Raw genomic sequence first — 71,710 nt, 5'->3', positions numbered from 1 at the left:
CAAGAAGACTCCAATAATTTAAAAATAAATGAAAGAGGAAGCCATTCCTTTTTCATGATTTCAGATTGCGGCTATTTTGACGCTTATACTTTCGATTCAGAATGGCATCACTGCTGAGCAGGTGATCTAATCCAGTGGTTGGGAACCTTTTCTGTAACAAGGACAGCTTTAATGTCTTACAATACTCTCACGGGCAGCCTAATAATACCATTTGTATCAATAACAACCACAATAATAATGTTAATTCTATTTTATAGCATATGAATAACCTATATTTTATGTAGACAATATCTGTGTATCATTTGCCCTCATGTAGGTTTTACATCAGGGGACGGTGTCGTAATAGTCTGTGGTTTGCAATAATCTGTGGTCTGTGCCGCTCTTTGAGACTCTTTGTGATTAAGGGCTCTACAAATAAACATGACTTGACTTGACTATTAAGCCTCTATGTAATCACTAGACCACTAAGGATGTAGATGACATAGGAAAAGGTATCTTATCTTATCATCACATTATTTCTACTTACCGTACTTTTTTTTCTTTCTGTGCGGCCCGGTGTCAAACAACCCACGGCCTGATACCGGTCCGCTGCCCTATGGTTGCTGACCACTGATCCAATAAATATACCTGTCAACCTCAGCAAATGTCTTCTCTTATAAACTATTTGAATTCCCCTTATTTGGCGATAATAACGCCTACAAACATAATTTGGCACCTATTTACTCACAGAGAGAAAAACAATGTCAAATATAGTTCAATATTAGCAATCTACGACGACGTTGTTGTCTCCTACTAGTAACCGAGACATTTAGTGCTAAAATGAGTAACACGATATTGTTATATGGCGTCCACAACTTGGAATGTTTAAAAAAATGCGTAAAATGGGGCTTTTTAAGGGTTATTGTTCTATCTTCGTTATTCATTATCCATTATCCGTTATCGGTCAGTTCATTATACGCTACAAAGCCTAGGAGCCGGGACACTTACTCTCAGCCAAAAGGCCAAGCTAAGGTCCTAGCCCTAAAGCCATGTTGCGATCATTGCGAATGCACCGTTCCCGGAGGTACTGCAATACCGGGCCGATGCGTGGAGTGGACAGAGCAAGCTATACAGGAAAAACATACTATATATTAATTCCAATCATTACATTTGATGACTTTCTGTACATACTCAATGGTGTGCACAGACTCACAAAGTGAAACTTCAGCCCCAGCTCGTCCCCTACATCTGAAAAGTGCACTTTTTGAAAATTGATTTTAAATGGTTATTCAAAGGGAGAGTGTGTATTCTTTAGAGCATCATAATGGTAAAAAAAATAATTTCATTTAAAAACAAAAATCGTTTTGATTTAAATAATAAACAACAATACATGAACTTTCATATCAACTTGCATTCATCGTACCACTTAGGATCAAAAATATTTGGCAAAACCTCAGATGAGAAATTTCAACCTGATTTAAAAAAAAAAAAAAAAAAAAAAATTCTGATGCCTCCCTTGAACTCTCTTTTCTATTGTATCTCCTAGTTTAAAAAAGTAGATCTGCCCAATGGGTGTGGAAATCAAAGAAAAGCAATATGATTGGCCGAGAGTGAAAACGATGTAAACGGTGCATAATAGTCAAAACAACAAATACAGTGCGCAATGATGGTCAAAATCCCGAAAGGGCATCCCATGCAACATCCTTTGCAGGTGTCCGATATTAAAAGCAGAATAAATTTAAGAAACATTCAACCAACTTTTACAACGAATGTATTCAACTTATAAAAGTGATGATTTACTGGTCTGCTTCTGTGTTTTTTTTTTTCAATTTTTCTTTTTTTAAAAAAAAACCCTTTTACATATTTTGGGGACACATTAAATCATAAAATCTGGCATACAGCACCAAACAAAACACAATCAAGAGAAAAATAACAAAATTGTCTCAATTTGTTCTCGAAAGTACGAAGCAAGGAAATGAGGGAGCTGAGAAAATGATTTGGCAAACCACGGGAAGACCACATGCTTGTTTAACTTACCACCGAAGCAGAGTCCCCCCCCAAATTATTTTGATTTTTGTGTTTCAGAATGCTGAGTTGCTGAAGACAGAGTCAGTTATCACACTGCTTTACCAGCTCAGTAGCCTAGATGGTAAGGCGCCCGCTTTGAGACTGGGAGGTCGGTGGTTCGCGCCCCGGCCGAGTCATTCCTAAGACTTAAAAAGTGGTCGGCGGCGCCCTCTGTTGGCTGCGGCTGCATCGGCTCGCTACAACGGGTCAGGTGCAATCGACATTTCGTTCTGTGTACATTGTTACACAGAATGACAATACAAGGAAATTATTATTATTATTATTATTATTATTATCTGCTTTTCACCTCTTCGGGTTTCTGGACTACTTGAGTCAGCTAGGAGTTAAAAATACACGAGAATGACCAAAATCTTATGAAGAATTATACTGAAGAGCACGAAAACATGCATGAACACACACACACACACACACGCACGAACACATGCACATTAATACTGTATTCAAAACAAGGGAAAAAAGGAAGAAGATAGATACACTCAGGTCCAAAACAAAAAAAAAACAAAGAACTGAGAGGCCGGCAATACGATACACAATATTATGTTTTTTAATCGTATATATCCTGACTCAGTAACTCCTGGTTGAGTGCGGCCAGCAACTTCAGATTGTTCCTGCACTCCTGAGCCAAACTGACGTTCTCTTTGTTGCCGTCGAACTCCTCCATAACGCCATCTTGCGATTCTTCCTCCAGTTGGCGGTCGGCATGTTCCGCTTGGAGCAACTCGTGCGCAAGACTCAGAGCGCAACTCACAGTCAGAGACGGAACGTACTTATTGAAAGTGTAATCGGCCAGACTCAGTTCGCACATCTTTCGGGCTAGGCTGTTGCAGCTCTTTAGGGGCCCGTTGGGGGCCCGCACGCGGTTGGCGTGATGGTCCAAGAAGAATGCCATGGTGGGTGTGCCCAGGCGGAAGTGTAGACGCAGCAGGATGAGACACTCCAGGTTGCAGAGCTGCTCCCGAGTGTAAGCGTCGCAGCACAGGGACAGGAGGTGACTGATGCTCGGGGAAGACACTTCCACCTGGAAAAGACACATTTTTGCTAGTTTTCTGCAATGGTCCTCAAACTCTTAAAAAATCTGGCAACTGAGGACTGATACATGACAGACCTACCGGTATTAAATTTATAAATACACGGAAAGCAAGAATGTGTTAAAGTACGCCAGGTAAAAACATTTTTCAGCAAAGTATCCCCCTAACCTGGGTGTGGGCAAACTGTAGTCTGAGGGCCACATGCGGCCTTTAGGCTTTTTCATACGGACCGCCAAACAAAAATGTTAAACAGATGTCACAATCAGATCAATTAACGTGGTAAAGAATGAAAACCTTAATATAAATTTTGTTGATTACGATATAGAGATGAGAAAAAAATCTACCCGGGGGTCCCACCAGGACCACCGGGGAGGGAAGTGTGTTTTTACAGATTCACTAGCAATCTTTTCTAAGAAAAACACCTGTGTTAATGACAGTCAGACAAAAATAGTGTTTTAGTAGCCTAACGTGCTATTCTATTTGTACAGGATTCCAGAACATCTTGTGAAAAATAAATAGTTTGAAAGTGACAACTGTTATGTTAAGAATACCACTATAAATCCATCCATCCATCCATTATCTGCACCGCTTATCCTCAGTAGGGTCGCAAGGGTGCTGGAGCCCATCCCAGCTGTCCTTGGGCAGTGGGCAGGGAACACCCTGAACTGGTTGCCAGCCAGTAGCAGGTCAAACAGGAGCAGACAACTCACTCACACCTAGGACAATTTGGACCGGCCAGTTAACCTAACATGCATGTGTTTGGAATGTGGGAGGAAACTAGAGTGCCCGGAGGAAACCCAGGCAAGCACAGGAAGAACATGCAAACTCCACACAGGAAAGTTTGATCCCATGACCTCAGAACCGTGCCTCGGACGCGCTAAACATATGTTTGTGTGACCATACCTTTTTGCTGGCAAGGAGCAGTGCCGTGACACCCAGGAGCTGGAAGCAGTCGGCGGCTACCGGCGTGCACGCTAGGAACCGGTCTATGATGTTGACGGTTAGGCAGCAGCACTCAAAGGACAGACGGAAATGCTTGTGAAGAGGGATAAGCCAGCTGACCAAGGTGCAGCGTGCCTCTGCCGTCACCTATCGATCGATTATTTAGAGAATCAGGATGAGTAGAAATATAATACAAATGAAAGTATGTATTTGTTACATCCATACCTGTCAACCTCAGCCAATTGCTTCCCTAGTAATGCAATGCCCTTATTAAGAAGGAATACACCTAACAAACACAACTCGGCAGCTATTTACTCACAGCAAGACAGAATATGTGTCATAAAAACAAAGATTATTTGTGTAAACAAGTTTATTTTATTTACAAAACATCAACACAGTTTTTTCAGCATCTTTCATAGTTCGTTCTTCACTTGCAGTAAATTTACTGTTGCTTATTATACCTAGCAATGCAAGATTTTGCAGACATAATCTATTCTCCAGATGTTTTAAACTGCCCCAATTTAGTTTAATTTGTAACAGAGATGTCAGAGTATCAGTTCCCATTGTCTTCCTATACTCAGGATGTACTTTCCTCAACTGCCTGGAAACTGACTGATTAATTTCACCTGTGCCCACTCGTTAGGCGCCAGCAGCTGCTGGCTTCTTGATTGGTTTCCCGTCCTACTTAAGCTCCGTCCTTTCGCTCGCCTGTTGTCAGTCCGTCAGCGAACCTCTGTTTCTACAAGGCAAGCATTTTGACGTTGACTCCCGTCGGTTCCACTTTTTTCACTCGTTTTTCACCCGTCCGTTCCTGATTTCCCCGCTTGTCTCCGGCTACGACCCGTTTTTTGACCCCGACCACGTTTTGCTCTCCTGTCCCGGCTATCGACCTGTTTTTCTGTCTTCTACAGTACGATCTCCCGCTCCGGAAGATCCACCTTTTTCGGAACAGGTTACGATTCTGTGAGCAGCTTGCTTCCCGCATCCAGCGAGCACCGGATCGCATGCGCTGCCTTTCCTCTATATCTCAATAAACTTGTGGTTAACGTTATGCATCTGGGTCCTAATTGCGTTCTGGTCGTGACAGAAACTCTCTCACAGTCTGCATTAGAGTGAGAAAGGCTGACCAATAGACTCTCCAACCTAAGTCAACACTGGATCATCACATTGGCATTGTTGACCCATAACAGCAGGAGTAGTAGTAGGAGTCTGAATAGAGCCAGAGAAGGTTTTTATGTTGAGTTGAGTTTTTAGGGTCGAAACATCGTATGGTTGCACATATCGCGATATGAAAGAACACATTTTTTCTGGGGGGGGTGACAATTCCAAAAAGAAACAGGCAATCCATTAATATACCTGACTGTAACCAGGACTGCATTTGCGGTGTCCATTTCATATCTGGTCAATTATCGTGGCGAACTAGTTTGGATTTACCTGAATGCCGAAAGCCTTACTGTGTTTGCTACCAAAGCCTGCCATAAATTTTAAGTTTACTACTACTGGTGCTAGTAGGATCTTTTATAATAAGTATAACAATTATAACAGTAATAATACCATTATTAGCATTCTTACCAATGTATATTTTATATAATATCTTTAATAAAAACCCATTCTGATAATGTTATTAATTGTTGTTTTCATTACAATGTATTTAAGGTATTAACTAAAGGTAGGTGCGAGCCAAGGAAAGTTAATCATTCTAAAGTTAAACTTATGTGTAAGCTAAGCTACTGTAAATATGAACCGGTGGTTTGTTGTATAACGTTTTTGTTCTGGTTTACTTAAATCACTCAAATAAAGTTGCAGTCTTGCTGCTTGCACATACTTTGTGCTTATTCGTGGTATTACTATCTTACGATCTGTCAGTCTGTGGGTATAAACTGGCATGAATGTCATTCTGCCTCAACAATGCACGCGCAGCTTGGCTACCTTATGCTTGTTTACCAACAAGAAAATAGGTCCATATTGTACACGCAAAGAAATAATAATAATAATTGATTAAAGATTACATTTGTGACAATATTAGCACTACAGTACAATATACAATGATGTTTTTCGTTTGCTCCCGGTGACCAGAACCGACCCAAGGTATAGCGAGCTATGCGGCTGCTTAGGGCCCCGCAACCTCTAGGGGGCCCCCAAGAGTTGTTAACTTTTTGGGTGCCAACATTGTCCCCAATGTCATTAAAATGACAAAAAACTACAAAAATAAAACTATAGTAACACTGTACTAAAGAAATACTATGGAAATACTACAGATATACAATAAATTTTCTCATATGGAAATACTACAAAATACAACAGAAATACTACAAAAATACAAAAATGGAAATTACTACAGTAATACTACAAAAATACTATAATCATAAAACTACTACAATACTGTAATACAAAATACTACGAAAAAACTACAGATATACAACAAAGAAATCTACTTTCAAAATACAACAAAAGTACGACATAAATACTAAAAAAAGTACTAGTATGTAATAATAAAAACCTCATCATCCAGTCCAGCGTGAATGTGGATCTTTGGTGGGACACGTACACCGCGGTCACAACTACATAAAGATTACTTCAGAAATACTACAAAAATAGTGCAAAAATAAATCTACAGTAACACTACAAAAACTACAGAACTTCAATAAAAATCTGACTTCAGAAATACTAAAAAACTACAGGAATACTTCTAAAACTAAACTAAAAACAGGGACCTAATATACTTTTTGCTTTCATTGTTGTCGTTTCAAAACCAATTTAATGAAACAAATCTATTTTTAAAAGCAGTACAAAATAAGATGTCATGGAAGGAGTTCTAGTATAGGTATAGAAAGGATCAAGTAATAGGGGGTCCCAAATCTAATTTTTTTTTACTCTTGGGACCCCATGAAGGCCTTTGGCCGGTCCTGCCAGTGACTGAGACGATCTAGATGACAGTCGAAATGTGCAAGACGAGATAGGTCAAAGGAAAAAAAAATCAATTTGAAATAATAAAAAAACGTCTAAAATACGAGGGGAACTTCTAGATTGACAGGTATGCAAATGTATACTATTCCCTCTGATTTTCTTCAACGGGATTTCAAATATCAAATTGTAATTTCAGCACAAAATCAAACCCTATATTCGAACCTACCTGTGGCTGAAAAGAAAGACTTGTGCACGGGTAAAACAGCGCCTCCTGTTCCTTTTGGACCCTGTAACCTACATCGCCGTACTGGAGGTACCAGTTCGAAACCTGTCCTGACGCGTAACCCCACGGATCGTCCACCCGGGAAGATGCCCGAGCTTGAGTTGCGGGGGAATCGTCCAAATCTTCCTCAAAACCGGAATCACTCAATCTGGACACAAGTTTTTGCTTTCGGGACCTCTCGACCCGGGGACGTACGGAGCAACCCACCTCTGGCTTCACAAGCACCATCGCTGGCATGCGTCAAATGGACATTTAACCATAATGAGGACGGAGTTTACCCAGTGAATTAAGGTGGGAGTCGTCCCCTTTCCCGGGCCCTTGCGCGCTTCACCCGTCTCGTTACCATAGAGACGAGAGGGAAATCACAGCTGCCTTTTCTAATTAGATCAAGGGTCTTCAACGTGGTGCTCGCGGGTGCCCTCTGAGCTTGAAAATAGCTCACCAATGCTGATCCATTGTGATTTTCTAGTAAAATTATATTTTTAGTGGTTGATTGAGTCTTTTTAACCCTGCCTTCAATAATAAACCTGGTAATAACATAGTAATAACATCACACGTTGTTATTTTAGAAATGCGCATAAAACTGGGTCCCTTTACGCTAATTTAAAAAAATATATATATATTTTTTAAAAAAGAGTAGCTTTTGGCTTGAAAAAAGTTGCCCACCCATGAATTAATTTATGTCTTGGGCATGTTACTGAGAAGGAAAACAATTGTTACAGTTACTCATACCTGTCAACCTGTACGGTTTTGCAGTACAAATTACGTTTATTATGCATTTTAAGACGTGTACGACGTACGAGAAAATCTGTACGGAAAAACGCAAATTTGTCAATTATGGGTACCATCCGGTATACACCGATTATCACGAAACGGCAAATCAATCAAGTCAAACGAGTTCGGTATCGTTTTTTTCATTGCAGACGAAGCGAGCGGTTTGATGTAGTGAAAGGAAGTCCGTCTCTTTTTAGAGAACCGGCTTTTTCGGCTCAACTCATTAAAGAGAGCCGGCTTTCAAACGGCTCACTTGCTTTGATTCATTATATTGCGAATTATTATTGTTGTATAAAGAGGTTAAGAAAAAAAGGAAGAATAAAATGAGAAAATGAAAAAAGACAGGTTTGTGGTTATCCCTTTAATCAGTATATTACCAACGATAATTTAATGCAGAAAATGAATTAATAATTTGAATAAGAAAATGTAATATTCTACTTAATTATATTTGCATGTATTTTTTCCTTCTACAGTGAACGTCCAAGCTACTTCATTTTTTAACTTTTTTTTATAATAAACCTCATTCATGTCGAGCAACTCAGGATCTCACAGTAAAATGTTAATTAACAATATATATGATATAACAAAACACATGTACAATATAGCACGTTAAACTACATAAATAAACACGTTTGAAAAAAAATATGGTGTAAGATTATTTTGTATTTTGTAAGGGAAAAAAAACGACAGTTTGTAAGGGCATGGAGCTGTGGAGGTTGACAGGTATGGTTACTAGTTACTTAATTTAAAAAGTAAGTAAGAGGGTTTATTTCTATTTTAAGCTTGAAGTCTGAAATATGGCAAGATGTCAATAAGTTCTTGAGAGGCAATACATTTGCAATACACTGTATGTTATTACCATGTTATTATTGGAAGAAGGGTTAAATAGAATGGGTCAACCATTGAAAATCGTTTTACAATAATTAAAAAATAGATTTGGCCCTGGTCTTGGTGGGGACTTGTGTTGGGATTGTTGCTTTAAAAAGGTCATTAGTTATAGTTACTCACTACTTCTTCAAAATAGTAACTGAGTTAGTAACTGAATGACTCTAAAGTGCCTTTCAGAGACGACTATCCCACCCCGATTTTTCCAGCCATTTCTTTTTATAAAATTGCCCAGGTTATATAAGCAGATCCGCCCTAAACAGCATGAAAGTCAAAGAACAGCAACATAATTGCCCAATTGTGGTGTAAACATGTGCGACTTCATTATGAATTAATTTTATTTATCTACTTACCTGCTAAAATTACTTATTAACTAGCATGATTTCCAGACTGTTGATTATAAGTTGGATTGTAACAATTTCAATAAACTCCCAATATACAACATGAATTCCATTTGAGATGGGGACCACAAAGTTAAATTGCTGTACAACGGGGGATAGAAACGACTATTAGTCTAGAGGCCAGCCAGTGCAGTCTTGGCAGAAGAGGACGACGAGGTGAGCGGAGAAGATGAGGTAAAATTTTGGACTATTTGATAAAGTTTCAGGAGCGAGCAGCAGCAAGTCAACTGCAGGAGAGAGAGTGGGAAAGGTGAGATGGCACAACATTCATTTGGACAGGTAACTTAAAATTAGTTTTACCTGGTTATATCAGTATCAGAAATTATTTTCCCCCCATTTTATTAACACTCCACTTATTGAAACATAAATATTTTGTTTGTTTGTTTGTACATGATTCAATTGTTTGTTTGTTTGTACATGATTCAAATTGAATCGTTTCTTGTACATGATTCAATTGTTTGTTTGTTTGTACATGATTCAAATTGAATCGTTTCTCCGGCGCCGTCACGAATGGCAGCCACTCCAGCAGCTCCCGTGTTATTTTCGATTGTTCTCAGCTTAGGGATGCTGCTGGAAAAGTGAATTTCCCTTCGGGGATGAATAAAGTATCTATCTATCTATCTATCTATCTATCTAAAAGTAACTGTTTACTAGAGAAAGTAACTATCTCCGTTACTTTAGAAACAGGTTGCTGTATGTCAAATAATTTGAAATTTTCCGAGCAGTATTCGAGTCAGTTGAATAGTAAAAAACAGACAGGTGTTATAGAACCTTGTAATATTTATTTGCACCTCACCAGCAACAGATTTACTCGACATTTGAAGTGCAACAACGATAAACAGTAAATAAGATAGTAATATAACAATCAGCATTAAACAATATAAAGTAGGGTCAAGAAATGAAATCGAACTCTCACAACATGAGACCACTGGTCAAGTAGACATACTCTACTATACTCAAAGTAATTTTACACAACAAATGTAAACAGTTCAACAAAATTAAGTCTGTTTAACACTGCAGTGTAAAATAAATAAATGTAACTCCTACAACCTGAGACAACTGGTCAAGTAGAAATAGGCAACTGCGCTACAATTATTTTGGTTACCGCAAAAGTCAAAAGTAAAACAACATAAAGTGACTACCCAATCCATCTCTCTATGTCTCTCACTCCCTCCAATCTCTCCCTCCATCTCTATCCTCCCCTTCGCTCTATGATAGCAGAAAAAAGGAGAGAGAATCCGTTTTGGGACAGTTAAGGTTTGAAGATGCTGGAAACACAAAGTAAGAATCCAACACTAGTTTCCCCAAATGAGATGTTAAGTATTGTAAATCTAAAGGCGCTCTTACTCTTGATATTACGGTAGGACGTTCTTCATTGTGTGACGTCATCGCGCACCATGTTGTTTTGAGTTATTGAAGATGTCAGGTTAAATGAGAGCCGAGTTTGTGTTCCATTTTGCCCGGTGAATAAATATGCCAGAAAGCTGACCGAAGACGTCTTGCTTATCTTCCTTACGCAAAAGAAGAGACAAAGTAACGCGTTGTAACAGCAGAAAAAATAACGAGTTACCCGTTACTGACAAAAATATAGTCGTTACGTAATGGCGTTATTTGTAACTGCGTTATTCCTAACAACGTTGGGGACATACCGCATTTGTATCACCCACGAGGAAAGCGAGGGAGGGTTATATGAATATAAATGTTTTTTGGTTTGTTTGTTTCTCTGTCCACCCAAGAAAAAGGGGAAAGAGTTCCGATATTTCAGTCACAGGCAGTCAGGTAGGTTACGCTTAATGTGAAAATTTCCCAAAAGCTGACTCAGCACTTTAGTTTTGTTGAATCAGCATTTTTCTTCATAAGACTCTCCCAGACCAGAACAACATTGCATATCATCACCATCTTTAAATGGCTGTCAACTGACTTCAATTTAGTTGAATGAGCATTTTTTTCCAGAAAGACATTCCACTCTCCCAGTCCAGAATGACATTGAATATCAATAGCATCTTTTTCGTGCTCTCAGTAAGTTACCCTAGTTAGTTTAAAAAAAAAAAAAGCTTAGAATTTTTTGATTCAGCACTCTTGGTCTAGTTCATCCAGCATTTCCCCCGGAAAGACACTCCCATCCTCTAGACCAGAATGGCATTTAATTTCAATACAATGTCTTGCAGGGAGTTAGAAGGGTTGAACTATATGTAAAAATGGCCCCAAAAGAAAAATCACTTTTTGCTGACTCAGCATTTTTTAGAAAAAAAACAACAGCAATCTAGTCAAGTTAAATCACATTTATTTGTATTGCCCTTAATCGCTCTTCCGGGTCAGAACAACATTGAATATCAAGAGCATATTTCACAGACAGTCAGGTAAATTGCCCCAGATGTGGGAACTTACAAAAATAAAAACCTGACTCTGAATTGTTGGTTTAGCTGACAGCAGCTTTTCCAGAAAGACATTCTACTCCCCCAGACCAAAATAAAAAAAATCAGGATCACTATCTTTCACAAGCAGTCAGGTAGGTCACCCTAGGTGTGAAAATGCCCCCAAAACTTGACTCTGCACTCTTGGTTTTGGTGACTCAGCAGTTTTTTTTTCCAAGAAAGACATTACCCTCTTCCTGACCTGAACAACATTCAATTTTAACACAATGTCTTGCAGAGAGTTAGAAATACTTTTGGTTTTGCTGACTCTTCTGGAAAGACATTCTCTTCTTCCAGGACAGGGCAACATTAAATATCCATACTCATCTTTTAAAGGCAGATAGGTTACCCCAAATGTGAAAACTACCCCAAAATGATGACGGCATTTTTTAACTTTTCTCATCCCGGCCACCACCTCGTTGACCTGCTGCCCTCCGACAGATGCTACAGGTCACACAAAACAAAAACAAACAGACTCAGAGACAGTTTCTTCCCCAGAGCCATCACCACCCTTAACACACACCGCACAAAAAAATGAAACTCTTGCAAACACACTACCTCATACAGATGTAAAATTGTATTCATGCCTATGCTCACTTAGCACAATGTTGCCTATTTTGCACTACCGCATATTGCACTAATACGATCCCAAAATTGTATGTAACACCCTACATGCCCACACTTTCTTGTGTAAATATTGTGTATATTATAACCTTTATCTTCTTTGTTAATGTATCTTCTTTGTTTTCTTTTATCCCCACTGTAAAATGTGAAACTGGAGTGCCACGTCCAATTTCGTTGTCACAATATGTTCAACCCATTTTGTAACAATGACAATAAAGTTATATTCTATTCTATTCTATTCTATTCTACTCAGCGGAACTCCCAGAAAGAGGTTTTTGAGTTTTTCCTCGCCCTCATGTAGGTTTTAGATCAGGGGATGGTGTAATAATAGTCTGTAATAATAGTCTGTGGTTTGCAATAATCTGTGGTTGGTGCAGCCCTTTGAGACTATTTGTGATTAAGGGCTATACAAATAAACATGACTTGACTTGACTTAACTTGACATTCTACTCTCTCAAGCTAGAACAAGTTTGGCCAGCATCACTATATTTTTAAAAACAATCTATCAGCACGGTTGATGTTGAGACGCTAATCCAGTTTTCAAAGTGATCACATAGTATTGGTTTTGTTTTGTTTTGAACAATTTTATTGACACTATTAACAGCAAATAAACAATGTGAGGTTTGAACAATTTTGCTCGACACGTTTAACAGCAATTAAACATATATACAATTTCGGTATATCTAACAATATGACGTTTGAACAATTTTTTTTGACATTTTTAACAGCAATTAAACACATTCACAATTTCATTACATCATATCCCATTAATATGAGTTTTTATCGACACTTTTAACAGCAATTAAACACATTCACAATTTCATTACATCATATCCCATTAATATGAGTTTTTATCGACACTTTTAACAGCAATTAAATACATTCACAATTTCATTATATCATATTCTAACAATATGAGGTTTGACCAATTCTTATCGACACTTAACAGCAGTTAACCAATGTGTAAAGGGCAATACTATTGTGCAGGGGATGGATGGATGGATGGATGGATGGATGGATGGATGGATGGATGGCTCTTTGGGTCAAAAGGATTCCCTGTCTTCTCAAGTGGAATTTCTTCCCACCCTCTCAAGCAGCATCCTCCAGTCTTCTGCCCGGGATGCCCAGATGGGTCCTCTCCCTTCTTGCTTCTACTTTCCACAACCACCCGAATAGCCAGGCCGTTGATGCTGGGACCCCCGCAGTGGAGGTCCGGTTTCCTCCTCTGGGTGGGTGCAAACGATTCTTCTTTATGGCTGCGTCCTAGGCTTGCGGCTTGCAGATTGTATGGCATCTGCAGCCATTCAGAGCACAGCCACGGGGGGGATCTGCCTGCACCTCCTTACCAACAGGTTTCTGGAGGTCCAGATGGCGTCTTTGATAGCTGTGATAGTGAGCCAGTCCTTGACAAAGTCGTTCTGTGACTTTTTCGACCGACTCACCCCGTAAAGCACGTACTGTGCGTTAGGGACCTCCCCTGTTGGCAAGTCGGGAATTTTCCTAGGTGGCCGGCCATTGCCCACAGGTCCTCGGCAGCGCTGCACTCACAAGAAAGGTGCCTAACCGACTCCTGGGCGCCACAGCCAGGTCAAGGGCAGGTCGAAATCGTTGACATTCCTCGGTGGTGCATTACGGCTCTGACTGAGAGAACCTCATGAGCCACCATCCATGACAGGTCCCGTAGTCTGTTTGGGAGGGCAGGATGATGCTCGCTCTTGCACAATAGCAATTAGGGCCCTGTGGTTTTGTAAATGTGACAGTCTTGTGCCTCTAAATCAAATGTATTTAAAAAGTCCCGAATAAAGAGATGTGTTGTGGCAAGTTAAAGGACACTGGTATCAAGTGATTGTGTGGTACGAGCTTTAGCTTCCACAAGTACGAGCCCATCGATGACCCGGGTCATCGATTGACTTTTCAGGTTGTTGGGTGGGCCCACAGCGTTTTGGAAGTGGAAGGAGACATATTTGCTCCCCAGGAAGAGCTGGAGGTCAGGCACCCCTTTCCCCCCATTTTCCTTTTTCTTTTTCATTGTATCTCTTTTTATCCTTTCCCACTTTGAGCCCCAGATAAAGTAAAAGATGGCTCGGTCTAGTTGTAAAAGCACGTTTCTTTTGGGCATAAAAACTAAACTGATTGATAAAAGTAATGGGAGGATTATCGCTTTGATGATTAGGACCTTCCCCTCTATTGTCAGTTTTCTTAGTGTCCAAAAACCAAGTCTTTGCCTAACTTTCCTTGTTACATCGTCCCAGTTGGTCTCGCCTCCTCCATTCGCATTGAATTTTATCCCTAGAATTTTCTGGTCTGTCTTTAACACAGTCAGTGGGAGTCCTGCCTTTTCTGTCTCTGTCCACGGTCAATAAAACTTCGCTTGTGACTTTTCTCTATTGAGCCTTGACCCAGACACCCTCCCAAACAGGTCAGTCAAGTCAAGGGCTCTTCTAACGGATAAGAGGTCAGTACATAAAATATTAAAATCATCCATGTACAAAAAACACTTAGTAATTTGTCCCCCATTTCCTGGGATATTGATCCCTTCGACAATTCTATCTTTTCTTAAAATCTGTGCCAAAGGTTCTATGCAAAGAACATAGAGAAATAGAGAAGGGGAGATAAAGGACAACCCTTACGTACACCGCAGTTGATCTCTACTGCTTCCGATTCGTGTTGCTAAAAGCTTGCTGAAGATTTTACATTCCACGTTTAAAAGCGTTATGGGTCGCCAGTTTTTTAAGTCAGTTTTGTCTCCTTTTTTGTGCAATAGAGTCACTATCCCTATTCTGAAACTGTCTGGCATGTTGTCTCGACTGGAAAATTCGTTAAAAACAGTAATCAGATCCGGTGCTAAAATATCCCAAAAAGTCCGATAAAAGTCGAGGCTGAGCCCATCCTCCCCGGGTGATTTTCCTTTTTTAAAATTCTTTATGTAATCATCCAGTTGGTCTTGGGTAAAGTCCGATGCTAAAAAGGGGTCTTGACGCACTGATCTCGAGATATAATCTAATACATGCCCCATTTCATTCTCATGTGTTTCTTTCCTTTCATATAATTTTTTGTAGTAGTCTTTGACTAATTTGGTTATTTTATTACGTACTTTCCTTTGTTATTAGCCCGTTTTCGTTTTGGAGTTTAAAAAGCCCCTCATTTTTGCTAATAATTTTTTTTTATAAATAGCGCGTACATTTTTCCCCTTCTTCTATTTCTCTTTCTTTGCTTCTTATTATGATGCTTTTGCTCTTTATTTCCGCCAAAGCGTTTAGTTCTTGTTTGATCTCTCTGATTTCCTCATTAAAGTCCATCCCCTTTTGTGTTAGGGTAAAATAGCGTTGTAGTCTTCTTTGTAGTCCAGACGTGCGTTTCATCTCTTTAAGTTTCCTATTTTTCCCTGCATTTTAAAAAGAAATCTGGTTTGTTTCTTTGTCATCTCCCACCATCGTGCTCGTGAATCATACGAGGCTTGAAGGGTCTGCCAGTCCTTGTACCGCTCCCTGTATTGTGCGGCTAAGGCCTCATCCTCCAGCAGGGAGCAGTTCAACTTCCACAGACCCCTCCCAACAGTCATACCTGAAGGAAGTGAGAGAGAGCAGGACAGTAGCAAGTGGTCTGAAAAAGGACAGGAATTAATCTGGCATCACTCAGTATTAAACGCCTTGTAAATATGTAGTCTATTTGAGAGGCTCTGGCATTGTCACTACTGAACCAGGTGAAGCCCTCCTCTCCTGGATGTATGGATTTGAAACAGTCTTCCAGTTTAAATGTCCGGCACATGTCCTGTAATAAATTGATGTTTTATCTACTTTAAACTCCTCATCGGTCCCCTTTCTATCCTTTCTACTTAGGATGCAATTAAAATCACCTCCCACGATTAGTGGTTGATGGCCTAGCATATGTGACTGGATGTCTTCTTAGAGTTCGTACCTGAGGTGTTTGTCAGGATGGCTGTATATGTTAATGAGGTTAAAATCGTGCCCTATATAGGAAAGGCTTGCTAAAATTGCGCGTCCGTCTCTCATCACAGTACTCCCCCTTATGATGAGTTGAGAGTTGTTTATTAAAATGGCCACCCCATTGTTACGGTTTTCATTTGAGCCACTTTATAATGAAGGATATGGCCAAATCTCTTCCCACTGTCTATAATTTCTTAAAAAGGGATGCAGCATTCTTGGAGTAAAAACACATCCGTTCTGATGGTTTTTAAAAACGATAAAACGCTGTGAGCTTTAACCTTTGATCTCACACTTCTCACATTGATAGTAGAGAAGGTAATGTTCATAAGTGTTGTTAAAGTATACAAACTACTTGGACGAAACCGGGGGATCCGAGTCCATTCTCTGGTTGTCATTTAGTATTGGTGGGGACAAAACGATGATTGCTCGATATTGGTGGGGACACGCCCACTCCGTCTATGCCAAAACTACGCCCTTGTTTCACTTTCGTGCAATACCCTCCTGTTTAAGACATGACGTCATCTTTATTTGGAAACGAAACTTGCGCTTTGCTGTTGTGAGCGGAACGCGCATCCACCATGTCCCGCCGTCTACTTTCTAAACTCAGTGCGTGAGCGGCGTTCTCAAATAAAAGCCCGGTAAATAACAAAGCGTCGACGATGTCATTTATCCACATTTTAAAGGTATGGAAGTGAATTTTATCATTACAAAATATATTGCTGTCGCCGGCGTTCTTTTGCACTGAATCGTTGAGCATCAACAAAATGTAGTTAGCATAAGTTGCTAAGGGGTTAGCTGTATAGCTTAGCCTAGCTTAACATGCTACATCGCTAACAGCGACGTTAACCGCACTTGCTTGCCTATGGATCCTATTATAGCGGGTTATTCGTGTCCTTTTGTGTTCGTTTTATGAAATTGTGAATCGTTTGCTTAAGAAAGAAAGAAACAAAACTCATACAAGTAGCAGGTCGCACATGCTAACACGCTACTTCACGCTAATAATATGGCATTATCTCTTGACTTAAGTGGAAATTCAAAGGTTGCCTCTATTTTCTCGAACGTCAAACGGATAGACTTAAACCCAACAAAGATCGATTTTAAACACACGGTCACCCTTTGTTCTTTATCTATAAACATGGTTATCAAACTTGTTCACGTAACAAGCGACATGCTCCTGGTAAGATGATAATAATGGATGTTGATTGAAGCTTTCATTGCTTTGTAGTTTTAGCGCCACATGGAGAACTCGGACAAATACAATCGGACAAGGCCAGGTAGCTGGGGAGCAGGTGCAGACGGCAGGCGGGGTCAGGAACAGAATAAAGGATCGTCCTTCAGAACGGATGGAGGACATCAAAGCAAGAAGAGCCAAGGAGGTCCATACTGGGCAAGCCCCAAGAGGGGGGGACATGGCCCATTGGCCTATTCCCCCGGTGCCTTTCGAGCTGGCCACAGCCCCTTGGAGAGGGATGCTCTCCATTGTTTCTGGAATCCGGAAAATAGCAGCGGGACTCGAGATGAGAATTGGAGAGATCATATGCAACAGCAATGTGAAGGAGGTCCACCTGAGGACAGGGATATCTGGAGACGGGATTCCACTGATGGAAATCTTAACGCAGGTGAAATTTTGCAACTACACAGTTTGGAATGTGTTTTGGTTGATGTCTGTCTTATCTGTAGTTTCAATGTAAAATTAATATGCTTAAAAGCCTCTTGAATTTTGAGATTAGCAGATTAAATAGTCTTTTGCCTGCACCAGTTAAGATAGCTCAGCAAACCGTTGCGCTACACATCAATAAGTTGGTTGGTTATGTACTCACAAAATAATTTATATTTAAACAAATGATGTGGATGGATGGTTTTATGAGTGCACTGCAGGAAAGCGGTCTAAATATAGTGGAAACTAGAGCACTTGTTGGTGATAGGAATGAGTGGAGAGGTGTTGTAAAATGATAGAGGCATGTTTAGACTCATGATGATGCGGCAGGGGTAAACCAATGAAAGCTGTCGGGCCCTGCTGTTGAGTTTGTTGTATCACCCTGACCTGAGCGACATGGCCGCTTTCTTGTGTCCCGTTTCATCTGAAGGGACGAAAGCATGTCCAACTCGGGTGCCGAGGTGCTTAACTTATTTGGGTGTTAGGGCATTTGTGTTGGCCATGGTCCCCAAAAAATTTTGTGTGTCTTTTGCTACTTTTTCCCCTTTGTTTTTGTATGTGTTTTTCTTGCTGTCGGTCATGCCTCTCGAGCGGTAAGACTAGGGTGTATATATATATATATATATATATATATATATATATATATATATATACACACACACACACAATTGGTAATCCTTGTGTTTAGATGCAGTTTCTCATATCCAGGAAATTTTTACACCTCAAAGCACTGTGAGACTTTTAGTATAGAGACGAATGATACACACAAACTCTGGCTTACTCAAAAAGAAACCAGCGCATGTGTATTGCTTGGTTTCTCTGAAACCTTTCCAATTTATTTTCTTCCCCTATGACAAAAATGCCACAGGTGAATTAATCTATATAAAGTGTTTACACGGTTGTTTCCATCGATTTATTGTGTAAGTCTATGCTTTTGGTAAACCGCCACCTTGTAAACACAGAATGCAGTAATGTAGCTCACTTTAGGAGTGGGAAAAAAACAAGATCGGAACTTTGTTCAAATTGGCCTGGGACATAATTGAAATACCCTTTTTATTTCCTGTCAAAAGTTAAATCTGAAACTGTGTCTATTTCCGTAATGACATCGCTCCCAAAAAACCCAGTCATCGTAATACTTGCAAATACCATGTATATTGGGTTATTTGTTTGTCCATTGTTCAATTACCGATTGGATTGTTCCCTGCAAATAAATGCAGTCAGTGCTCACTCTCAACATAACACCATTTTGTGCATTTGAAATGCCCCCAACTTGCTAAGACTTAAATAGTTTTACCCCCCTTTTTCTTCTTTTTTTGCCCCAAAGTAAAAAGACATAGGCCACGGAACAAGGTCAGGAATTTTCCTGAAGAAGACCGGGATATTGCAAGTGAAGAGTCCTCACTCTCAGCAAAAGATCTGCAAGTCTTCCGACAGGCTGAAATGAGTCTGAGTAAAGATGACATATATTATCTGAAGAAGGTACCACACACATCGCCAACTGCGTTGAACTGTTTAATGAATGCTGTTTTCAAGAGTTGAGTAATTTAATTACATACTTTAAATGTGGAGTCAAAAACAAAACAAAGCAAATAAATCAAAACTCGGGTGATTAAGGATGTACCAAACTGAATTTGTAACTCTTGAAATTATGTCCGAAAACCAAGTGCAACAGTGAAAATAAAACTGTTGCGAGATCTAAAATGCCAACAGCTGAAGCAAATCTTCTACTTTAGTACATTGAGTAAAGGGACTGTTTATGATCAACAACAATCTCCTTTGTTTTATAAAAACATCTTTTTAAGACATTTTAGATGAGGCAGAAAATGGGAAGAGGGAACTGCCGATGATTGTACGTTAGTCAGCGCGGTGAAATGAAGTAGTCACACGCACATAATTGGCAAAGTCAAGTCATGTTTATTTGTATAGCCGTTGACCACAAAGAGTCTCAAAGGGCTGCACAGACCACAGATTATTGCAAACCACAGTCTATTATTACGCCATACCCTAATCAAAACCTAAATAATCTACCAATGGAACAAGAATTTATTTTTTGCAGTTATCACCAGCACCATTTTACTTGTGTTTATTTCGGAAGTTAATTAGCTACCTGACGGCAGATCTGGGAATGGATCCGTAGAGCAGCGAGCTGAGTCCCTTGTAAAGTCCTTTGACGCCGAGACCTTGCACTGTCTGCCTATCACAGTCACCTATTCCTCTGTACTTGGGAGGGTTGGCCTTCTCATCCAACTGCAATAATAACATTCATTAATGCATCTTTTGAACCACATATCCTAACTAGGTTGGCGGGGGGGATCTTGGCTCTGCAAATACATGATTCACACAATTTTTTTTCTATGATTGATAATGGAGACATTGAAAAATTGGCTTTGAAGGTCCTTAAAAGTACTTGAATTTGGTCATGAAAATTGTGTCAGAACCCTGTTTCCTGTTTATGAATTAATGTTTATGAAAAAACGGCTGAACTGTAGACAGCGGTGTAGTCTTAGCGTGTAAACGTTAGCCAAAGCCCGGCTAGCGGCTAACAATAACGTTGACGAAGAGGTGCACACAAACATTCGAGAAAATATCTTGTTGGTATAAGATTGTTAGAGCTCCCGTTTTGACAGTGTCCATCATCTTTGTTTCTTGTGAGACCAAAGAAAAATAACCTGCCACGCCGGGCTTTATTGGGAAGGACAGTGAATAGTTAAAAGAAAACTGTAGGAGGGAACTGATGATGACAAGGAATGTGCGGTATTGCGCAGTGAAATGCAACAGCCACACTCTCATTGATATTCATGTATTTATGTATTTGGATATTTTCTATTTGATCCTCTACCCTTTCTCTATCAACCAGAGGTCCAATGGCAAGACTAACTCTCTTTTCACGTGCGTCCTCTGCAATGTTCTTCTGGACTCTGTGTCTGACGCCAACAGGCACGTACGAGACAAGCGACACAAGAGGAGGCTCAGGGTGAGAAGTTTGGGGGAAACAGCTGAGCAGAATGGACAGTGGTTCAGCTTTTGGAGTGGTTTTAAAACCAGATGTTTTGAGACATTGTGTTTTTCTTCAGGAGAAGAAAGAGCATGCGATGCTGACTGAAATTCCGCCTCCTGGCCCTGAGCACATTGATGCATTGACTGCTGCCTTGCAAGCGGCCAACAGTGAGCATGGAATGGATGACTGCGATGTAGAGAGGAGGCAGTCTGTTATGTCCATGATGCAAGAGCTGTTCCTGTCCATCCTGCCTGGTGAGCAAATTGTGGATAATCATGCTATTATAATACAATGTAACTTCCTGATATTCCTGTGTCACATCTACATAAAAAACGGGATGTGCACTGCTTATGTGCTCTTTGCAAGTTTTAATGCAGTGGTGTCCAAAATATGTCCCAAGAGCCATTTTCATCCATTAGTTCGCCATTGGCCCCACAGTAGAGGTAAAATCTTGGGCCCGGGCCCCCAATTTCAGCCCGGGTTCAGAACATAAAATGTCAAACAGTATGCCGGGCCGGGATCCCCTCTTGCTGTTATTTTTTTTTTACATGTACCGGTACTCATTTGTTGGATGACAACATTTTGCTTCTACTTGAGTAATATTATTCTGAAGTAACAGTACTAGACAGGAGTGTTGAGTTTGTATAGCTTGGCAAATTGTTTCAGGAGTAATACTGGATTCACTGAACTCTTGAAATAAACCTGTTCACACATTTAATGCCAAACATGAAAATCTTTTTTCCCTGTTGTTTGTAAATAAATGTGTTGTCTAGAAAAGATCCCTTTTCATACATGTTTATGATATTGATACTAATGTAAGCTGAAAGATAAAACATCATACTAAAAACAAAGATAAAAATTTCGAATTGACATTCTTCAACTGATCTGACCCGCCTAAAAAAGTCTGGATCTCTCTAGGGCCAAACTGAGTTTGACATCTCTGTTTTAAAGTATCAATTATTGCTTTTGGGTTATTCAAAGCATACAGAAATACATAAGCCTTTGGAGATTGGCGGCTTGTACTGTACAAAACGTGAATTTGTGAATGATCGACCATAATTTAACATTAATTGCTTCATATCTTCATCACAGTACATGACTCGTAAATGTTTTGTTAACCTGCCGAATGTCTAGAGATCAGGCTGCGGTTATACGGATCATCTTGCACCAAGTTTGGATTTAAGGATTCAGATGTCAACATAGACATACAGTATCCACCTCACGTGAGTAGTGCAGTGCCAATACTCTTTTGCATGGGCACCAGACAATTGTGACATTTTTCATATTATATCTATGTTGTGCAAAGGATTTTATTAGGAATGTATTTACAGATGCATCAGCCAGATGTCTTGTTGTCAGTCAAGGAGTGCCTCGCCGAGAGCCGTGAGTTAATTTCTTACAGGCCCATTTATGCTGACGGTTATATGATTACGCGCATGCGCCAGAAAATGTTGAACGTGGTGGAAGTGTTGCCCCCTTTTGGCTTATTGATCCTTTTACAAACATATAGTGTTGATGTAAATTATAAATTTAGGAGATTTCGCCATAAATTACTGTGTTTTCTACACCATAAGACGCACCGCTAAAATAGTTTTTTTTGATATGTATATAAGCAAAAACACAAGGCACACCGAACTATAAAGCGCATGGCGTTAAAACTTCTGTAAGGGCTCGGGTTTCTGGAAAAAAAATTAGAGTGCCATATTTGTGATCAGTCGGAATATATCACTAATCCCTATTGCATAAGATTGGATGCGATAGGAATGGAACACAGATAGTGACGTGAGTAGTGTAGGATCCTATCCACCAGACCACTAGGGATACAGACAACATATGAAAAGGCATTAGGTTTTATCAGTCAGGTACCAAACTGTTGATGTTGTGATTGGGCCGTGCAGCGAAAATATTGTCAGACAAAAAAAGTTGTCGACTCTCGAAGTGTTGACAAAATGTACAGCATTCTAAACTGAATGACGAGAAAGGCATTGTGGTAAGTAATTCGGTCATCCTGAAACATGTAAAAGCATGACCCCACATGTTCATAAGGTTTATCACTTACAATGCTTAGTTGGAGCCAGGTGAAAGTGAAACAAAAATTATCTAACATTATCTTGTCGAAAAATAGTATGATAATGAGATAATACCTAATGTCTTTTCATGTGACACTTTTATCCCTAGTGGTCTAGTGAATCGGATACGGTGCTCTCCCTGCCGAGTTCCAGGTTACATCCCCATTGCGTTCAAAGTTGTGTAATTGTAAACAACCATCCATGTCCCTAGTGGGTCGATGCTCTGGTTTGATCTCCTTTGCCACCATCATTATGCAATTGATAGATCCGAAGAGATCGCTAAGCAGCGCCCAACGTATATACGGTATCCATGTATTACACACGGAGCAAAAACAGTGGCCGAAACTTATCTCAAAAGCCAGTAGAAAAGGGTCTCAATTATTATATACAGAGTTACAGTATATTCATGGCATCAAGGTGTCTAAAGACTCTAATAACCTTTTTAAGGGTGTATGCAAAATTATGGCGATCTATGAGGAAGCCAGCAGCCCACTACCAACTACACATAAAAATAGATTTAGATTTGTGAGAGATAATGGGGTATAGAGGATATATAAATGACTGGCCCAGCACATTAAATTCACAAAACGAGTTGTGCCATCTCTACCCGCTCTGAGTCTTCAGCAGGGAACGTTTAGGTTGTTTTGACCCTTACTGAAATACACGCAATATAGCTTTTCAATCCATATGGGAAGGAAGTTGAATAAAATTGGTGAGTGCTCCCACTCTTTCACTACTTTCATTTTGTGGCTGGAAAGTACCATAAAGTTCTTAGAGGAAAGACCTCCCACAATAATACATACAAAGAATGAGTAGGATTTTTTTTTGCCTCAAAAGCCGCAGTCCTGAATGTTTATGATTGATATTACCACCAAAATGGGTACCGTAAATTCCGGACTATATAGCGCACCTGATTATAAGCCGCACCCACCACATTTTAAGAGGATAACCGCTTTTGTACTTACACAAGCCGCACCTGTATATAAGCCGCATGCGCCCACATTAAAACATGTAACACAATCACAAATTTAACTCAAACCCGACTTTGTGTCCCGCGATTGTAACTGAATATAAAGTGCACAGTCCAAAATCCACAGCCGTTACAACGAACGGAAAATGATACCCGTACTTAAGGTTTGATGCAGACCTGCAGAGTCCGGGTCCCGTTAAAAATAATCCAAGGGAAAAAAATGTATATTTCCAAAGGTAAGTGTGGGAAAAATATATATCCACTATTGTCCGCTCCGTCCACAAACACGTCTCACCTTTACTCCACTTCCCGTCAGCCCCTGTTGTTTTTCGCCCCTTCTTTTTGATTCGCCCGTGGAAAACATATCAGAATAAGTCTCTAAAATAAATACATTACAAAAATATACAGTTGCAATAATTGGTAAAATGGCGGCGCCCTCTGTTGGCTGCGGCTGCATCGGCTCGCTACAACGGGTCAGGTGTATCGACATTTCGTTCTTACAAAGAATGACAATACAAAGGAAATTATTATTATTATTATTACATATTATACATGGTTACACATATTTACAAAGAAAGACTGTACACCAAGAGAGTTTTCAAAGCTTTAATAATATTATAACTTTCATCCCAAACCGTGCCTGTAAAGGGTAGCAAAACTCTACTAGTGACATGCTCGCAACACAGTAAATGGGTTTTTTAAGAAAACCTATCGTACTTGTAGTCACGGTAAACCGTCAAAATCTTCCTCCCTTTAACGATGTCTTCAAAGTCGTCTTACCCAGTAGGGGAAAGAGACTTTGTCATATAGACGTCTTCCCACGCTCCTTTGTTCAAACACTCGCTAGCAACATGCTCGCAAAGTAAAATTTACGTGCAGTAGCTCTGTTTCCTTCTTTGACGGACTGCTCGATTGCATTTAGCTTAAAAGCTGCGTCATGTACCTTTCTTTTTACAAATTACATGATGAGGGCACGTTGTTGCAATCTTCCTCGGCGCATATATTCCACCGGTCTACATCTTACATTTTGTACTCGAGCGCCGCTGGCGGCTGTTAGAAAAATTACATAAATTGGCCGCATCACTGAATAAGCCGCAGGGTTGAACGTTTGGGAAAAAAGAAGCGGCTTATAGTCCGGAATTTACGGTAATTCAAAAAATAATGGATCATCAGTGTCATTCGGAATCGATTAACAAGTTGGAGACATAAAACATGCAGGACTGTGATTATCAAGAAATTTGACTACTTTCTGCTCACCAAAATAAAAGTGGTTGTGGATCCTTCTGAATGGACTTGGCATAAAATGGCTGGCATGGCGTCATCTATCGCTACCACAGAGGAACTTTGAGAATTGTCTCAAAAATATTTAAACAGATATACTCACGTCTTACTCAAAATCTCAAAATCATAGGTATTGATAAATACACACACAAGATCAAAAATCACATTTGTGAATCACATACAGATTTCTGGATCTGTAAAATACATGGATTTTTTGTTTTTATGGTATTTGAGAAATTGAAAAATTGGCTTTGAAAATCTTTAAAAAGTGCTTGAATGAACCTATAATGACATGATTGGCCTCATATCTAAGAAATTTAATTGCAAAAGTAGGTTAGACTTTTAACCAGTGTTCTACCTCCTTTTTTGAGACAAGACACACTTGCTCTATCAAAAATGTCTGGAAATGAATTCCAAGCACTAGTTTTATGTTGTATATTCATTTTCAAAGTTGAAATTATAATGTTGATTGAAACAAAGTTTTTAATGATTATTTATGGTCATCCTGGATATCATGGAGGTAAGGAAGGTTATTTGTTTCGATTAATACTTTTACTTTATATTTTTAACCTGTTAATTCAAGTTCTACTCTATAGCATATGAATAACCTATACTTTTCGTGGACAATATCTCTGTATTATTTGTGATTGCAACATCCTTTGCTGTCTGGTTATCCCGAAAGAGGGATGCCACATGTGCGGTCCCTTCTCAAGGTTTCTTCATTTTCCTCATGTTGAGGTTTTTGAGTTTTTCCTTGCCCTCATGTTTGTTCCAGATCAGGGGATGGTGTAATAATAATCTGAAAAATAGTCTGTGTAATAACCTGTGCAGCCCTTTGAGACTCTTTGTGATGAAGGGCTATACAAATAAAAATGACTTGACTTGTTTTCGATTTCTCATTAGTAGAATATTGATTCAATACCATTTTTAATGTTTAACTGTTTCATGTGGGGGGAAAAAACCACCACCCAAAAAACGACTGCAGAGGGATGGGAGCTGCCTGGCTGTACTTGCCCTGGACATACCACAGGAAGTGGTGCCCCTACAATCCATGTGGTTAAGGGATCTGTAAATCGTGAATCTTGGTAGAGTCATATTTGCAAATAGTGGTTAAAATACTTTTTAAGAAGGGGGACCAGAGAGTGTTTTCCTACTACAGGGGAATCACACTTTTCAGCCTCCCTGGTAAGGTCTATTCAGGGGTACTGGAGAGGAGGGTCCGTCAGGAGGCCGAATCTCTGATTCACGAGGAACAGTGTGGTTTTCGTCCTGGCCGTGGAACACTGGACCAGCTCTACACACTCTGCAGGGTCTTTGAGGGTCCATGGGAGTTTGCCTACATGTGTTTTGTGGACTTGGAGAAGGCATTTGACCGTGTTCCTTGGGAGGCCCTGTGGGGGGTGCTTCGGGAGCATGGGGTACCGCACAGTCTTATCCGGGCTGTGCGGTCCCTGTATGCCCGGTGCCAGAGTCTGGTCCGCATTGCCGGCAGTAAGTCGGATTTGTTCCCGGTTAGGGTTGGACTCCGCCAGGGCTGCCCTTCGTCACCGATTCTGTTCATAACCTTTATGGACAGAATTTTTAGGCGCATCCTTGGTGGGGACGGAGTCCGGTTTGGGGGCCTCAGCATAGCATCACTGCTTTTTGCAGATGACGTGGTGCTGTTGGCTTCCTCAGGCCATGATCTTCAGCTCTCGCTGGAGCGATTTGCAGCCGAGTGTGAAGCGGCCGGGATGAGGATCAGCACCTCCAAGTCTGAGACCATGGTACTCGGTCGGAAAAGGGTGGCATGCTCCCTCCGGGTTGGGGAAGAGATCTTGCCCCAAGTGGAGGAGTTCAAGTATCTTGGGGTCTTGTTCACGAGTGAGGGTAGGATGGAATTGGAGATCGACAGACGGGTCGGTGCAGCGTCTGCCGTCATTCGGACCCTGTACCGGTCCGTCGTGGTTAAGAGGGAGCTGAGCCGAAAGGCAAAGCTCTCGATCTACCGGTCGGTCTACGTTCCTACCCTCATCTGTGGTAATGAACTTTGGGTCATGACCAAAAGAACACAATCCTGGATACAAGTGGCCGAAATGAGTTTGCTCCGCAGGGTCTCTGGGTTCTCCCTTAGAGATAAGGTGAGAAGCTCAGTCATCCGGGAGGGACTCTGTGTGGAGCCACTGCTCCTCTGCATTGAGAGGAGCCAGTTGAGGTAGCTCGGGCATCTGATAAGGATGCCTCCTAGACGCCTCCCTCGGGAGGTGTTCCGGGCATGTCCCACTGGCAGGAGGCCCCGGGGGCGACACAGGACACGCTGGAGAGACTATGTCTCTCGGCTGGCTTGGGAACGCCTCGGGATGCCGTCGGATGAGTTGGAGGAGGTGGCTGGGGATAGGGACGTCTGGGCTTCCCTTTTAAGGCTGCTGCCCCCGCGACCCGACCTCGGATAAGCGGAAGATAATGGATGGATGGATAATTTTTGATTTGCTTTCGGTAAATCAAAATTACATAAATGACTAAAGTGCGGTCCCTTCTCAAGGTTTCTTTATTTTCCTCATTCTGGGGTTTTTGAGGTTTTCCTTGCCCTCATGTAGGTTTTCGACCAGGGGATGTTGTAATAATAGTCTGTAGTCTGTGCAGCCCTTTAAGACTTTGTGATTAAGGGCTATACAAATAAACATGACTTGGCGTGACCCACGCGCCATTAGGGCCTAACTATAGCGACACCACCTGACTTGGAGGGCAAACTGCATCACATTTGCAATTAAACACGTGGGTGATAAGCAATCACGTATGTGTCGCTCCATCGGCAAGTTGACTATGACGCTTGTGTGTGTATATATATGTATATATATATATATATATATATATATATATATATATGGGCCTGAAGATTGATGGTGCCTAAGGCTTTTTGCAAGAAAGTTGGATTGTGGTTATTGTTTTTCAGGCTTATTTTTGTCTGTTCTTAGCTCTTTTTGTCGACCTGGAAGCTGATTTTCATGCCCGTTTGCCCACAGTCATCTGTAAAGAGAAGAATAGGTGGGTACCTCTGGAAGCAATTGAGTCACCTGATGGCTGGCAAATTAAAAGTTCAATTGGTTTCAGCTACATTGCCAGTAATTTCTGCAAGATGATGAGGCAATAGCGTAAAGGAAGTATCACTCTTACATTGTTGTTTTTTTCTTCTTATCCAACCCTCACAGTGGACTCCTCTGCAAAGTGAGTGCAGGGAATGAAAATGCATTCCAAACCACTACTTATCTCGCTTCCCTAGCCAAGCAGGAACCTGTCCTCACACCGATGGTTCTTGGACTTCGGCATTGGGCGAAGGTAGCATGTTTTTACTAATCATTTCTTGGTAAAATAAGAAGAATAAATGTTTCACTTTTCATTTGTTGTAGATCTGTCAAATTGACCATGCGGATGAGGGTGGACTTCCTTCATATGTCTTTGCCCTAATGGTCATCTACTTTTTGCAACAGCGCAAAGAGCCCCTCTTGCCAACATATTTAAATCAAACGGTTTGTATTTCATTTTTAGACAAATAGCTTTCCGTACATGTTTACATGTTTTTTTTCTTACTCTCTTTAGATAAAGTCTTTTTCTACGGGTAAGCTTTCAGACTTCAACCTCACACATGTTGAGGATGGGCACATGCACTGGACTTGCACCCCTTCATCCAAAGATGCAACGCAGTCACCATGCATGAAGGGAAAGGTACTTTCCCACTTCTTGTTGATCTTCGACAAAAAATTTAAAACGTGTATCTTTGTGTTTAAAGCCTGAAATGTGATGAAAGGTTGAAAAGTTCAAGGAGGCTGAATATTTTCACGTTAATCTTTATTATTCAAATAAAATTAGATTTAAACCTGCCGTTAAATGCTGGTAAAACTCTGGACAAGCCATGTGTCATGGATTCAGTTGAGATAAACAACTTTGTCTATTTTTCAGTTTTCAGAGCAGCCAACAGCAAACACAATTGTTAAGCAAAATCAAACTGTCGTACAAACATGTCTCTAATGCTGGAAACAAGCATAGGTGGTCACAATAAAAGTTGTATTCTCTCCTGCCAAAGACCATTAAAAATAACATGTAAACCACATCACTACTAGAGCAATCAACAATCAATCGATGCGTTAAAAGGATTGGAAATATTTATAAATAAAAAAAAAGATTTTTTTTGTCTTTGTCAGAATCATTAAAAGAGCCACATTTGGCTCGCAAGCCTTAGGTTAACGGCCACCTTGTATTGAATATGCCTCACTTTTGTGTTGTATGTGTATCAGAGCAAAATTATATTCTTCTGAAACCTAAACTTGTCCATGCATTTGCCTTTTAGGTTCCGCTAACTTTCGAAAGTCCATGTCTCCCTGTGGAGATCGGGTCTCTCTGGGTGGAAATGCTCCGCTTTTATTCCCTGGAATTCAACATGGCTGACAATGTCATTAGCGTACGGACTGGTGCTGTCATTTCTCGTGAGATAAAGGATTGGCCCAAGAAACGCATAGCTGTGGAGGGTAAGCAGGATTCTGGGTTTTAATTGTGTATACGTTTACATGCACCCAACACTCATGTCTTTTTGTGGGATATAGATCCTTTTGCTGTCAAAAGGAATGTGGCCCGCACTGTAAACAGCCAGCAAATGTATGAATACATCATCCATTGTCTCAAAACAACGTACAAATACTTCGCACTGCCCCTCAACATGCCAGCAGCCAATCACAAGCTGGCAGCTCCATGTGCAAAAGAGTCCTGTGACAGTAAGGTGGGCCTTACAGAGTTGAGACAACTACACATCCAGTCTCAAAGTAAATATGAAGAAAACGGCCCAGAAGACTCCGATTGCATCATTGAGGAAGAGGAGGAAATAGACGAAGGTAGCGACTCCGATGGGGAAAAGGAAAAAGTGGACTTGGGGAAAAGCAGCTTCTCTGAGGAGGAGGATGATGAAGATGCTGGGTCACATGCTCGACTTCACTTGGATAGCGTCACAACAGAAGATGAGGAGATATTCCCTGTGGATGAGATTTCGGGCGAAGATCTTTTGTCTGATGAGGAACCTCCAGATTTGGACACGCCTGTTTCAAATGATCAAGAGGAAGAAACAACACCAGCCGTTACCTCACTGACATGCTCTCAAGACGCGGTTGAAAATAAAAACCAAACACTGAACAAGAAATTCTATCAATTCACCAAGCATGCTTTCACCAGAGGAAAGGTACGTTTAGTCTTCACGATTATTGTCATTCAGACATACTGTGGGTGTAAATACCTCTGTTCAAATGCCAGATTTTTGTGTTGGGAAGATTGAAAATGTGTTTTCATATTTAGAGTAAATATGAACATCTGGCCCTGTGTTGATTAACCAGTCCTATTCCATGAATATATAACTTTGGGGAATGCCCTCTTATTTGGTTCAAAACAGGGTTTGTTGCTTTAGTTCTTCCACTCGAAAATATCCAACTCTTTTAGAAATTATATGGAAAGATTAAAATTTACTTTCGTGCGAATTCTACTAACTGTTCTCTTGTATCCCTCCCAGTCACACACAGTTGTGTGCAGCTTGTGCAAGCGTGATGGACACTTGAAGAAAGATTGTCCAGAGGATTTCAAGAAGGTCGAGTTGCAACCTTTGCCCTCAATTACACCAGACTTTGTCAGTGTGCTTGACCAAGTTTGTGATCAGTGTTTTGGTAAGACTACACTTGTCTAAAATGTGCTAAATACCGTTATTTTTTATCGTCTAGTAGACACTCAAAATAAGGAGGGAAGACATCATTGAAATTTACACTTGCAAGTAGGACTAGGGAGAGCCCAAAGCTCAAATGAGAAATGCCAACCTATTTTAAAAGCCTTCCCCTGATTCTTTTCATTATGTTAAACCTCCTATGTTACAAAAGACAATCACACAAAATCCCTAAAAAATGCAAAACAATAAAATATAAATGAAAAATAACTCTTCAGTGCTACAAGTAAATGATGAAAAAAAACTACAATTGGATTTCAGCCAATTCAGACAAATATCCTCTGAAAAACAAGGAATATGTATTAAAATAAGTAAAGTAAGGTCAGCAGTCTCTAAGATTGAAAGATTAAATGCACTCTGCAGCAATCGATATAATCAAAACAAGTCCAAATTCTTCTTATATTTCTACTTTTTATACATAAAGCACTTTTTTGTCTTTTGAATTAATCTTACCCAACACCTATAGAGCCCTTTCTGTGTTTGTAAACAAGTGTGATCTAGCCAAGCCGCGTGTGTATTGTTTAAGCAGAATGGCAAAATTCACGTGCGTTTATACAATCCCACTAACACAAGAAGATTATAGATGGGAACATCTCAAAATACCACAAAGTATGTGCTATCAGCAAGATAACAACTTTATGTGAGTCATCAAAGTCAACCAAAAAAAAAAACATCGTTTTGACCGGCACAGGATTTCCCTCATATATGTTCAAGCATTCATTTGAGTTTATTGTAGGGATCAAAAGTGGAAAAAAGTTTTGTTGATTGACTTAATACGTGCAATGTGTAAGCTTTTTCATGGAGTTCTGTGTTAGCTCTGCTGACTTTCGTCAGGGACTGTTTTGATGCCGGTCCGACTCAAGTTAGTAAGTAATAGGGATGTACCAAAAATGACCAATAGTGCATTTTTGGTTTTGGCTGAAAGAAAAAGTAAAATAATAAAATAATCATGAAAAAACGATGTTGTGATCTTGTCATGTCAAAGGTAAGGCGAGTGACTTCATGCTCGTCCTCCCGTGTTTATTTTGTTTCTATTTGTTAGTGTAGCATGAAAGTGTTGAGTAAGAAGAGGCCAGCTTCAATGCAGTCCAAATGTCAACCAAACCCCTAAAAAGATGAAAAAAAGGTTTTCTTCGAGCGTGCCTAAACAATGCACGTACTTGCAGGCGCGTCATGAAGAAGCTTGACAGAAGATGCAATAATGATACAAGCCAGATGTAGTGGGTGCGAGTCAAAAAGTTTCACATTCTGTCCAGCTCCTCTAAGCACTTAAAAAACTTTTTTTTTGTTTGATCAATACCATGTTTTCACAACCACAGCGCGCACCGTGTTAACAGGTGCAGTCTCCATAGCTGGTTCTATTTCTATACTTAACAGGTACATAGGGCACAATGCACAATAGTGCCCGGGTGCCTTGTGTTGCGGCTGCTGCTGTTGTGCCTAAATCGAAACTCCTCTTTGCGATAACTATGCTTTTCAGCGCTGCGGTGTTGGTGACGTTTGCATATGACTTAGTAAACTCATTATATAGACTACGATCGCTTCTTTGTTTTAATCACGCCAATCGATATTCCATAACAAACGTGATCGCAACACACGTTCTGTCCGAAGCATAACGCGCCTTCACGCGAAGGGAGTCAGATTTTGCAGGGGAGTCGAATTAAGGCACAACATCCCTTGCGGCTGTTCAGTTTCCATAATCTTCCGCATAGCGCACAAGTCGACACTCCATAGCAGACGAAACACTGATTCAATGAAAGGAAAGTGAGGTTTTGGATTTATTTCATAATTGGGTGGGACAACTCTGTTCAGCCTCCGGTAGCACATTTACTTTCAAATTGCTAGATAAGCTACGCTGTTAGCATTCAAGAATACTTCCGCTAACATTGCATTGCATGTGACCTCACGTGTCCTCTTCTGCACAATCGGGAATCTTATGGCGTCTAAACAATACAGTAACAAGTGTTTAATTCAATTGAGAAGTGTGACTTCTTGCTATTTCCAGTGGACTTTGCCCCGGATGAAGTGGAAGTCGCAGTCAGGGAGTGCATTCTGCAAGATCTCGAGACTTTTGTCAGGCGTCAGTTTCCAGGTGAGTTTTCTGCCACCAGCATTTTAGCAATAGATTTCTGTGATTTACTCAAATTGTATTTTTTCCAGGTGCTAGGTTGCAGCTGTTTGGGTCTTCCAAAAATGGCTTTGGTTTCAGGCAGAGTGACCTCGACATCTGTATGGTGCGAGAGGGCCAGGAAAACATGGATGTAGGCCACCCTTTTTTCTTATGGGTTCAGTGTTGGTCACTAGCCTCAATATGTCGAGGTACAAAAACATAAATTTGCTTGCAATTTGTCTCCTCAGGAGGTTGAATGCATCAGTATCATTGAGCGGCTCGCAAAGCTTCTGAGGAAACACCCTGGTAAAAAGCACTAGATCCTCATTCAAGTTGTACGTGCTAATGTATTTTCTTTTGGGGCTTTTTTTAAATCCCTCATCATCTCCTCTGTCCACGAAGATTTGAGAAGCATCCTGCCTATCACAACAGCCAAAGTCCCAATTGTGAAGTTCTACCATGTCCGCACTGGTCTGGAGGGAGACCTAAGCCTTTACAATACACTTGTATGTCGTTGATGGATATTCTTTTCCCTTTCCCCGAAATGTAAATTAGACTCAATCAGTGGTTCGGTTTTCCCCACAGGCGCTGCACAACACGCGCCTGCTGGCGTTGTACGCTGCTATTGATAAAAGAGTGAAGATCATCTGTTATGTCATGAAGGTGTTTGCGAAGGTTTGTGTTCCATACAGCATTAATTGTTTTGCTGCATCTGCATAATTGTGTTGTGTTGTAATTGCAGGTGTGTGACATTGGGGATGCTTCGCGTGGCAGTCTTTCATCTTACGCATATACCCTCATGGTTCTCTTCTTCCTCCAGCAGAGGAATCCACCTCTTATACCTGTGCTCCAAGAGGTAAATTTCATCTCATCTCATCTCATTAGCTGCACCGCTTATCCTCAGTAGGGTCGCGGGGGGTGCTGGAGCTCATCCCAGCAATCATCGGGCAGTGGGCAGGGGACACCCTGAACTGGTTGCCAGCCAATCGCAGGGCACACAGGGACGGACAACTCGCTCACTCATTCACACCTAGGGACAATTTGGACCGGCCAATCCACCTGAAATGCATGTCTTTGGAATGTGGGAGGAAACCGGAGTGCCCGAGGGAAACCCACGCAAGCACGGGGAGAACATACAAACTCCGCACAGTAAGTCCGGTAGCTGGATTTGAACCCACACAGGAGGTTCCCAAGACCTTAGAACTGTGCCGCCGTGCTGCCGTTAAATTTCACAGTATTCAGAATTGTAAATAAACTTGTTTCTGAAACTTTTGCCACACATTCGTATAATGGGTGGTATTTATACAACACAATTGCAAATAGACATCCTGTTATTCTAGTTTTACAGCAAGCTTCAGCTTCAAGTTCCCAGTAGCAAGCGTTTATAATTGTGCACTGTCTGCAAATTCCAACTGAACTGATGGCAACTGATTGTGCAACGACAAGTGATAAAACAAATTACTCACCAATTAATTCAATTAAATAATTAAGGGCAGCATCAGCTCAGGAGGTAGAGTGCTCGTCTTGGGATCAAGAGGTCGCAGGTTCGATTCCCGGCTCCTCCGTGCTATATGTCCAAGTGTCCTTGGTCAAGACACTTAATCCCTAATGCCCCCAATAAGCAGGTAGCCTTGCATGGCTGACTCCTTATTGTTGTGTGAGTGTGTGAATCGGTAATTGTGAAGGGAGGGAGGTCTTCATTGACTAGAAAAGCCATTTAAAAAGACCATTTAGCAATTACTTTTTATAATCATTACATAACTTTTGCTTTAAGAATCCTTCAAATGGCCACAATTTAAGTTTCTCCACAGCACACAATTATACAAAAAAAGCCGCATGTGCAGATTTTAGGAAGAAACTATATATGGTTATTGTACAAGACGCTGGATTTTAAGCCGCAGACTTTAAACCGCAAACAGCCATTAAAAAAACTCATTAATATCCATTACTTACGTTTCAAAAATTAATTGGGCGAGTTTGTTCGGGTTCGGTTTTATATACTCACGGGCTGGGTCGGGCAGGACTTTTTAGGCCGGATCTTACCCACTACAACAGGCTGTTGTTATTTTACGGGATTCTGAATTTTAGTCAGTACAGTACATTTAGTTTTGTTGTCAGGGTGTTTTTGTTGCATACATATTCATGTCAATTAATGAATATTAACTGCTGCACTATTTTATTTGAGTTTCTGTAGTAAAATATATTTCCCCTGCTTATTCTGACGAAATCGCAATCTTACTCTATAGAGTAGGGGTGTCCGAACTTTTAAGAAAGTGGGGCAGATTCGGTGAGCTGAAAACGTGTGAGGACCGATTATTCAACCTGGTATTCTTTGAACAGTCTTGAATAAAATCACCTTCCGTCAAAAGTTTGCATTGCTTGGCGATCAGTGTCGCGACCTCGTAGCTCGCCTTTGTAGCATTTTCATTTAACCTTGTGTAAAAGCGCTTCAGTGCCACTTAAACAGCTTCCAGTTGCTTCACCTTTTTGCAGCGTTCGTTTCCAGTTAGCTTTTTGTAGTCTGCATGTTTCGTCTGATAGTGCATTTTTATATTATATTATTTGAACACAGCCACAGCAACATAGGCAGATGCAATTTTTTTTGCATTATGGTTAAAAAATAATCCAATTTCCACCTGTCCTGGAAGAGGTCACAGTTATTTTCCTTTTTTATTTACAGTCGCTATGTAGGAAATTCTCTAAGAAAGCCTAGGGCAGGGGGGCCAAAGGGCTACTGCCATCATCTGGAGATTGTTTTTTTTTTTGTTTTTTTTTGTTTTTAGTACAAATTTATTTTACACTGCAGTCAACATTACTGGTGGGCCACATATTACTAAATGTAGGACAGAGGCCAGTAAAGATTTGATCACAAGCACTCTGTAGAAATTGTGTCATCACCTGCCGCGTGCCCCCCGACTCTTTATTATTTAATTAGACACTTGAATCCCGCTGGTCCGCATCAGTTCTAAGCCTGGCGCTGTTTTTGTAGTCTTGCAGTCGTAAAAAAGGGGAAAAACATGCACCGGTTTAATATTTGGCGAAACTGTATTTACAGCTTTATGACGGCGACAAGAAGCCAGAGGTTTTAGTGGATGGCTGGAACGTATACTTCTTTGATGACTTAAAATCACTGGTCGGTATCTTTCATCCACCAGATTATGTTTGCATCGTGGTCTGCTTACTATTATTTGTGCTCAATAAACAGCCCAGTCGTTGGCCAGAGTACGGAAAGAACACAGAGTCTGTGGGTGAACTCTGGCTCGGTCTCCTCCGCTTCTACACGGAGGAATTTGACTTTAAGGAGTACGTTGTATGCACGCGGCAGAAAGCCCTGCTCACTACGTTCAACAAACAGTGGACGTCCAAATACATTGTCATTGAAGGTAGGTGGGTGCTGTGCTAGTTTGCATTTGTGCAGGGAGAAACTGGTAAAGGCGCCGCTTCCAAAATCCATAAAAGAACGAATTTGTGTTGACTATTGAATATTTCCACTGCAGATCCGTTTGACCTCAATCACAATCTTGGGGCTGGTCTGTCTAGAAAAAGTAAGGACTTGTTCTGATTATCATTGTTTGTTTATGTCGTCTCTCTAACTTCTTTCCTAGATATTTTTGCCTATTTGTCCTGACATTATTTTATCTCATGTTTCTCTTTAAAGTCTTTAGTACGCATTTGTTTGTCCTGGAGTGCCATGTCTAATCTTGTTGCAAACAAAGTTCACTACAGTTTTATCAATGACAGTTTATACTGTTCTTTTTGTTTCAGTGACCAATTTCATCATGAAGGCTTTCATTAATGGAAGAACTGTTTTTGGCACCCCTGTGAAGGTCTTTCCTCCCGAATACCCAAGTCACATGGTTGGTTGTTTTCAATTTAGTCACATAGTTTTGCTTCATGTGCTACAGCCATATAATTTTTATTCAAATATGACACAGTAAAGATCAGCTATTCGAGAAATTGAATCTATTTTTCAAATAGCTTATTCGCTAAAAAATATGATACGTCACAGGTTGTACAGCTGAAACCGTGGCCTCTCTCCATATTAGATTTGTTCCCAGATGAAGATCATATCTACAATTTATAGTATTTCGGAATTTTCCACATTAGAAATAACTGAAAACGAATTATTAAGTTCCCTTCCTCTCAAAACTTTCCAAGTTCCAAAGGCGTCGTGTATCAAACCTATTGGATATTTATGGAGCTCGGTTGCAAAACCTCTCAGTAGTGTTTGGGGGGGGGCGAAGGAAATCGACGAGTTGCCATTTTCCTTTACGCCCTCGCTCTAAATACAGAACACCGCAATAACATCTGAAAACATTCGTGACGTCCTCCTTGAGGAGATATTGGTCAATATTTTTGCCAACATTATTTATATAATAAATAAAAGGGGCAAAAGTTGACGGTACAATATTCAATATTTACTTTGTACTCACAATATTTCAACTTTTTCACCCACAAACAAAGTCCTAAATTTATACATCCAGATTGAATGGCAATTGAAGTTATCAATCAGAAAACTCTACAGTTCTCCTTCTGTATGATCGGAGTCATTGTCAGTCGCCGGAGTTTCCGTTAATCCTCGAGGAACGATGACAAGTGAATGTAATTTGGTCCTGTTACATGGCAGCCATCAAGGACAGCAACACAAAAAGATGACCGTGTGGCAATCTGGCCCTATTCTCCACAGCATGGTTATCCTGTCGCTGTAGTTTTTATGCCTGTGTAAATTCGATATTCATTTAGGTAATAATGCCAAGGTTTTGATTTTAGTTGTTAAAATAACAGACATTTCGAAAACGACCTTGGACATTATGCTATTAATAGTTCGTCAAGCATTTTGAAGGTAACAATACATTTTAAAAAGATTGTTGTAGTATTTCTGGTTCTTCTTATTTTTTTTTCAATTTGGGTTTTTTTTTCACTCTAAACGCCCAACATTTTAATATTTTTGCTAAAAAGTGATGGGCTTTAATGACGTTACTTAGCGCATTCTGCAAATTGCCTGACAATGAAAGTCATGCCAAAATTCTCCTTGGACTACAAATAAGAAAGTTGTCTCCTTTGCTGTCATTGTGTTTGGTCCACAATTTTAGCAGCAGCTTACTTTCTGTGCTGAGTCAAGAATAGCATATGAGCTCCAACTTAATCCAAAACAGTAAAACTAAAACCTAAAATGAGTCTCACACCACAAACCATGACACAATCAGCAATTTTAGTCGAATACATACAAATTATAATTGGGAAAGAGCGTCATAGGCCGAAGGCACAACTGAAGCAGGTGGCTGTTCATGGTGATGATGCCATGTATCAATGAGGATGTTTAAATACTGAACCAACATGGCTCCAAATATGACGAGGGTCTTAAAAGTTTCCTGTTCGTTGCAGTAAGAGGAAATGCGTAAGGTGTTAATCTAATACTCATGCCTTACTCAAACTGGTGTCTTTCTGCGTTTTTCTGTACGTTCACCCAGGAATACTTCTTCGACCCACAAGTCCTCACCGAAGGAGAAGTGGCCCCCAACGACCGCTGTTGTCGCATCTGTGGCAAGATCGGACACTTTTTGAAAGATTGTCCGTTGCGCAGGAAGTAAGTGTTAGGTCGAGGGCTTCAAAGTAGAGGGACTTTTAAAAAAGCATAAGCAGAAGGGCTGTTTTGCTTTACACAGGTCCAGGCACAGGCACGACTCTGAGAGAAGGCAAGACGGCAGGCGCGAGCGTACGGACCCTGGGGAGGAGCCGCAATCCAGGCACCAAAATGAGCACTGGAGGAGGTGGGACACTCCGGAGCCTCGCTGCTGCTTCGTTTGCGGGTCAAGTGCTCACATCAAGAAAGACTGCCCGCTCCTCAGAGGCCCTGCAGGTTTTTATATTTTTCCATGGTTACCAGTAGCAAAAAAAACCTCCTGATCTGACTCCGATAAAGCACTTTCATGATCTGGTCACGGTTGTGCGTTACTCAGAAAGTTACTATCTAGTCTCCAATTACCATATATAGTCTTATAGAAAACTGTATAATAGCAGCCAGATGATAAAATAAATCAAAGAAAACGTGTGCACACATCTGTGGAAGTAGTGAACCCTTCATATATCTTGATTTGTGCAATATTGAGAGCAATCAAATGAACACTTAGACGAAACACTTTTTATCCATTTTTTTCCTGAGCCTCAAATCATTTTCATCATTTCTGTGTGCATTCTAAGACATTATGTCAGGGCATGATGTATTGCAAAAAATAGTTTTACAGTTAAAAAGACCAAAATTCTGTGCTTACGTTTGCCCCATTGATTTCACATTGGTTTGTTGTTCCTCTACAAGTTGCCTCATTTCATGAGTAGTGAAAGAATGCAGTAAGGCACTATGTAGAAAGGACATTTTATTAATAATGCGTTACAGTACTTGTTACAGAGAAAAGTAATCGCGATCCAGGTAGGTGTTCCTTTGTAACACGAATGAGAACTTGATTGTGTGATGGGAGGATTGTTAAACTGTAAAGGGGGCTTATTTATTTCCATGTAGTGTCACTCCCGCGTCACAACCACCTTAGCAACTATTACAGAAATGTTCAAATTAGCCTAAAATAGAATTGGGATAAGCTTTTGTTTGATGTTTTTTTTTGGGGGGGGAACTCATGATTAGTTTGTCATATCAGTTATACCTTGTACTGCTTCAAAGTCTAGTTACTATAGCAATATATGAGTTGAGTGACTTAATGTGAAAGGAAATTATAGAAGCAACTGCAATTGAATTTATTATCTTCCATCCTCACAAACAAGTTTTAGAGTAATCCCTTAATAAAACGCGGTTACCTTTTACTTTTAGGGGATTTGTTTTGCAAATTGTGTTTTGCATTCTCAAGGCTAAAGAGTCTCTGTAAAAGTAGAACTTTCCAATACGCAGTCCTAGCAAAAAACAAAAATGTCTGTGCTTCGATAAACATTCAATCCCATTTACGACCGGTCGACCGAAAGCCATCCTGGTCGTGAAACACATGTTACTTGCACTGTATTTTTGTTAAAAGGACAATGTGTATTATTCAGCGCCTACAAATGGTTAAAAGAATCATTACTTTTAAAAAAAATGGTTCGAATAATACACAAAATACATGAACTTTAAAAAATAGATGTAGGTCAAATTATGTAATTTATTTGGGCATAACATGGGTTTAATTGGAGGGAGCTTACATGGTTGACCGCCATCTTGCTGCTAAGGCTGGTCAGAATAAATGAGAAGAAAAACTGTGGTTTGGGGACTTTGAGCCTCCTTAGTTTGTATTATTCCTTGTGCTATCTAGCCCTCGTTTTTTGTTGCGCTACAAAATACAGTGACATCTAGTGGTATTACACACTTTAAACAAATGCTTCAGTTTCAATATATTTATTTTGTTTTTATTGTAAAAAATATGTAATAGTTTATATATAAATATATAAAGTTCACTATTTCACAGAACTAATTCTGTCTGTGGTCCTTTTTTAAACATAGCCCCTGTGAAAAATGAGCGATTGCTGTATCTGTAATAATACTGTACTATCTATTAAATTTGGAGAACTGTTGCCTCTTTTCTGACAGGAAATATGAGAATGGAAAACTTCCCTTCGCCCTCATCAGGCGTCTTGAGGAATTTTAGAGAGAAAAAAGTAAGAAATTAAATTAAAATCAATGAATGTTCAGTTTTTTAGCATTGTCTTACGCATGTGCTGAACTCGTCTTCCTCAGAGTTCACCGTTGAAAATCGACAACAAAAGGAGTCAACCTGTCATGCTAAGTCCACAAGCAGGTATGACTGTGTTTATCATTTTGAATCGATATTTGGTTTGTGGTTGTGGCTTTTTATTTGGACACAGCGCAGAAAAAAACAATTTCAACCACTAATTTACTAAAGGAAACAACAAATATTTGCACAAAACAGCAGTAGGATACAATGATTTAATACATTAAGATGTGCCCGAAGGGAATAGGCTGAAACCAAATCTATTTCATTTTTTTCTTAGCAGGGAAGACTTATTCAAAATCAAAACAAGAAAACAGAATTCAACCCCACAAAAGGGAAATAGAAAAAAAATATTGTTTCAGCCCTACAATGATGCTGCCCAGGACTCCTATAACGTACAATATCCAAAGAAACTTGGCTTATTTATCGAATATACATATAGTACAGAACTTTTTGAATTGATATAAAATAGGGGCATTTTGATGGTCTTTATCAAAGTTAGTGGTCTGGAAATTCTTTGACTCAAAGAGCCATGAAAGCAAAATCATTTGATCCAAATCGTTCCACAAATGAATTCCTTTTGGCTTATTGTACAATAATATTGGACCGCGAATATTATGGCATCCGCTTGGATGACGAGTTTCTGCTCTGTAGAAAAACAACTGTTGAATATTTGTTGGCAGTTGATGTTAACTTGCTTTATATACTAATAACAGATTTAGTGTTTAACTACATCTTCAAGTTTTCAAATAGTTTATATGTTCTTTGTTCACAGCGTTATGCACAATCCTTTTAGCTTTTTTTCTTGTCAAATAACGGTTTCTATATTCATCCTTATATTTATCTCTCTACCCTGGTCATATGCCTCGAGAGTGGTGACCGACAGCAAGACAAACACATACACAATAAACAAAGGAAATAAAAAAAGCTCTTATTTGTTAGATGTGTACTCTTGGTAATGATGCATCTCAAGGTAAGTTAGACCCTTGGGGGGGGTTTCCTGAAGGTGCGACGCTACGCCGCCGGATTTTTACTTTTCTGGTCCCTACTAACCGCGACAACCGTGGGATCACCGTATTTCATCTTCGGGTTTTCGTTGTGATCCGTGCGTTTTAAAGATGTGGTGTCCTTGTGTTTTAGGCAGTCTAGCGACACGCAACTCTGGTCACCCGGGCCACAGGAAGAGCCCTGTAGAGTTAGTTGAGGCTGCACAAACCCACCCAGATCCTGCTCGAGTCCAGGAACCGCCTCTGAAACCCAAGCGGGCCCAACAGGCAGGAGGAAAAAAACCAAGCCGGAACACCCTGACTTGAATCCATCAAGGGCCTTTTTCCCCATTTTCCTTTTTCTCCTCTCTATGAGGGTTTTTAAAAATTATCATTTTAACAAAATGAATTTTCTATGTACTGTGTCTTCGACTCGGTACGGGTATTGTTTTTTTTTTTTTTTTTTTAAATCTAAATTCTTAAATCAGTGGAAAGATATGACGCTAATTTGATCTTTCCCATCAAAAAGTATTAAATATTCTTTTTTTAATGAATTAGTCTCTTAAACGTTTGGACACAAGCATACTGATTTCTTTATCTCTATTTATGATATTGTTTCAGTGCTGAAACAAACCTCAATTTTACTCGACTTTTTTTTTTTTTTTTAACAAATATTCGTTTTAAATACTTCAATTTTGATTTGTCTTTTGCACTGATACCCAAAAAGCCCATTTCCCTTATGCCTTGAAGGGACAGTGTGTATTATTTGGCGTTAGTGGGTTAAAAAAAACGTCATTAAGTTAAGTCATGTTTATTTTTATAGAATTCTTGAAGGGCTGCACTAACAATACATAGACATAGTCCACATAGAATACTGGTCATAACAGAATATCCAGTTGACAGCGATAAACATCATTCATAAGCTATCGACTATAAGTGCGTTTTAAGCCAAGATTCAAATACTTCCACTGAGGTTGCAGATTTTTTTTTGTAAATCAAAGAATAAAAGCTTTTTATAGGCCCGAGTATTCGTTTATCCAGTAGAAGTGTGAGAATGTATATCTCTGTGACCTATAATTTCAATTTTTGGGACTGTTTAGCCAATTAGAATACAAAATGCATTGCACGGATAATTATTTTTTAAAAACGATTGATTTAAATATTAAGCAAAAAATACATGCAAATATTACCATGCATTTATTTTAAATATTCATAAGATCAAGAAATTTGCATTTATTTTACATTACATTAAGCTTACATCAAGGGAGCTGACATAATTGTCCGGCATCCTTTTTCTACAAGTACCCCGAAAGACTGCACACAAAAATGAGATATTCAACAGTGTTTTGTTCTCGGTTTGTAGTCTTTCTAAGTGCTTTTTAGCAATCGTGTTTGCTTGCACTACAAAGTACAGTGACGTGTCGTGGTCAAATATTACACACTGTCCCTTTAAAGAAGAACAAGTGCGGGTTCTCTGTGTGTGTGTGTGTGTGTAGATATTTATATTTTAAGATCATTGTTTCATTTTAAGAGACTGTTGGTCTACCTGCATTTCTGTGAGAAAATTAAGATGATTAGTAAGCTTCAGTTTCCTCCCCCGATTGTGTTTGGCAATTGTTTCACAAGTGCAAAACAGCGTCCATGTAATGCTAATACAACAGCTTACTATTCCCCCGGTCCCTCAGTTTGTAATTAAAATGAGAAGTCATCAAGCGACGAAAATACTTGTGAAGGTGTAGAATGACAGCACTGTTTTAGTGCTGACGCGCCGCCATGGTCGAGTGATCGCCTCGCAACTCGGAGGTTGTGGGTGCGATTCCAGGCTATTGTTATGTTGAAGTATCCTTGAGCTGAAACCATGCAGCTTCATCTGTAGGTGAATAAATAGTCAAAGTAATGTGCTTTTAGGACCTTCTAAGTTTACTGAGGGATCCACCAGATTTTTTTTAAAGCAATATCTTTGGACAAATATTTGATTTTGTCCTACAAGGATTAGATAAGCTACACCGCAAGACAGTTGTTCTTGTTAAAAAGCCAACACGAAAACTGTATCAGGGTTCCTACGGGTGCTTTAAATCCTTGAAATTGCTTGATTTCTAATGTTGTTGTTTTTCAAGGATTGAAAAGTGCTTGAATTTCGGGCAAAGTGCTTGTAAATGCCTGAAATTGTTGCCATGTTTTGCAAAATATATAATTCACACAGACCTTTTTCTTTTAATGATACTAGAGACATTTGAAATTCAGTTTTGAAAGTCCTTAATAAGTGCTTGAATTTGGCCATGAGAATGATGTATGAACCCTGACTTTAGTTTGATGGGACAGATTGTCTTTGATCAGATTTCTTTTTTGTTTAACCATTTGACATGACTTGAATCTTCCTAAATGGAATTGACTATTTACCGGGGTGCCCTATTTTTTTTTTTTCAACCTTATAACCTGTAGTTATTTTTTTTATTTTATTTTTTTCAGAACATGCAGACCCAACTGCTTTCATCTTTAGGAACATGCAATCAAGCTTTTTATTGTGTCGGACTTGTAATTATGCAAAGGCCTACATTTAGGCCCAATCCCATTACTTACTCTTTCCCCTTCCCCTTTTTTGGTAAGGGCATGGGAACAGTTAGAAACGTACCTCCTGCTTACCACATTATCACTTTGAGCAGAGCTTGTTGCGATCCCACCTCCAATTGTTCATTGATTGACATTTTTAATTTATTGGCGATTTTTAAAAAAAAATGTGTTCATCAAATGTGTAACTATGAATTCAAAATACAACCACTTTGATCAACAATTAAGAAAACCGAAGGGAAAAAAGGGCTGACAGGAAAGTCTCTTGGTCATGTCCCATCCAAACATTTTTCACATTAAGGTGCTGTCCGAAATTTAGAACTTTTCTACTCGCCGGCCTCTTCTTACTCCCACCAATTTCATGCTACACTAACAAAAAAGTTCGGGGACGAGCATGTAGGATTAGAATTTTTAATCACAACCACCTGATTTAATATAACACACAAAATAAAACACGATTGTGATTGCCTTTATTTCTGTCACTCACCACATAACAGAAACATAGGAAATTGCTACAATAAACTCTTAGTGTTTAACTCATGCCGCCAAACGAGTACTGTGCTATAGTCTTATTCTTTTCATCTTTGCGCCTCTGTGCTTTTTCATTTCTCAAATCACCTTCTGTCAGAATACATATTTGGCTGATTCCGTTCTTAATTGTTCAGTAAAGCCGAGGGAGCGTGGCTTGGGAGAAGCTGGGGTGCTCCTGACTTTGTGAAACGGGGCTTGTTTCCATCACTCTTTTTCCCGCCCTTTCTACACTTTGCGGAGAAATTGGACTTTATTCACTTAAAATTAAGGTTGAGGGGAAATAGGAATTATGGGATTGAGCCTCAAAATGTTAGTGATCAAGAGAATTGTCCCGTATGTCCCGGTGAACTTGTGCTGACATGAAAACCAACAGTGGTCGCTGCACTGGGAGGGTGAATGCCTTCAGTACATTTTTTTAGTAAAAAAGAAAAATCAATTGAAACTGTCGAGTATTGTCATTGCATTGACATTTATTAGTGAGTGCGGTTGGTATTGTTCTTTAAAATGGCTTTTCTGTTTCCTTCGTGCCAAATTCGACCGGGTGAAGTTCAGTTCATAGCCCTGATCTTCCTTTTTTTTTTCTTTGCAGTCCAATATCTTCATTAAAATCAATTCAAAACCCAACAAGTTTCCTGGAATGTGTTATTCCCCAATTAACTGTTCTTGGTTGCAATTGTCATGTGCATTTCAGCGATCAACAACATGTGTAACGTTATTCCTAGGGTTTTAGTCTCGTATTCGGGTTAAAAGAGTTCCTATGGTTTCCAGCTTGCTTTCCAATCTAAGGTTTTGGGAGTTTAAAGTGTGCCTAGGGTTTCAAGTTAGAGTTCCGAACTAGGGTTTTGGACCTATTTTAGGGTTTTAGAGCATTCCTAGTTTTTTTTTAGCTAGGGTTTAAAACGGGGGTTTCTAGCTAGTGTTTGGAACTAGGATTTTTGTTCCATAGAAGGGTTTTAAAGCGTTACTAGGGTTTCAGCCCCATATTAAGGTGTTCAAGCGTTTCAAAGGTTTCCTAGTGTTTAAAGTAGGGTTTTGACTCCATGTTAGGATTTAAGAGCATTCCTCAGGTTTAAACTATTAGCCCAAAAATGTTTTGCTCAACTTAACTAACCACAACTACAACCGCATCGCACATTAGTCTTCATCATTTAAAACGATAGACAGTTGACACTTCTTTCTCTCTTGCGATTGGTCAATAAGCATTTTTTTCATGGATTCTGACTTGAAATTCGTAGCGTATGTAAAAAGCTACAATTGTTTTGTAAATTGTCTGCATTTATATAGCGCTTTTCAAGTCAATGAAGACCTCCCAAAGCGCTTACAATGTGCTTCACACTTACCTTTTCACACACACACTACCTGCTTACTGGGGGCATTAGGGATTCAGTGTCTTGCCCAAGGACACTTCGACATATAACACGGAGGAGCCGGGAATCGAACCTGCGATCTCTTGATCCCATGATGAGCGCTCTACCTCCTGAGCTAATATTTCATCCCTTTTTTTTAGATGTGTAAATATTTAGAATAGAATATACCTTTATTATCATTGTTACAAAATGGGTTGAACATATTGTGACAACGAAATTGGACGTAGCACTCCATTTACACATTTTATTTGAGTATCCAGTGTTTTTCAGGGAAGTGTTTAACGAAGTTTATTCTTGTATTGCGTAGTCAATATTTGAATTTTACATTTTGTTGTGTCACGCAGGGGTTCCAGTTGCTTGACTTTAAAGTTGCTCGGTATAAAAAGGTCCGAAGTTTAAATGAGTTATCCATCCATCTATATTCTGTGTTGCTTATCCCCAATAGGGTTGCAGGGTGAAAGAGTAGTTGCTATTGTGATTTAGTGGAATAACAGATTTAAAACAAGGATTAATTCATTTTGTGCATAGCATATTATTGGTTATATACTTATCCAAGAGGCCCCTCAAAACAGTTTTCCTTTATTTCTTGCATTTTTTCTTCGTTTTTTGTTCCTTTTATTCACCAAGTTTTACTTATCTTTCCCACTTTTTTCCTTCTCTTATTTATTTTATTTTTCCTCTATTCTGTTAGAATTTTCTGTGTTTTATTTTCCTGTTTTTCCCTGCTCATTTTTGTCCTTTTGATGTAGCGTTTCTTCTTGCTTTTTTTCCTTTTTACCTTTTGATGTTCTTTTGTATTTTCAGCTATGTTTGCACTTTTTGATGATTTTTTAAATACATTTTTCAGTCCCTTGGGTTTAGAGGTAGGACTAAAAAGTTGAATAGTTGTTCATTATATAACCATGGATAAGAGTGAAAGGTTCTAGGACTTTTTTTCTTCTGTTAAAACTGGCACGGCAGCACCAATCAAATTCAAAGCAGAGAATCACTGTTGCTGCTTTAAAAAAAGATGCAAATGAAAGCTCTGAAAACTGAAACATTAGTTTAATGTACAGGATGTACACAAACCTGATCCTGTCGATACAGTACACACAACAGATTCTTACAAATGTGAGGGCAACTCAAGGATGCGGTGACACTAGCATGCGTTTTCAAAAATACATCATTATGATACAGATTTATTTTAAACTGTTTTGTTCTCATAAATAGAATATCTTCTGGGTGATTACATCATTCTTCTAAGCTTCACGAAAACCGCGCGTCTGAAAGGGTACGTTTCCATGCAGTTGGATTGTCCGACTGGGATGAGAATTTGAATTCTTGAAGTCGGACTAAGACCATAATCGGCTCAGTGTGCATTTCCATGGCTTAAAATGACCAAAATACCAACAATAGTCTGATTTCAATTGGACTTTGGCCTGCATGTAACCGTACCCATTCTTAAAAACACATCGCAATATATTCAAATAAAAAACAGCAGACTACACTCAAGTCTTCCTTTGTGAAAGGAACTCTCTAAATGAATTCAAATTCAAATGCAGTAGTCAACAGGCCTTGCTAACTAGTGCACCTGTTGCAGTCCAATGATGAAACTTACAGGTCTACAAATGACCAACGTGGTCCTGTAAGCAGAGAAAAGCATGGAGTTGGACGGGTTTAGTATTTATCTGTCCCGAGTCAAACAGACGCCACTGAACTGCTAACAGGAGCTTCAATCGTTTTAAGGAGTTTGCATAGCAAATTGTACAAAGCTGCTGCAAAGATTTAAGACACAAACGCCAAAGTACACATTTACAAATGTACAGGAGGAATCCACGTAGAAGGTGTAGAGTACTGCCTTGCTACTTGGACACATAAATAAAAGCTCATTCTAAGATGAGGTGCTTGTGCACAACCACAAAAGAAGCGATAGGTGTCGGGGGGGGGGGGGAGGGGGATCAAACGCAACATAGAAAATTTGCTTATTTCATTAGCTGTTAAAACTTTCCACAATACACCCACCACTCCAGAAAATCACAATACAATTTCTATCTTGTTTGAATGTTTGGTTAATGTTATAATTTAAATAAGGTGATTTTTAATCAATCAGTGTGTGTGTTTTTGACCGAATTAGTAATTCATCATCAAATTAATGAACCGTGAATTAATAAAGTGTAGCTTCTTCAAAATGATGAGACTAGTTAACAGAGTAAACATTTGGCAACCTCTTGGAATCATGAGGTAATTGCAATTCTGAGACTATTTCCTTCAAAATCCAAGATAAAAATGCTACTAAGAAAAGGAATTTACTGTTGAAGCGGATCAAATCTGCAAGATGACCCCTGAGGGACATTGCAACGGTTGTTCTGGAGTGCAGAAATGTGAAAACCACAGCACCGGGGCATCAGCTACACTCAAGAGCCATTAATACTTATAGCGGAAAGACGCCTGCGCAATTGCCTATAATACTCTGGCCAGAAATCCAATTGCAAATGTGTTGCGGTGTCACTACAGTTGGGGTTTGCGGCACATCATTTGGCTAAACGCGAAGTCAATTGTTTCGTTTCCAGAAATGAAGGGTGAAGGTGAATTAGCGAATGTAACTCCATCCTATGTCGAGATGCGGCAGTGTTGGGACTAAGGCGTTTACCTGGAACGTAATTCCTTTTCTTTGTAACAAGTACTGTCACGCGTTATGGATACAATTTTGTAATTCTATTGTTGTTATGGTGCGTTACAGCGTTAGCTTAGCTTATTTGGTGTAGATCATGAAAAACAGTATCCCTAGATCGCTGTATACGCCTGCATGACTCATGTTGTCCGTCCACCCATCCATCCCAATCTGGGGGTAACTGATGAATTTTTAAATGGAGCAACTCGTAAATCTAAGTACTGTTTTTCAGTAACATACCCAACACTGCAGGACAGAGAAAGTTGATGTCGTTCGGTGGCAGACTTTGTGGTACGTTTCTGCCAACCTATTTGCCGTATGGATAAAGAATGAATTGCTCCTATTTCAGGATGAGTGTAACCAAGTGAGATGATTTATGGAAAAGTATTTCTCATATTAAACCAATCACGAGTGATACAACAGGAGCACTTTGCATCCTTCCCTCGCGAGCAGTGAGCCCGCGTCTGTGGATCGTAGGGGAACCATCGCGTAACCGTCGTCAAAAGGCGACGCAAGAGCCAACGCGGGAGCATCAATGTGCCTTTGACATCTTCAACTATCATCTACTTAAATAGGAGCGAGGATATTTAAAAATAAAACTGTCAGCTCGTCAATGAAGCGTGGCTTTGCAGTTCAAGGCTCGGGCTGCTACAATTCATCTCCCCTTTAAAGTCCAGAGTTGACTCCTCGTTAGACACCGTTGGCACTCATCTTACTCTTCTGGGACACTTCCGTTGCTGCTTTAGCCTGCCAGGGAAACAAGAAAAGACGTCAACGTGTTCCCAGATCGCAACTGAAGTTTAGCTCAACCCTGTTTAAGCCACGGTGTCAGTGTTGCGCGAGGGGGTGGGTTTGGTCTCGACATTGCTGGGGAGGACATAACAGCCAAGGATGTATGTACCTGTTTCTCTGGGGGAGGCACAATAAGACAAAGAGGTGCCAGCACTTCAATTTTCACATCCTAAATAGTTGAGAGGCTACATGATTTATACAAAAATAATAAACAACTGTGTATGGACTTGTACTAATAAAAGTGTATTGAATTGTCTTTGTCATCGATCATATGGTGAACCTTGTTTGCAACAAGATTAGATACTGTAGTGCAGGGTAAATATGCAATAAAGACTTAAAATAAACATCAGAAATGGCCTAAGTTGTAATAATTGTGCAAGGAAAAGTAGTGCTATATTCAGCAGCAACAACAAATTCCAACAATTTTTTTGAGCACAGTGCACATTTCTGAGCACCAAAATCAAACAAACAAATGCATTTTGGCACAGGATAAAAATCTGCATTTGCTTTATTGATGTTAAATTTTGCATGCTAAAAATGCTACAAAGTTAGCTGCTGTGGACATACAATTTAACACTCGTATCCAAACGGGCACAGCGTGTTTGTCACCATATCATTTGTGCTCAATAAATATCAATTTAAAGTAATGTAGATTGGAGCCATTGCTACAGAAGCCAAAGCTAAGGTAGGCATGTCTAATACCAGTCACCAGGCAATCAAATTTGCGCCTGAGGGGAATAAAATGGACCAGCCCACTCGGTAAGTAAAAAGTGGCAAATGTAAGTCTGAACATCATGAAGATAATCCGCTCAATAATGGTAGGATCAACGGTATCCTTTATCTTTACAACACATACGAGAAGACAATCTAAATCACCCTTGTAAGTGCACTGGTTATATAATCCAAATGAGGTTGTTCATAAAAAAAGTGAGGACAGTTTGTATTTCCTGAACAGTGACCAGTGTTATGTCCCTACTATCCCTATGCAAACCTAAGCCTTGTTGTCGCTATTATAACCCTAGTCATGTAATCGCTAGCTGGAGGGAACTTATTTTATTCTTTCAGGTCTAGTAGTTTCCTGTCCACATTAGTTCTAAACAAAACAGCTTTCAATGTGTGTTATCACAGAACATTAGTATTGGTTCTCACACAAGTGATTACAATACCCCATCATTAACATTTCCTTGACATACTCAACTGCTTTCTAAAAGACAAATGATTTAACTCACTCTAGCACTTATGTGTTTACATTAGCAATCTGGATACTAGACAGGAGTTATCCCATGTAACAAACCTTTTGAGCGAGTGTTGCAGATAGCGACAACTCTATAAATACCCTAACTGCTATTTTAAGCTTCAACACCAATCAAGTGATTACATGTGTATTTGTGTCGTAGTTTTCTTTTGTGTTGTTGCGATAAATAAAGAGCAAAGTCTTGTTTCTCCAAAAATGAGATTTACCCAAACTTTGCCTGCTATTCTTTGTATTGACTCTTTGGGTTTCATTCCAATATAAATCTCTATAATATTTCAGTATGAGAAATAAAATATTGCAATGAGGTGTCACCTGAAGGACTTCTGCAGCCGTTAAAGGTTTGTCCGAAATGACAGGAGTCTTGGTCCGCATCTCTTCTGACTGTAACACAAAAATGATGCATGGAGAAAAAGGTGTGGGAACCCTTCAATATCAAAGTGGATTTATAAAGCTATTTTTATGCAGTAAGCTTAACTTGAATAATAGAATGAATTTTCCTAAATAAACAGTTGTCATATAGTGTTGGTGACAATGTTTACAAAATGAATAATTTCGTGTTTTAGTGTATATATTTCAAATGCCCACAATGCACTTATCCAATTAGTTATGTTTTGGAAGAAGGTACGAACCGTCCTGTCTTTTGTGATTGGCGCAGGGTCTGACAGCAGGTCTGAGCTGACCAAGGTTCCTTTTGTGCCATTATTTTCCACTGGAGTGCTTTTCTGTGAAAGGACAACACAGGAAAATTCACAAAGCTCTGGCATTTTAGTTATTGTGTCGAGTTAGAATTGACCCTTCATATTGACCCTTTGCACGTGGCAGAATGAGAGTCATGATGGGCGGCAGAAGCACCCCAGCACATAGCAGTTGAATGAGCAATTGAATTGGAACAAACATCAATAACGACGACAGAAGAATCTCACTACAACTTTTTCCGATGAAGACTCATTGCTGTGCATTGGGATGTGCCAAACGGCAAGGTGCTGGACTTGATTTAGAATTGTATTGACAGAAGACGGCGATGTTTAACAGTTAAACAGGACTCAGAAGTTATTCCAAGATTTGCAAAGAGCATTTTTTGCAAGGTAGGTTTTATATATTCCCAAAGTATAAGCCACGTCAAAGTCACTCAATAAAATAAGTTAGCTAGTGCTAACTAACTAATGTTAGCGGCTTACCATTGCCTTTTCTTCAACAAGCTGCTTTTATTGCGATTAGCCAGCGATTCCAAACAGTAATCGTCAGAATATTACGTGTAGTGAGAACTGTTATGTGCTCCACCATAAAACTTAACATGGGGCGTTTGTCGGCAAAACGATGCGCAGAAACGCATACCAGTTACAAAGAATTGGTAAGCATCCAGGCTTTTAGATCAGCACTCGTGTATAAGCGACGCCATTTACATTATACTGGTATTGATCGTGTGGACTAAAGTCAGGCAGACTGGATGATTTGGATGTGGGAATATGTCAGGAGGAAGAACGTATAGGTCAGTAGTTAGCATTGCTCATGCTTTCCTCAGTTTCTCTAAAGAGCGCCCTTTGCGCTTTCCGACAAGGCTGCACAATATTAGTTTGACGAGTCATTGCCAATGGCGTTTAAATGCTGTTGTTGTCTTCTGTTTACTGGACTCGTCCACTGTTTACTACAGTTTACTACCGTCCATCAGGCTGTCTTCACGTGGTTAAGTCACGTGTGTGCACAGGGTCAATACATTGTATAGCACGTATGGTTTGAAATCATGCAATTTCTGTAAGGAAAGGTTAAACTATCACGTTCTTCCAACCTCAAGTTTAGGCACAGGCGGGATGACGGAGGCCTTGGGTTTGATGTCCGTTAAGTACATGGCTCTGGAGAGCAGCAGAAGAGATGGAGGAACGTTCTCTTTCAGGTGTAGGTCCAGCCACTGGATTTAAGGAGACAAGTATCATGGATCTGCTTCATCTATAAACTCACTACTCACCTACACATGTATTATTGCCCCGATTAGTTAGAAATATTTCAAATTAATTTTAAATCGAACTAGATAAACATTTTGAGAAACCTGCCAGATTCCAAACAAAGCACGTGATACCAGGAAAACCAAGAGATGGTGTCCAAATACTTTCATTAACATCAGTTACTGCGTGCTTACCTGTTGCAGTTGCTGACGGAGCTGATCTGTAGTAAGGCCAAGAGATCTCATTCCACGGCTGCGGCAAGCCACCTGCAGCTCTGACACACTCATTGCTGAAACACCCTCTGCTGAAATCATCTGCAAAAAACAAAAATTTAGAATGCCCCTCAGGTGTGACGAATATACAGCTTATATACAGTGGTACCACTCTATACAAGCACCTTACACACGAAAACCTCGATTTATGAGTTTTTGTTCAATTACAATATTACTTGCTATACGAAGGAAAATCTAGTTCACGAGCAAGCCCAGAGGCTACCATTAGAAACCACTGGAGGGAGGCTGGTCACTGCTTGTGACTGCTAACCTCTATCAGCTTGGTCCAATTAGCGCAGGCAACTCCTGCCATCAGGCATTTGAGTCCACGCCATTGGTTATACCTGTAGAGTACCAGTATTCTGCAGCAACCTCATTTTGATCGCATCTCTTTAATCACATTCTATATCATCTCTTTTTTTTTTGTGACTATGTGGCCTTAGCCACAAGTTTCAGAATGGGGAATTAGTAAGGTGTCTGAGAAAAAAGGGAGAATGATGACAATTATAACTAAACAAGTAATATTGGAAAAACTCATGCATGTTGTACCTGTGAGTGACCACGCCAAGGAGTACAAATCGGGAAGCAATAAGAATTTATGCGACGCTTTGCTGCCATTATCTCTGGAGAATGTTATATCCCTGTTGCAAATAAACCTAAGTTGGAGGTCAACCAGTGAAGCTGGTGTGTATAAAGAAGATTACAGAGGCGCTGCTTTCATTGAAAAGAAAGTGGCGACGGGTTGTGCAACAGCTCTCTTTGATGACACCTGCCTTACACGTTTTTGTAAAATTTTGAATAGAAGGCAGAGAAAAATCCCTTTGGATACGTTATTTCCCCTAAAGACTCATAGAAAGTATAGCGTTGTGACTTCAGCTATGGGCAAAAGTGATGAATGAAGACCGAAACCAGTAAAAAAGAAGATAAAACAATTGTGCTTTGAATAATTTGGGTGTGTCCGCGTTCATTTAAGTGTACACTAAATACGTATTCATAAAAGACCGCGCCCTGTCACTCATCCCAAAAACTTCCCCCCTTCCCTACTCCCGCAACTCTGCACACACCTTTGTTACAGCGACTCGAGTCTCTCCATTGTAAGAACTCAAGATAAACTTGAGTTTTATTTTGTTAATATATATTAATTTTCGTATTATTGTATTTTTGGATGCTTAACTACTATTATATGTGTTTTTAGTGATCAGGAAAATTGTTTTATAGCTATTGTTTAAGTGAAAGCTTTTGGGAGGTGCAATTCGAGCGACGCGCTCGATCCTGAAGCGAATTAACCTCGTATAAAGAGGTACCACTGTACATAACATTCTACTACCTCATCGTCTGACTTAATGGTCCTGAGTTGCAACATCAGCTGAAACCGCAACAAGTTGTTGGTGCCAATGGGCTGCAACTCCAGCAGTTTGCACAAAGCCACTAGCTGAGGGCGCTCAAGGTGCTCCAATGTCAGCTCATCCTCAAACAGCTTTGAAAAGCGGACAATGTCTTTTGTCGTCGGCTGCTCACCGGTACCCCGCACCTAACAAGGACATCCAATCAAATTAAATTAAGGGATAACAGTTCAATGACTTAAAAAGCTATTCATAAGTAAATAAAACAAAACAAAAGACAGGTTTCAGTTGGATTTTTTGTTGCTTATGCAAAAAGTACCAAAAGCCAAGTCTCTTTTGGCTTAACTGTACCTGCTGAACATATTTGGAGAAACGCTGTGTCTCATTTTCGCTTTGAGCCTTGTTCCTTCGAGCCATCTCAGCAATAGTCTCTTGCAGAAACTTGGCAAGTTCAAGCTTTGCTGCCAGGCCCTTCTTCTGCTTCTCCTCCTGCACAAAAGGGGAAACAATGAGCTGTTTTTATACAATTTTGTTTTTTGGTCATTCCATTTCAGATCACCCCCAAAAATTTTGGAACTTGAAACTAACCCCTTTTCACGAAATTGTGTGTACCTGTTAATTGTGAGTTAAGCCAGGGGCACGCCTGACGCCCACGGCGTGGAGAATTTGGGGTCCACACCTTTGGCTGCGGAATGCCAACAGTACTGTGCCACCGCACAGCTGAATCATGTCAAAAGCATTGACTCCTTTCTCCCCAAGAAGGGCGTCATAAATGTTTTCAGATGTCTTGGCAGGGTTTTGAATTTAGATCACATTTGTTGTGGCAAAGGGCAACTCGAGTGACCAGCGCCCCCACCCGCACACGTTTGAAGAATTTTGTGACTGAGTTCCACAAACCTAAAAAATAATTGATACTATAAACTATAAGCGCTGCAGCCTTTACCTCCAAAAATCGCCCCCGCACTCCTGACACCATAAGCAAAAGCGGTTCGTTGCAGGTGAGTGCGGTGCATTAGCAACAGAACCAAAAAAAAAGTACAAAAATTGGTAAAGTGGAGTAAGGGTTTGGGCGCTACAGCCCACAAAATTCGCTTCATCGAACCTTCTCATCTCAGGAAATCCTTGGTCAATTTTAACATAACATAAAACAACATATCGTTAAAAAGGAAATTTAACAGGATTACAAATCTGCAATCACTTCCCAGATTGATGCAAGTTTTAATACTTTGACCTGGTGAATTGACACTTGTTTTCATGAATAATTAACAAAGTTTTTTTGGTTTGGCAGCAATAAGGATTCAAAGTATCCCTACACTCTGATATTCATGATCAACATTCAATAGGGTTGTTCTATGTCAAAATAACTCGGTGGATTAAACCACACATTTTTATTTTCAGACCTAGTATACTTGTGATTGACTTAGATTTAAATCCAGTGTATTCAGGGATCAGAATGGAGATTTTCATTTTCAGCTGAAAAAGCCAGCGTCCAGGAATAAACCAGGGCGCCAGGGTGCGCCAGAGCAATAAAGGAAAGAGTGAGACAGTCGGATTTTGAATTTGTTTGCTACGCAAGAGAAAAAGTGAAAAAGTCGGAATGCCTTTGGGGTTCAAAAACAGCGGAAATCCGCGGATCCGCGGAAAATTCTGATCCCTGTGTATTGCTGTGTAATCCGCAATGGTTTTAAAAAGTTTATTATTATTGTCTGGCGAAGGCATGAAAAAAACTAAACATACACTATGGCATTAACAAAGAGACCAAACAATTTGATTGGAAATAATATTCCAACAACGTTCTTACATTTTGTTTCTATTTTACAAACCAATCCAAGTCATTGAATTCTCATCTTATTAGCTGTACCGCTTCTCCTTATTAGGGTCACGGGGGGCTGGAGCCCATCCCAGCCATCTCTGGGCAGTGGGCAGGGAACACTCTGAACTGGTTGCCAGCCAATCGCAGGGCACACGGGGACAGACAACTCACTCGCTCAGTCAAACCTAGGGACAATTTGGACCGGCCAATTCACCTGAAATGCATGTCTTTGGAATGTGGGAGGAAACCGGAATGCCCGGAGGAAACCCACGCAAGCACGGGGAGAACATACAAACTCTGTACAGTAAGGCCGGTAGCTGGATTTGAACCCACACAGGAGGTTACCACAACCTCAGAACTGTGCCGCACACGCGCTAACCACTGCCCCCTCTTTGAATTATATATTCAAATTGATCAGTCATGAAAGTTCTCCAAACACGCCAGTTGTCGGTCAGGATTATTGGAGTCTGCATCCTGCCAGCTTTTGCAGAAGTTGCAATAACAAGACACACAGTCATGTCTTAAATGTTTATGTGATGAAGTAGGCAGCTGCATATATGAGACACTGAAGCATGTTTAAGAATAAACCTCAGGCTAACACAACTTTGTAAAAAACTACACATGAGTGTGCACAATGTACTGCAACATCCCAAAAAAACTGCATTGATAAGCTAGTCAGCTGGTTCAGGGGCCGGACATATTTGCACCGGGCAAGCATATCTCAAGTTACATAATCAGGGTTAAACAGTCACTGGGGATATGTTTGTGTGTGTGTTATTGTATATAAATGCCCACATGCCTTTTTGGACTCTGTCTCAAAGGTGGATGGCAACATGTCTGGGAAGAGCTTGAGGAATACGGGAAGGAGGAACTCCATGAAGGGGACGATGATGAACAACATAAAAGGTACCAGACGGAAGAGGTCAGCGCACGTCCTCATCAGCTGTGAATACAAACAAAATACACAATGGTTCTCTCTCTTTGAGCACCCACATTTTCATTTGCACTTGTATGCAGATTCTGTAAAGTGCAACATGATTACTAGTTTGATGAAGTACAGCACCTAGAGCAAATGTTTGAATGCCAAGGTGTAAAAGTTCAATAATACTCCACATATTATTCCAATTTTGGCAGTTAGCGCAGAAATTTAAAGTAAAGAAAAAGTAACACATTGTGCCACAATTAAGACACTTGTTTGTGGAATCCGCAAACACAGCGATCAATCTTAATCCACTAGCGCAGCTGTCAATATTAATCAAATTCACGCTCAAATATTACGAACGAGTGCGGCATCAACATTCTCAAGATCAAAGTAAATGCATCCTTCTGACTAAAATTCAAAAGCCTGATTTGATTTTTTTTGTAGTAGTAGCAATACTTGGTCTCCTATCACTTTGTCATGAGCACAAGGTAAGGGAGAGCTTAAGAACATGCAACTGATCATGTGACTCTACATCTCTGAGAATTTGAGATTAAGGACGAGACAAATAAATATGACTTGACTTGACTAGGCTTCTTATAACCATTAACATCTTTTTTTATTATGTCCAATTCAAACTATGAATGTAACTTTTACGGAGCAGGTGTAAGTATATGAGTGAATGAATGGCCTCTCACCCTTCTTCTTTCCCTGCGTGTCAGTATCTGTCCGTGTAGAAGGCTCCACACCATCCTCCCTGCAACCGTGGTGTCAATACCAAGCAACCGGAAGCCATTATAATAATGCTTGAGCTCATCAACAATCCTGATATACAGAGCCTTCTTCACCACAGCTCTCTCCGATGTCGTGGTCACACTAGCAGTGCATGGCGTTGGAGAGGCAGGCGGTGGTGTTTGTGGTAGGGCTACTGCTGCAATAGTATCCTTTTTCTCGTCTGATGAACTCTGAGCAGAGTCCAAAGGTTTTTTTTCCTCATTTTTAATGTCTTGAAGCCAAACAACAGAACCGTGTAGAGTCCGGGCAACTAGATATGTATTCTGGACAAAGCCCTGGTCGTGGCCACGATAGCTGTGTGGTAAGCCGTATCGGGAGTGCCTGAGTGGGTTTGTCAATGAGGAGATGTTGCGTGGATGTTTGTGGAGGTAGGCTCTGGATGACAGGGAGGAGCAGTTGTGCCGCTTGGATAACAGACAGGATCCTCTGTAAAGAACAAGAGAACCGGTGAAGAGTTTATTCTGTTTTAAATATTGGACACCTGCAAAGCAGATTGCATAGGATGCCAGTTAGTTATTTTTACTACTATTGCGCACTGTTGTTTGTTGTTAAGACTATTAGGAACTGTTGACATCATTGTCTTTTTGCCCATCATGTTGCATTTCTTTGATTTTCTCACACTTTAGGGTGGACCTGCTTTTGTGACCTAGTATTATGGATGACAGGTTAACCCCTTAACGTTCCAAAGATGTCACCAGTCCCTGAAATACATCATGCCACATATCATTGGAAAGCCAAAACTCTTGGGATTAGAGATATGATGATTTCAAACTATACTCATTACAGAAACATTACGATCAGTCTGAAACGAGACACCCGAAAACAATGAAGGCGCTATAAAACACCCAAGAGTTCTTTGAAATTATACTCACAACACAAATCCCCACAAATACGGTGTGGTTACATTCATGAAATTCCAGTGAATCCAACAGTGTTAAATATTTACTCCAAAAAACGAGATAATGCGGACAGGTAAAAAAAAGATCCACCCAAAAGCATTCATACATCGTTTGGCGATACTTGTTGTAATCAATGTTTTTGGTTTCATAACTTTAAAAATTAACAAACTTGTTAGATGATTACCGATAAAGCCATTAGCTTCTGACCATTAGATTGACACCACTCTTGGCCAATTACAAGCTTTTTTTTCACGGTTCTCAGCCTGTGACAACGAGGGTCTGTATTGAAAAAAAATGTCATGAACTACTTCGACTTAAAAAATATTTAACTAATAGTGACCGATTGAAATGTGGATAGCACGGCAGCGCAGTGGTTCACTCGTGCGCGGCACAGTTCTGAGGTCATGGGATCAAACCTTCCTGTGTGGAGTTTGCATGTTCTCTCCGTGCTTGCGTGGGTTTCCTCCGGGCACTCCAGTTTCCTCCCACATTACAAAAATATGCATGTCAGGTTAATTGGCTGGTCCAAATTGTTCCTACGTGTGAATGAGCGAGTAAGTTGTCTGTCCCAGTGTGCCCTGCGACTAGCTGGCAACCAGTTCAAGGTGTCCCCTGCCCACTGCCCGAAGATGGCTGGTATGGGCTGCAGCACCGCCACGACCCTACTGAGGATAAATGTTGAAAATAATGGATGGATGAAATGTGGATTGACAGATTCGTCAGCCATTGAAATTCCCAAGGTAATTTGACGAGCTGTATTGAAATTACAGCTGGAAAAAATCGTGCGTAAATGCAACCCGTGATCCATTTTGACGCGTGGCTATCACGTGCAAGTGTGCACAATAATGGATTGACTTCTGGAAATAAGTGAAACATTTACATCTCTTTCACAATGTCTAAAAATTGTCCAGAGTAAAATACACAAATGCAAAGTTTTCAGTACTGTGAACTGGTCGTCTCCAAATGGCCACTTTTGGAAACACCAAGACTTACCATTAGAGAAATGCGTAAAATACAAGGTTTAGTTTTTCAGATTGGGATACAATCCAATAAGGTAAGGCTTCAATATATTGTCTCACCTTTTTTACAGCTAAGATGCAGGCATTTGATTGAAAAAAAAAAATAGGCAAGAACAAAAACCCTCTACATGTGTGTTCCAACTCAGATTAATGAATATTGGTAGCACTTGCAGAGATTATTTCTGGAAAAAAACTTCAGTGTTACCTTTTAAAAGAGACCAAACCTTCTATATTTTCCAAACAGTATTCAATTTACTTTGGGTACGTCTTGAATTGGGATTTTAGACTAATTTTACAGGACTGGCAAGGGGTTAATGGATGTTGCCAAAACCTCTTGTGTGGAGCACCTTGAAATTAATGTTGCATGAAGCTGAAAATATAAATAATAGGCCAAATTTATTAACATTCAATGGATTTAAATTTTTGTCAAATACGTAATTGACAAAATAAGGAAGGGATTTTACTTGATCGAAAATGGATTTGTAGACCAAATTCTGCTGTGTACATGAAAATATATATGTATGTAGTAAACTAAAGTATGCCAATACCTTGGACAGTACTGTTCCAGTGAATTGAGGGAACAGTACATAAGGAAATTCATGAATACAGATACCTCGAGATACTGTAACAAGCCTAATCTAAATTGGCTCAAAGTAGGCAGCATTATGTAACATATTAACGTTTCCAGCATACCTAAGTGATTATCTGGCCTGAGTGAGCAATTTCTTAGAAAACTTTTGATTTTTAATCTGTTGTGTGTGGAAAATGGCTTCAAACAAAAGAACACTAGTATTGGTGGGCAGTTCTAAAAAATTAATCTAAATACTATAAAAAAAATTACCCTGCAGATGATGTTTTACGGTGAAGAAATAAGTCAACTGGCCGAATTTGTTTGCAAACAGGTAGAAACAATCAAGTTGCATATAGAATCTGATCAGCCCATATACTGTATGTCACAATTCAATGTTTTTGGGTACTCCATTGTGTTTTTCAAAGTTTAATTTGTGGTCAACTTATTTAGAAGTCAACTCTCTCAAAACAGAGGTTTGTAAAGTTACCATAAAACCTTTGAGAAAAAGCCGGTGACACTGGAATTCCATGGTAAAAATGTTTGTATTAATTAAAAAGGTGACATCACTAGATCAAAAAACAAATTGTAAAATTATATTACGGATGAAAATGCACAATTTGATTATTGTTGTTTTATACATGTTTTATTACAAGACTGCAGAATTATGAAATATTTTATGGTTGAGAGGCTGAATCTATAAGGTTTAGCCAACATTTCAAAGGGACAGTGTATTATTTAGCAACTCCTAGTGGTAAAAAAATGGTGCAATTCGGTCACTTTTGAGTCTCCGTAGTTTGTATTCTTCTCCTTGCATTTTAGAACCTGTCTTCAGTTGCACTACACCATACAGTGACACTGAGTGGTCAAATCATACCTACTATTCCTTTGATGGGGTTTCATAAATGTAAACTATTCCTATTTGCGCAAAATGTAGAAATTGGGATTTTTGAATATTGTTAATTAACAGTCCCAGTACTGACAGACAGGGAAAAAAAAACATACAGAATAGTCTACACAGCTCAGAAAATCATTGGCTGCTCTCGGCCCAGTTTGGAGAACATTGCCAGCTTGTGATACCGCAGCAGAACCATTAACATTATAAAGGACTCAACATAAAAGACACCTCTGTGGGTTTTCTGTCTGCTTGAGTCAACTAGGCTAGGAGTCATAGATGCGCGGGAATGGCTGGAGTATTCTGAAGAGTTCTACAAAAGCGGAAATAGACGCAAAAACACACACAAATAAGGAGCAATGTGAGCTTACTATGATGGTCTCGGACCAGATACACTGAGCTCTAAGAAAGAAAAATCATGATTAAAAAGGACTATTTTGACCGTGGCCACCACCTATTTAATCTGTTCCCCTCTGGTACGCGCTACAAGATTAACAGGCTCAGAGACAGTTTCTTCCCCAGGGCCATCACAACCCTAAACAAGAGTGCAACACTGAAAAATATATATCTTGAGAGTTACATTAACAAAAGTGTAGTCGCATCTTAGTCATCAACCTATTTTAGTTGCTGCTTAATATTTTTGCACTATTTTTATTGCCCCGTCATTACAACTTGGGCCAGTCCCCAAGCACTACATTGTAAATATTTTGCCTATTTATGCTATCATAGTCCTCCAACATCCAAAAAACATGCATGATACAGTGTTCATTTTACCTCTGAAAAGTGATGGGGACTGGCATGCTCAAAAATCTATGGGTCCCCAAAATTTAGTGTTAACGAGGTTGAAATTGTAAATCGGCGACAAATATATAAATAAATATATAAATCTATATATTCATTCAGTTTTAATCACACTTAATTGGTAATACAAAGCAGTTATCACTTCAGATTTTTGAGTTCCCAAAAATATTGTACATTATACAAAATAATATTGCTGAAATATTAGTCTATATATTCATGCAGTTTTAATCACTTCAGATTTTTCAGTTCATATATTCCTTATGGTTTGCTGTCCCGCCACAGTTGTAATGCCTTCTCAAGGTCCAATAGCAGCAACGGAATTTCCATAGCTAATTTGTGGTTTTCATTGTCGTGCCGATCGAATGTGCTTTTCTGAAAGTTCGTATTGCGAAATGATTTATGCAATCCAACTTTTTGGTCACACTGGGTGCACGCATCACAGAACATGTACCCTCCATTATCATCCTCCTCATAGCGTAACCAGGAGTATAATTGAGTCCATTTTGGCAGAAAAGTCCTTTTCTTGCAAGGAGTATTCTTTTATCTTTTGTCGAATCGTTCGCTTCAAAACACGTGTTTTCCTTGCCTTCGCTGTCTTCTGAAGAATTTCTCTGCCGTTTTTTCGTGCCGGAATTATTGCCGTTGTTACCACTTTCTGCGTTATGTTTCGACTTATTACCGACACTGAAAAAATTACCAATTTTTTGTTGATTTGAACCTAATACAGGCTCGGCAAAGGTGGCTTGTTACGTAGACGCAACAGTAGTCTGGACACCCTCCCTCCCCCAAAACACACAAAGCCCTCCACTACCTGCCCCTGTAATATCATTTGCTGTGTGTTGCTTGCTGCAGAACAAAATGCTCGATAAAATCTCGCAAATACCCGTGATACAGCAAGGGATTACTGTAATCTCAAGTAAAAAAAAAAAAGTTGATATAAATATGAATATTTTGTTTGTTTGTTTGTTAGTTTTACCTGGTTATATCAGTATCACTCCACTTGTTGAAATATGAATATTTTGTTTGTTTGTTTGTACATGATTCAATTGTTTGTTTGTTTGTACATGATTCAAATTGAATCTTTTCTTCCGGCGCCGTCACGAATGGCAGCCACTCCAGCAGCTCCCGTGTTATTTTCGATTGTTCTCAGCTCAGGGATGCTGCTGGAAATGTGAATTTCCCTTCGGGGATGAACAAAGTATCTATCTATCTATCTATCTATCTAATACCAACTGTTTTTACGGAGGCATACTTCTCTTTTACTCGACAACCACCAAAACAATGACGTCATCTGGAAGCAACGAGATCTCGTTTGCCGAGATCGGCGCAAGACCAAAACAACAATGGCGGATCTGCCTGACGAAAAGTTTGGAGTTCGGTAAATCTTTGTTAAAAAAAAAAAAAAGTAATCGGGTAATAATGACAATTTGGTGTCGAAAACGTTGATTTGACACAATGCGTCCCCAGCAAAAATGATGCGTCTAGGACGCAGGCAAACGAGAACACTGATGTTAGGGAGTATTTGGACTGGCCAATTAACCGAGGTGTGGATGAGCAAGTGAGTTGTCTCTCTGTCTGTGTGCATTGCAACTGTCTGGCAACCAGTTCAGGGTGTCCCCTGCCCACTGCCTGAGGACAGCTGGGATGGGCTCCAGAGCCCCCGCGGTCCTACTGAGGATAAGTGGTGCGGAAAATGGAAATTTTACATTTCTTTTTAAGTCTTTATTACATGTTTACCCATGAATTCCATGTCTAATCTCGTTGCCAACAATGTACACGGCGTGATCAATGAAAACTCGATACGTGTAAGATTATAATGAGTCGCAAATAGGGGAAAAAAATAGATCTTACCTGGATCTTGAAACGGCAAAAAGCATCTGGTGGCTGAAGACTGCCATTGCACGAGTAGATCACTTTGGGGGCAGGAACACAAGGAGAGAGGACAGGCACATATCCAATTATAACTCGCCGTTATCAACCGCCTGTAATTATTTTCATCATGTTTCAAAAGCACTGTAAAGCGAATAGTGGCAAGATAGAACTACCCAACATTCCTTAATCACAAATCATAAAACAATAAAACATTAGACACGGCCACGTTGCTTCTTAACATGGGTCTAAAATATGCATTCATGCAACTTTATACGTATACTTTCAAGTTGACATAACACGTAATATGTCAAACTAATCTAGTGTTTGATAGGTACGTCTTTGATGTCACGACGTAACGCAAATACTCATGTCAGCAAGAAACATTCGCTATATTTTGGTTATTTTCCACTCAGGCGAGCTTCACACAGTAAACAGCTTTAGGCGTTAACCAAAACACAAATTCATTTCTAAAACTCAGTCCACTCTTAACACATAGTCAAAGTGTTGTTACATTTAATATACACTCGAAATTATCATGTTATAGTCGTAACCGGTTAGCTTGTCAAACTAGCCGCGCTAAGCTAACGAGTAAAATGGCGAGCCCACTAACCTCCAATGACCGAGATTTCGCTGCTGACTTGGCGTTCAACTTCAAATGCTTGTTCGCCACGACAAAATAGGCAAAGCCCATCCTTTTAAAAGATGATTTTGTGTACAATAATGATGTCAATGGCCGGAGAAGCGATAAATCCACTGGGGTTGATTCAAAATACGGCTTCGAGATGAGTCGTCCTCGTAGTGGACTCCTCCAATGAGCTTTTTCAGAGAGAAGGGGTTGTCTTCACGTTCGACGTTGGATAGTCACTCCACCATTTTAGGGACCGTCCATAAATGTCATTCCTGCTTGACGTGTATGTGAAAATATTATATCGCAATAAAAAAAATAATTTAAAAAGCATCCGTGAGTTTTTTCACATTTCTGGAGGCTGTAGTAAGGTGGTACTAATTCCAGTGTGGAAAACATGTCGAAACGTTACAATATCTGTAAGCAGGGGGAGAATAACCATGAACAGTGAAATATTTTCACCTGAAATATAAACAAACTAAAAACAGAAATTAAAAAAAATGTAATTTTTTTTTTGCATTTGATTTACTGAAAATAGATTAGTGGACCGAATTCTTAAATTAATAAAAAACAGTATAGTCATGAATGTTATCTACACATTGCAGGTACTATCTACTACGACCTCAATTTTTAGCATAAGCACCAGTTGGAGGTTGATAATTGAAAAAAACTGCAACAATAATGCCAAAATAATCAACAAAAATCAACAAAACCACGTGGTGGCTGCCAATCGGGAAAAAAATATATCAAGAATTGACAAAATAATGTAACCAGAGTTAGCTGATGCATGCCAGCACTATGGAGCAATATCTCATCTCACCGCTTATCCTCAGTAGGGTCGCGGGGGTGCTGGAGCCCATCCCAGCAATCATCGGGCAGTGGCCAGGGCACACCCTGAACAGGTTGCCAGCCAATCACAGGACACACGGGGACAGACAACTCATTCACTCAGTAACACCTAGGGACAATTTGGACCAGCCAATTCACCTGAAATGCATGTCTTTGGAATGTGGGAGGAAACCGGAGAGCCCGGAGGAAACCCACGCAAGCACGGGGAGAACATACAAACTCCGCACAGTAAGGCCGGGAGCTGGATTTAGTAGTTAAATGCACTTAATACAGCAATCTGAATAAAATAAAAATGTTTTAAGACTTTTCTGTGAATATGTCTCTCTGTTCATGGTTGCTATTCCCCCCTTCTGACAATTATCAGGACATTTTGATATGTATTAGTTTCTGGCATCTATTTCCATGATACTACAGACCCCAGAATTTGAAATAAACCACAGATGCTATTTTTTATTTCAGTACAATATTTGCTCCTACAATGTCAAGCTGGTATTTTGGTTACCGTATGTGGACGGTCCCTAAAAAAGACCCAGGTTGTGAATATCCAACTTCAAATGTCAAGCCATTTTATTATTGCTTCTTTTTCAGGCTCCCTTGAATCTGCAGACGTAGTCTACCCGATTACACCACCCTGTAGTCCTCCAATTTAGTTATACTTCTATTATGACAATAAAGGCTATTTCATTTTATTTCACACAGCTCTGACTTTGCATGCGCAAATGTTGACAGTGGATGAAAATACATGCAGGGAATAGTCCCACTAGGATCAGAAGTCGTTTTGGACCATCCATCCATCCATTATCTGCACTGCTTATCCTCAGTAGGACCGTGGGGACGCTGGAGCCCATCAGGGGACACCCTGAACTGGTTGCCAGCCAGTCGCAGGGCACATAGAGACAGACAACTCATTCTCTCATTCACACCTAGGGACAATTTATCGCATGTTTTCTCATTTAACTTTTGCCAAGAAAAGTAAAAGAGAACATACACTATAGAAGACATTCTCACAAAATTTGGATATTTTGATAAAGTTAATTATTTTCTGCAATGCTATTCAAAAAATCAAAAATGTCTTACATTCTGGATTTATTACAAATCAACTCAACTATTGCACGCCTTTTATTATTTTGAAATTGCTGATTATGGCTTACAGGCTTTAAGGTCCTGTTACTAACATACAAAAGTTTGCATTGGTCTTCTATTTCTTCCTTAGTTTTGGCATGTTCCTGCTCAGAGCCTCTGCTCAGAAAATGCTGGACTAATTGTGACTCCAAGAGCCAAGAAGAAATATGCATGCTCTAAAGTGTTCTCCATTCCAATTCTGCCAGCTGTGAATTTTCTGACCTCAGGGATAAAATTTACAACCTTGGTGGAAGTGTTTGAATCTAGACTTAAGACATATTTATTCTTATAACTTATGATTGATGTTGACCTCATATTATTGTTTTATTTTCTGTTCCTACAGTATGTGGTGGCTAAGCGAGAGAGAAGGACAACCTTGGATGCTACACCGTGCATGTATTTTAAATGAGCGGACCAGTATCTGGACCTAATGCTTGACATCACATGGAGCGTTCTAATCCCCAGGCTGGTTGAAGCTTTGATGTTGCTGTCTCCGACTTGCACAATTTCGGTTATCACTTATGTTTATTATTAATGTTGACTATGATTTGTCTATTGGTGCCAATTCAACATCTATTGCAACCTGGTTGTCCTGTACGGTGAATTACCTCATGGTTTGACCTTTGTCTGATTTTTCCTCATGCTTCTTTTGTTTTCTTTGGCCTCATGAAGGTTTGAGATCAAGGGATGTTGTAGCTACCATTATTGCAGGCCTGTGCAGCCCATTACTACAATTTGTGATTAAGAGCTATCTAAATTAATATGACCTACTTGACTCTATAGTCTGAATCCAATCAGCGTATTGCTTCCATGTAAACGTACCCAGTGTAACAAAAAATGCTCCTCCTGTGAGGTTTCTCCATCTGTGTTTGAACTCATTCTGAATCATAAATTCTATTTAAATCCCAGTAAGGATGAATCGTTTACATGACTCTTAACCAATAAACAACCCGTATACATGACATTTGCAAGCAATCAGATTTGCAGGGCGGGGAAAAGCGTGAGTGAGATAATTACAGAAATAAACATTGTTTCCCCATTCAACATTTGACATTGAATAAAAGCTGGCTTCATTCACGTCACTCACCTCTATTTTCATTCTCGCTCCAAATATGTGCTCCATTGGAGCGCCTTGTGTGCTTTCAAGTTGAGCTTTTACCTGGCATTACGAGAGGAATGGACTTACACGATATAAGTATGAATGCAACTATGGTGACAGGAAATAAAATGGAAATGTCTTGGAGGGATCAACCAGTACTCATGAAGTTTGAATGGTAAGCAAGACAGAATTGTTATCATTAATCTATGTACGACAGCACAAAACAAAAAAAATGTGATGATTCAAATGTGTACACATGCATGGTTTATCTCAAAATAAAACGACTAACTAACACTATTTCAATTGTACTACTAGTAACCACTCTGTAACCAGAGTATTGTCAAAAAATGATACTTACAGAAAACAAACATGAACATTTTGTTCATGCTAGACTTTTGAAGCCATCCCCATAAACTGCCCTAAATCCCTTAGTGAGCATATTCATTAATTTTCCAACAGCTTATCCTCATGAGAGTCGTGAGTGTGATGGAGCCTATGTCAACGGACTCAAAGCATTGGGCAGATAACATTCTGGACTGGTTGCCAGCCAATCGAAGGGCACATAGAGACATGGAGACAGACATCCATATGAAAGTTTTTGGTAGGTAGAGGAAACCGTAGAACTAAAAACTAAACCTACCTAGGTACAGGAAGAACACGCAAACTCCACCGATGTTAAATTCCCTTTTGTATTAGGGATTTTTTTGTCATTCTTGCTAAATGTTCAACATCAGCCACACTGGGAGACAGGTATGGACTGCTTACTGTAAAACTTAATGTAATCGTTGGAACGCAAAAAATCTTGCTTCCGGATGAAGCAGCCATAGACTTAAACACTTGTCTCAAGTTGAGATGTTTTGTTGTTCGAATTTAAAAAAGCAGTATATGTTTTTAAAATTCGGAAGGCATTTTTAAGGGGGAGGAAAGTCGTAGCCTAAGAAGTAACGCGATAGTGTTGGTATTAAAGTTATACTTACTGATGTAGCACCAAACTATATATTCTATGATTAACTTTCTGAAGAGTTTCTGAGCCTATGAAGTGTTCTCTTTTAAATGTTGATGATGAGGTTGATGCAGTACTTCCTGAATAGCCAAAGGTCACTCTCTCTATAACAAGCATTCCACATTTTTTGAGGATTGGACATTTGGGAAGGGTAGAATTAACAAAAAGAATGATATACTGTACCCAAGAATTCAAAAGTTTGACAATTTTGTGTTTTCCTTGAAAAAGTCACACTTTTATTAATCAAATGAATTGTCCAATGTGTTCATTAGCCCCTATTATTTTTTTTCTTTTGTTGGCCAGTCTCAGATATGGCCTTTTCTTTACCACTTTTTTGCCACTTAAAAGGCTTGATCTCGGAATACCTCTCCACTGTAGATGTTTACACAGGTGCTTTGCTGGTACTATTTACGAAGCTGCGTCTTTTCTCCAACTAGAGACTAATGTACTTGTTTTTTTGGTTATGCACCAGAGCTTCACTACTTTGATTTCTACTCTGGTAAGAGCCTGTTAGTTAGGATTGGGCGATACTTCAAATTTTGGTATCGATCCATCCGATATACGTAAATACATGGCAGTATAGATTGACAAATCCGATACAATTTCCTTGGAAATCTTATTATAATTGAATAATTGAACCTTCCTCCCTTGAGTTAGTTTAACAACACGAAAAACACATCACAAAGATTACAGGCACTAAAAATGGCTCTTTTTTAATAAAAAAACACATTGCAAACTTTAAAAGTATATAAAAAAATATATATAAATATTTTTATTACAGGGCAGCACGGCGGCGCAGTGGTTAGCGCATGTGCAGCACAGTTCATGTCTTGGGAACCTCCTGCGTGGGTTCAAATCCAGCTCCGGACTTCCTGTGCGGAGTTTGTATGTTGTCCCCGTGCTTGCGTGGGTTTCCTCCGGGCACTCCGGTTTCCCTCCACATTCCAAAAACATGCATTTCAGGTGAATTGGCCAGTCCGAATTGTCCCTAGGTGTGAATGAGCGAGTGAGTTGTCTGTCCCTGTGTGCCCTGCGATTGTCTGGCAACCAATTCAGGGTGTCCCCTGCCCACTGCCCGATGATTGCTGGGATGGGCTCCAGCACCCCCGCGACCTCACTGAGGATAAGCGGTGTAGCTAATGAGAATGGGATGGGATTTCTATTGCATCCCAGCCAACTTTGAGGAGTGGGCAGGGGACACTCTGAGCCACTTGCGAGCCAGTCCAGTTGCAGGGCACGCTTATTTACACCTAGGGATTATTTGGACTGGCCAATTAACCTCACTTGCATGTTTTTGGAATGTGTGAGGAAACCGGAGTGCCCGTAGGAAACCCACGCAAGCACGAGGAAAACATGAAAACTCTGCACAAGAAGGCTAGTAGCTGGATTTTAACCCATGACCTCAGAACTGTGCCACGGACGCACTAACCACTCAGTCGCTGTGCACAGGGGTGAACATGCAAACTCCACATGGGGAGTGTGCGATAGCTAGAACTGAACCCTTGACCTTTGCACCGTTGTGCCGCCCACATTGTCTACTAGAGAACTAAAACACCTACCATTGCACAATGTTTTGAAAGGACAGAAATTAAAGTAATATGTCAATTGTCTGTCATTGGCTCTGTTGCCATAGTGACAACAGATTTACAGGTTTTTGTTCCGGAACAGTAACAGATTAAGATTTTTGTTTGCAGCTCATTGCTTTCTGTAGGGTGAACTATTTTCATTGATGTACATTTGCCACAGTAGCAGACCACTTTACCACATAAATTACACCTGACATTGCCCTTTTCTGTTTTTGGAGAGAAAAAAAAAGTCCACACAGTGCTGTGTTTCTTGTTTGCCTCTCATTTTTAGCTTCTGGTAAGGGTGGGTGCAAGATGCAACAGGTAGGGAGAGGTGTGAAAAATGTGCCTGTCAGTCATCCACTCAGGCATACTTAAGAGAGTGTCCGAGGAAAAAAATTTAAATAAACGTGCGCCGAAAAACTATCTTACATTATCTGACAACATATGACTTTGCCTATTATCGAATGGCCGCCCTTTTGTTGCAGCTCTGAAGCCCCTGCTTGCTGCGAAGGTGTGCGGAGAGACTGAGGCTGAGACGAGGAAAAGCGATAGGGTCGGGTGACGTAGGGGATACTTCACCTTTGACTGGGGGAGGGGGAAGATTCTCTATATTACTACTATACATAAAAATTATTCGGCGGGTTCTGTCTTCCAAATAACACACATTATTCATAACTTTGAAAATACAGGCCAACTGCTGTGTATTATTCTCACTCTGCCAGTCACTGTGACTTAAGCAGAGAGGAGCTTTTCAAAACGGAAGTTGATGAAGTCGTGCCTAAGGTCAACATGTCTCAAGAACGTCTTACTGGCCTTGCTGTCATCAGCATAAATCACGAAATAGGAAATTAGGACTTTATCGAATATTTTGCATAAGGGAGTCAGAAAGGTTAGGTTTTAGTTTCAGTTTTCTTTTCATTATACAACTACAGTCCATTTTTTTCAGTGTGTTTTCAAGTGTGAGTAATTGTCAAGTCAAGTCATTTTTATTTGTATAGCCATTAATCAAAAGGAGTCTCAAAGGGCTGCACATACCAGAGATTATTGCAAACTACAGACTATTATTACTATCATCCCCTGATCTAAAACCTACATGAGGGCAAGGAAAAACTCAAGAACCTTAACATGAGGAAACTTGAGAAACCTTGAGAAGGGACCGCACATGAGGTAATCCCCCTTCCAGGATGACCAGGCTGCAATGGATGTTGCAATAACAAAAAAATTCTCAGATATTGTCAACATAAAATATAGGTTATTATTATGCTATAGAATAAAAGTGTGTTTAACCCTAGATTTAAACAGTTCCACTGAGGTTGCAGATCGAATCTCAGGGGGCAGAGCATTCCACAACATCGTGCCAGA

The 71,710-nt window shown here is 39.9% G+C and overlaps 3 protein-coding genes across 6 annotated transcripts; 1 reads left to right on the top strand and 2 right to left on the bottom strand.

Annotated features, from left to right (window-relative positions):
• Positions 1 to 2,611: 2,611 nt before the first annotated feature.
• On the bottom strand, positions 2,612 to 7,455 carry ccno (cyclin O). The gene is made up of 3 exons (XM_088334986.1): positions 7,171 to 7,455; positions 3,999 to 4,184; positions 2,612 to 3,085 (listed from the first exon to the last, which is right to left on the bottom strand). Exons 1-3 carry the CDS (start codon positions 7,453 to 7,455, stop codon positions 2,612 to 2,614), a joined length of 945 nt encoding a protein of 314 aa, XP_088191112.1.
• Positions 7,456 to 16,795: 9,340 nt separating this feature from the next.
• tut7 (terminal uridylyl transferase 7) lies at positions 16,796 to 45,509 on the top strand. Of its 3 annotated transcripts, none has more exons than XM_088336202.1 (29): positions 16,796 to 16,910; positions 17,498 to 17,891; positions 19,254 to 19,408; positions 20,787 to 20,903; positions 21,004 to 21,181; positions 22,062 to 22,150; positions 22,259 to 22,310; positions 28,202 to 28,271; positions 28,436 to 28,562; positions 28,634 to 28,753; positions 28,824 to 28,949; positions 29,572 to 29,749; positions 29,825 to 30,450; positions 30,775 to 30,925; positions 32,984 to 33,070; positions 33,139 to 33,239; positions 33,337 to 33,394; positions 33,491 to 33,594; positions 33,674 to 33,763; positions 33,831 to 33,944; positions 36,144 to 36,221; positions 36,294 to 36,471; positions 36,586 to 36,633; positions 36,854 to 36,945; positions 38,560 to 38,675; positions 38,755 to 38,948; positions 40,656 to 40,723; positions 40,803 to 40,863; positions 41,938 to 45,509. In XM_088336202.1, exons 2-29 carry the CDS (start codon positions 17,510 to 17,512, stop codon positions 42,108 to 42,110), a joined length of 3,933 nt encoding a protein of 1,310 aa, XP_088192328.1. In that variant the 5' UTR covers positions 16,796 to 16,910; positions 17,498 to 17,509; the 3' UTR covers positions 42,111 to 45,509. The 3 variants fall into 3 exon arrangements, with proteins under 3 accessions (XP_088192328.1, XP_088192327.1, XP_088192329.1); XM_088336201.1 differs by having other exon boundaries at positions 16,816 to 16,955; XM_088336203.1 differs by lacking the exons at positions 16,796 to 16,910; positions 17,498 to 17,891 and having other exon boundaries at positions 19,303 to 19,408; positions 20,867 to 20,903.
• Positions 45,510 to 47,274: 1,765 nt separating this feature from the next.
• letm2 (leucine zipper-EF-hand containing transmembrane protein 2) lies at positions 47,275 to 64,913 on the bottom strand. Of its 2 annotated transcripts, none has more exons than XM_088336200.1 (11): positions 64,693 to 64,913; positions 64,062 to 64,192; positions 57,932 to 58,454; positions 57,114 to 57,257; positions 54,853 to 54,990; positions 54,486 to 54,689; positions 53,081 to 53,200; positions 52,733 to 52,852; positions 51,576 to 51,668; positions 51,259 to 51,327; positions 47,275 to 49,646 (listed from the first exon to the last, which is right to left on the bottom strand). In XM_088336200.1, the coding sequence occupies exons 2-11, from the start codon at positions 64,106 to 64,108 to the stop codon at positions 49,590 to 49,592; spliced, it is 1,515 nt and encodes a 504-aa protein (XP_088192326.1). In that variant the 5' UTR covers positions 64,109 to 64,192; positions 64,693 to 64,913; the 3' UTR covers positions 47,275 to 49,589. The 2 variants fall into 2 exon arrangements, with proteins under 2 accessions (XP_088192326.1, XP_088192325.1); XM_088336199.1 differs by having other exon boundaries at positions 64,062 to 64,123.
• Positions 64,914 to 71,710: the final 6,797 nt, after the last annotated feature.

Source organism: Urocampus carinirostris, chromosome 5 (assembly GCF_059441175.1).
Source record: "Urocampus carinirostris isolate Australia breed hairy pipefish chromosome 5, RoL_Ucar_1.0, whole genome shotgun sequence".
Lineage (NCBI taxonomy): Eukaryota > Metazoa > Chordata > Actinopteri > Syngnathiformes > Syngnathidae > Urocampus > Urocampus carinirostris.
Note: the sequence above shows the minus strand (reverse complement) of the source record. Positions and strands in the feature narration are given on the sequence as shown.

Bases quoted from the DNA above. Each gene is read 5' to 3' on its own strand.
- ccno (XM_088334986.1), bottom strand. From the start codon at position 7,455: ATGGTGCTTGTGAAGCCAGAGGTGGGTTGCTCCGTACGTCCCCGGGTC. The intron at 4,185-7,170 runs GTAGGTTCGAAT...ATCGATCGATAG, and splicing joins GTCTTTCTTTTCAGCCACAG to GTGACGGCAGAGGCACGCTG. The intron at 3,086-3,998 runs GTATGGTCACAC...TGTCTTTTCCAG, and splicing joins TGCTCCTTGCCAGCAAAAAG to GTGGAAGTGTCTTCCCCGAG.
- tut7 (XM_088336202.1), top strand. From the start codon at position 17,510: ATGGAGAACTCGGACAAATACAATCGGACAAGGCCAGGTAGCTGGGGA. The intron at 30,451-30,774 runs GTACGTTTAGTC...TATCCCTCCCAG, and splicing joins ATGCTTTCACCAGAGGAAAG to TCACACACAGTTGTGTGCAG. The intron at 33,595-33,673 runs GTATGTCGTTGA...TTTTCCCCACAG, and splicing joins TAAGCCTTTACAATACACTT to GCGCTGCACAACACGCGCCT.
- letm2 (XM_088336200.1), bottom strand. From the start codon at position 64,108: ATGGCAGTCTTCAGCCACCAGATGCTTTTTGCCGTTTCAAGATCCAG. The intron at 58,455-64,061 runs GTAAGATCTATT...TGTTCTTTACAG, and splicing joins TTTGCCGTTTCAAGATCCAG to AGGATCCTGTCTGTTATCCA. The intron at 51,669-52,732 runs GTTGGAAGAACG...GTCCTTTCACAG, and splicing joins CGCCTGTGCCTAAACTTGAG to AAAAGCACTCCAGTGGAAAA.